Raw genomic sequence first — 51,061 nt, 5'->3', positions numbered from 1 at the left:
GAGTAGGTGTAATTAACTAATTACATAAATCTCTTATTCAGTTGACTTACTGTAGAAGTATTGGGTGTATAAACTCCATATGGTCATGATGAAGTCATGACCATGAGGTTAGAACCATCTGACAAGCAGGTTGGATGGTGATGGAGAGGCGCTACCAAACATGTCATATGTTTACTTCGCACCATCACCTTCCAACCCATTTAATTGGATGGTGATATTTTACATAGCCGCTTTGTTATTACGATCAACACCACCCAATTGAATGACCATCAGCTTCCAACCCATTTAATTGGATGGTAATATTCTACATAGCCACTTGGTTATTACGACCATCATAGTCTTCCATATGCTACATGGGCAATAAACCGTTGAACTAGAAGTATGGGGAACCCCAAAAATAGGGTGAGTCTCGCTCCATCTCAGGAGATCGTTCTTCCACTCGGGCGACTTTTTAATGGAATCTGGATCGGGACCCTAGCAAGTTGGTCCCCGAGTTCCTTATTTTATACACTACTGTAAATAGCATAGTAATTTTAAACACTAGTATATACACTACCATGACAGTAGGGAAGGTTTGGTGCACTTATTGAAAGCATAAACACCCTGGATGATAGTTATCAAGGCAAAAAAGGAATAAAACTTAGCGCCTACTATGGTTGAAACATGAATTGCCCTACGACTTGATCGTCTAATGTATCAAGCCAATCGGCAGTCCTAGTCTACCGGGCCGATTCTACAAGGTATAACAAAAAAGTTGAAAAATATATTTTGAAAAATAAAAACTTGAGTAAGACGATTTTTTGGTTCCCTAGAGTTAGATGCACAATTTTTAAATTGTGGTTGTATGTTTCACTTTAATTCTTCTTGAGGAGCTTTATCAAAATATACTTATCTTATCAACTATTTAATGTTTTATTTATTTTCAACTAGTCCAACACAAAATCATGTATGCAAAACACTTAAATTAATCACAAGTGTATTTCAACAGTATTTCACATAGCTCATCACTGTTGATAGTCCACCAAAACGATCACGATTGTTTGGTAGTCTTTGAATTTTTATTATTTTTTTACAAATCTGATCAACCTTTAAAGTGGGTATGGCGCACCAAAATAAAATATAAAAACATAATTCAAGTTATAAAATAACAAAATTACTCCTATGAATATTACAAGGGTATTTTCATCATTTCATTTTTTTAATTATTTTTTAATATTTTATTGGGAATGATCCTATGAATTTTCAATATGTGATATGGTGAGTAAAAGATTCTATACCCTTTCTTTTGAAAAATTCCTTGTTTCTCTTTTCTCATTCTCCCTCTATTAATCGTAACAAAAATAACCTATCAACACCTCTTTTTTCTCGCTTCACTCTGTAACTAAGAGCTCTCTCTTATGCGACATGCAATATCTCTACAAAGCAATGTTAAAAGGGATTGTATACGACAAGACCATTTACCTTGTACACAAAGAGGTCACAATTACTTATAACTATCCCATGTGAAATTTGATAACTTGGATGTGTCATAAAGTTTGAGAAAATTTCTTTTGAACTTTAAGATTGGTCAATAGAATAAAAGTAGCCACCCAATTTTACATCGAGCGGTCAAGATTAATTGTGGCCACCTTGTACCAAAGATAAATGGTCTCATTCTATACTTTTCCATATTAAAAACCCCTTAAAGCTATGTTGAAAAACCTATATATTTTTTTCTACAAAACCCACACATACATCTGCTAAAGAAATGAGCTACCCTTCTTGATCATTCTCTTTCTTCCTCACATCTTCAACCATTAAAAGAACGTAGGTGTTCCACCCTCTTTTCAACATGCTGGCCTTTTTCTCAACGTCATTTTGCCCCTCCTTTTGAAGTAATTATAGGTTGGGAGACTATCCAGTTAACCTTATGTTTTCTCTCCCTTGTTGTGCACCATCATTGAAAGAGACACTCAAGCCCCTCCAATTTTGTGTTTCCACTTCCTTTTCTTCTCCATAAAAAGAGAAAAATAGAAGAAAAAGCTTCTACTAGATCTCTGCTGATTCCTCTTCCTTGACTGAGCATCTCTATGATTCATCACTCAAGTTTCAGGAAAGCAACCTTTAAAGTTGCAGCACAAAGAAAAACCATTGCAAGGGATAGCGTTAAAGTGCTAAAAAGAGAAAGGGAGGAAAGGGACGAATGAAGGTTTTAACGGGGAAGAGAGATAAAGGGCATTTATTCCCTTTCATGCCTCTACTCAAGAAGGAGAGACCTCCGTAGATGGATCTTTGGAACCCATAGGGGGAGAGAGAGAGAGGTCACTGTGGGAGAAAGAAGTAGTTTGAATGGAAGAGAGATGGCCAAAAAGGTAAAAATACAATTTGAGTTAAAAGATCTTAAAAGTTATTATGTTTTGATATTTTATTAAATGGGGTGAGATTAAGATGGACGGTCAAGAATTCACATACACAATATCAAGGTGTAGTGAAAATACACTGGATCATTCCTCTATTTTATTTAGGTGCGAGTTATTTAGACGTACATATGCGTTTTCAAAAGAATCTGATTTGTAAATGTTAAGAAAAGAAGGTGACGAACTCTTGAAGATCCCAGGTATTGGTGGGCAGCGTCGTTGGCTTGTCCATAACGTTTTAGAACTATTTATTTTTCTCTTCATTTTTTCTATGAAACCCTAATTTATATAAAAAATTAGGGTTATATGCTTTGAAAATATCTATGCCCTTAATACCTGGGTCATCAAAGTTATATGCTTTGAAAATATTTGTGCACTTAATCCCTTAGAACTGGGCTCCATTATTAATTGATGAGATGGTAGCTTGATTATTACAACTTGAGAATATGAATTTTTTTCCATTTCAGATTTATCACTATCATTTGATAGACGTATTTTCTGTTAAAATTTCAAGCCTTTACAAATAGTTGTATATATAGGCTTACAATTTTCCATCTTAAATTTCATAATAATATTCCTGAGATAAATATAGGAGCCTTGAACTTCTAGCTCTTGTTATCTTAATGCCTAGTACATATGAGGCTTCCCCCATATTTTCCATCTCAAAGTAAGAACTTAATCAAGATTTGATATGGTTAATCATGCTAATATCATTAACAGTTAGCAGAATATCATATATATATAAAGATAAGATAACAAAATTGGCTACATAATCAATTTTATTGATTGAAGTACCACCACCTAGAAGACTGTTTTAGATCATGTAAAGATTTATTAAGTTTATATACTTTGTCTTCATAGCCTTTAATAACATATCCTTCTGGTTGCTTTATAGAAATATCTTCTTTTAATTCTCCATTAATCCATTTGAAATAGTTTTAGATCATAATATACAGCTAATGTTAGGATGAACCTAATAGATACAATTTTGGCTACTAGAGAATGAGTCTTTACATAATCTATAATCTTCTTTTAAGCAAATCATTTAGCTACCAGCCTAGCTTTATATTTTTCTAAAGATCCATTTGCATTAACTAGGTTTTTTAGAACTATTAGATAACTGAATAACGGGATCTTCGAGTATTTTATAATTTAGAACTATTAGATCACCAATTGTAGAGGGAGACTGAGTAACAGGGTCTGCGAGAACCTTATTTTTATCAATTTTGTATTAGTCTATTAGCTTATTTAAAGTATATTCATTATCTATAATTTCTGAGAAATGAGCATCACAACTCTCTATTAAGATTCTAGTGCCATGGTTATAGAATCTATAACCTTTAAAATTTTTTGACTAACCTCTAAAGTAGCATTTGATGATTTTACTTTGTAGTTTATCTCTATTTTGTGGTGGTATAAGCATATATGCCCTAGAACCCAAACTTTCAAGATAGTATGGCTAGGTTTTCTACTAATCCATAATTCAAGTTTTTTACTAGTCCATAATTCATAGGGGGTTAAGTCTATGAATTTAGTTGGAACACAATTAATAATATACATTACAGTGTTGAGAGCCTCATCCAAAACATGAGGTTATAAATTTGAATGGCTCATAATAGACCTAACCACGTCTATTATAGTTCTATTTTTTCATTCAGTTACACCATTTTGTTGTGGTGTATATGGTATGATGGTTTGGTGAATTGTAACATGCCTCTTACAAAATTCGGTAAATAAGTCGTAAAAGTATTCACTTCCCCTATCTGTCCTAAGAATGTCTTCCTAGTTAGTTTTTTTCCTTAGTTTTATATTCTTTAAACATTTCTAATGCATTTGACTTTTTGTTAATTAAGTATCATATCCATAACGAGAATAAATATCTATAAACATTATAAAATATTCCATACCTCTATGTGGTTTTATATTTAATAGACCATATATACCAGAGTGAATAATACTAAGTAGTTCATTAGAACTTTTTTTCTTTAAGAAAAGACTTCTTAATTAATTTATTAGAAATACATGACTCGTATGTCTTAGTATAATTTCTCCTAAGTTGGTAAGCAAGCTTCATTTAACCATTTTGTTCATTTTATCTTTACATATATGTCCTAATCTTAATGCCATAAATATGAATCATCCACACACATGTAAGCATCAATATAACCAGAATCAAATGAAGGACCCGGTTTCTATGCGACCAAGCCCGCATATGTAGAAATGTGAGCCTATTAATAAATCTTTTTTTGAGATGGATTTTTGGACTTAATTTTTAAGGACATGTAATTTCTAACATGGAGACCATGAATATGAAAAAATAAGTAAATTTTAAAAACTAGAAATAATAATTCTAGTAAGAAACATTTGGACCGTTAGTTTCCATTGTTTTTAGTTATAACACCTACTTGCATCTTTAAGATGGATACTTTACCCTTTTTGGACTGCGTAGGTAGTCATGCGGTTCAGCTTGCATGAAATAATTTTCCTAACAAGAATTTTCATTAATTTTCAAGCGGTGCAAGTCATTAATTTTCAAGAGGTACAAGTTATCAACTTTAGTACTATACGCCAATGCTCAGAATGTTTATCAATGGTGACCTAAAACTTATTTCATATCCCTTGTTGTTTAGCCTAGAAACATAAATCAATTTATGCCTCATATTGAATGCATGTAAAGTATCAATAAGTAAAAGATTCATTCCTCCAAGTAGATAGCTTATAGGTACCGACACCAAGTACATTGCAATAAGTGTCATTTCCCATATAAGTCTGTTAATTGCCAGGTGCAATTTCCGTCAACTCCATGAATCCATAATTAGTCCTCGAAACATATTGTACCGACATCAAGTACATCGCAATAAGTGTCATTTCCTTTATAAGGCTGCTGATCGCCAGATTAAATCTCCATCAACTCTATGAATCCATCATTAGTTCTCGAAACATGAGTGGAGGTTAAGTCGATCCACCAATTCCTCAGGTCATGGTCGACAACTAATGATTCTAGTACTATGCAGATCAAGTCCTTTATTTTATTTTGGTTATTATTATTTTGAGCAAATCCTAAAGCCTAGAAACCTTTTGAAAATCATCTCTTCTCCCTAAATATCTATAGGGAACCCCACACATTAAATCCCTAAGCCTTCTTCAACGTTAGAAACTCTAAATCTAGGAAATCCAAGCCGAATTACAACAAATCCAGCAACAAAAAGCTTTCGAAAAGAGGAGATGGTGGCGAATGACGGCTTGATCTGAGCCCACAACTTTGAGTTTTGAGTGCCGAAGTTAAGTATCTCTTTCTCTATTATTTTAGTTTTATTTCTTTAATTTGCAATTTAGTTACATATTTTAGGAACATTAGTTAGGATTTTAAAGCATTTAAGGCCTAGAAGGCAAAATTTGCAGTGCTAGTAGATTTAGAAGAGGAAAAAGTCCGCAAGATCTGTGATGATTTTAAATATATAATTTGAGTGGCCCCCACTTTCTTTGTCAATCTATTATTTTCAACTCATTTCATAGGAGTTTGAGTTGATCTCAAGTTAGAAATTGATGCAAATTCTTGCATAAACAACACATAAGACCTAAAATATACTGGCAGTAAAAAAACATCAAAGATATATATTGTTTGTATGTTGTGATACCGATATGATGGATAAGGTCCTTGATGAAGTTAATATTGTGTTATTTTGCAATAATATCCATTCAAGATGTTAAATTTTGGGAAGTGTAAATTTGTATTTACGTAGAGAGAAGTAGTGGACCTTAATCCTATATCGGAAAATGGAAATTGGAAAGTCATCCTCAAATATGACAATACACTCTTCTATTATGTTCTAACAATCAACTAAAGAGAATACCTATACGAAATGAGTAATGATCTTATGAGACCCTCACACACCCATGTCTGTAGGATCCCAAAGGATCACCATTAAATTTGACATAAATCTCTAGAAACGTTTTTTCATGGGTCTGGGATTTGACTTTTCTAGAGATTTGTGTCAAATTTAATAGTGATCCTTTGAAGTCCTACACACATGGGTGTCGAAGGGTCTCATAGGATCATTACTCATACAGAATATATGTGTGTTACAATTGCATATTTACATGCACAAGGGCACGTGAGGGGTCTTTTCACTTGGTATGGTGGCAAAGGAACTCGTGTAGGAGAGAGGTTTGTGGATCACTTCTTTTTCTTCAAAGAATGTAAAAATTTGCATACACATGCGTGTGTGTCATGATGGACAATGCATGTGTCTAACAATTAAGTGCATGAAGGTAAAAATTTGAGGGCAAGCCATTTACGCTTTTTCTACAGCATAACATTTATATACTTCCCCTTATCCAACCATCCATTCTGAATGGAGGACTAAGATTGTCCCAAGCACAATGTCATGTCTCTACACTAATTTTTAATTTTTTTTATATAAAATATTTTGACACCAAATTTTGGACGTCCAATCCTCTAATAAACTCGCACTAGCAAAAAATATAAAAAAAAATATTTTCAATAAAATAAAATGATCAAAATACATCTGAAAGCTTCAAGATACATTTTGGTCATTATATTTTATCGAAAAATTATTTTAAATATTTTTTATAGGTACGCCCTAATGAGAAGATGACATGTAGCAAATTTCATATTCATATTCATATTCAAACGGTGAGTGGCTCTCTTGATCAAAGTGGATGGTTGGATAGAAGGAGGAGGATAGTTCTTCTATGCTGTAAGGGAAGTATAGAACCTATCCCAAAATTTGAAATGTTTTGATTCTTAATAAACTAGTTTAGTAATTGTAATTGATGAACAATAACAATTGTTAAAACAATAAAGAGGCGTGATGATTCAAAATGCTTATGATGAACTATCTCACAAGGCGTTGAAGGTCACAATCCATGACTTGAAAGTACAACTCGCTCGCTCTATAAGGAGGTTATAATTATTTTCACTTATTAGATGTCAAATTGGATGGCTCTGAGTGATTCACGAAATACAAGAAGTTCTTTTAGAACTTTGTGTCTATTTAATGATACTTTTACAGCCATCTATTTTGAAATTTAATAGACAAGATTGATTGTGACCTTCCTATATGAAAAGTATATTATCTCTTTATATATATATTTTTATATATAAATGACTTATTTTTACTTCCAAATAGTAACCAATTATTTGCTATCTCACCCTCTTAAACATACGATCTCTCAAGAAAAGCAGTTCTGGGGCTTTGAGATCTTGTTATTCTTGCCCATCGTCCAATCAATGCAAGAGTTCAGTTTTTTTGTTGATATCTTGACGATGAATTTGTTGGAGAACCTTATATACAATGATTTATACGGGGATAAGCATTGTCTCGAGATATTCCGTTGATGTGCATGATATTAGGAGGTTCTCTTCAATTTGCTTGTTAATACCTCCGACCAATGGTTTAAAAAACGGATCGGTGATCTGAATCGGGCTTCCAAAAAACTTATCCAGATCGGCGAATCGGCGATCCGGATCGGGAATCGGGTGAATCGGTCAGAATAAAGCTTAAAAAAAATTCGAAAAAATTATTAAAATTCATTATAAATATTGTTTTTTAGGAATTCAATAAAAAATGAGGGTACTCCATTAAGAATTTTCATGTTTTTGAATGAATATGCGAATATTGATATGTTCTTTCCCTGCATGAACCGCCATTCAGCATTTAATTTACAGTATTTCGTGCTCATCCCTACACTGTTGCTGTTGGGACTCGATATGTGAATAATATGGCTGGGATAGGGTGGCCTCAGAATCATCATCTCTCTCGTTTTCTCTTTGAATAATATGGATTAAAAAAAAAAAAAAACAAATTTTCAAAAAAATCGATCATGGATTAAAAAAAAAATCACAAATTTTAAAAAAATTCTATCATGGATTACAAAAAAAAATTCGATCATGGATTAAACAAAAAAAATCACAATTTTCAAAAAATTCAATCATGGATTACATAAAATTCGACCATGGATTACATAAAATTCGATCATGGATTACATAAAATTCGATCATGGATTACAAAAAAAAACAAACAAAAAAAACAAACAAAAAAAAACAAAAAATTCAATCGTGGATTACAAAAAAAGAAAAAAATAGTTCGATCATGGATTACAAAAAATTCAATCATGAATTACAAAAAACTCTATCATGGGTTAAAAAAAAAAGCAAAAAACAAAAAATTCAATCATGGATTACAAAAAAAAAAACAAACATTTCGATCATGGATTACAAAAAAAAAACAAACATTTCGATCATGTATTACAAAACATTCGATCATGGATTACAAAAAATTCTATCATGGGTTACAAAAAAAAAAAAAAAAACAAAAAAATCGATCATGGATTACAAGAAAAGAAAACAAACATTTCGATCATGGATTACAAAAAATTCTATTATGGGTTACAAAAAACCAAAAAATTCGATCATGGATTACAAAAAAACAAAAACAATTCGATCATGGATTACAAAAAAATCGATCAAGTATTACAAAAAAATCTATCATGGATTACCAAAAAAAAAAAAAAAAAAAAAAAAAAAAAAAAAAAAAAAAAAAAAAAAAAAAAAAAAAATTCCGTACGGAATCGCCGATTCACTCTTCGGACACGCCGATTCGGTACAGTGAATCGGCGATTCACTGTACAGAATCGTCCGGTTCTCTCTAGAACCGGACGATTTCCGATTTTTCGGGCGATCCAGTCCCTTTTCACTATTTCCGAGTCGAACCGGGCGAGTCCGGTTCGACTCGGCGTTTTTTAAAACGCTGCCTCCAACATATTGAAATTTTAGGGTCCAGTTTCACCCACAACCAAATTTCTAACATAAGCAAATAATAGTTATATTATAATGATGACATTACAATTTGGGACCTGTTTCACCCACACCCAATTTTTTGACAAAACTGAATAATAATTATATCAGTGTTAAAAAAAATGGATCAGTGACCCTGATGGTCTTATAGTGATGACATTGCAATCCGGGACCCTATTTCACCCACACCCAATTTTTTGACAAAACTGAATAATAATTATATCAGTGTTACAAAAAAGGGATTAGGGACCCTGATGGTTTTATAATGATGACATTGCAATTCGGGACCCTATTTCACCCACAACCAATTTTTTGATAAAACTGAATAATAATTATATCAATGTTAAGAAAAACAAATCAGTGACCCTGATAGTCTATCTCGAAAATTGAGTCGGAGCGGCAGTCCAAGTCAAAGAATCGGCTCAATACGACCTTAAAACAATCACTAAAAATCCCTATGCAAGAAAGAAATGAAGATAGTGGATTATATACTTCTTTATTTTGCCAAAATATGTTAAAATCGAGATCGTGGTTTTGTATCCGAATGTCTATTGATATTAATTTTGATATAGTACTTTCACAAACCTTTTCCTTCAAAAATGCTATTTTTCTGAAAAATAAAAATCAGGACATATAAATCATAATAATTACATATAAAAAAATACTAATAGTAGTCCTTCTTAATAGCATATGCATCAAAACTCCTAAAAGATTAAGTAATTTATTAATTATTTTTGATAAAATAGCATGTATCAAGAAATCCTAAACCGGAGGCGATTTTAAGTTAGATTTATATATTAACCCGTATAGATCAAACAAGTTGGAGAAGTATAATTGTAGACAAATTCAATATAATTCATTTGAATCAATTTTCATCAAATTTGGTTCAAAGGGGGCAAAACTTCCATGCTTAGGCAGATTTCAGAAAACATTTATAGAATTTTTGAGCAAAACGTTCAACCAAAAAAGATAAATGCATAAATAAATTGCAACTATATCTCAGAGAAATAAAAACATTGAAACAAACATAACAAATAACCTCCTATATCGAAGTTTTGAAGAACATAATTTACTTGATAATTTAATTTGTGCTTTAAATTTTTACAAATAACTATCTTTTTTCTTCCAAAGACTTCACTTAAATATAACTAGTAAAAAGACTTCACTTAAATATAACTAGTAATGTGCAAGTGTGTTGAATGGGATATTTAATTTAATATTAAGCACTGAAACATATACGTCATTGAAAATATTTTTAATAGAACATGACCTTAGAGATCATTGAGATTATCCTAACAATTGAATCAGTTTATTAAATATTTATAGATTCGATATTAAATATTATTTTAATATAATATTTGTAACAACTTGAGAATAATAAACCATGAAAGAAAGAAATAAATTAGATATACTATTTGTTATAAAATTTGATTAGAGGGTGACCAAAAGATTTTAAATGTTAATTTAAATGGAGGAATCAAGAGAGACATAGTGCAAATTGAAAATAGTGAGGGAAACCTATAAAAGATGGGATAAAAATTCATAATTAGAAAATAAAAATGCCGTTATTATTGCTTCTTAGGCCTTTAAATTCCGTTCTTATTGATTCTTAGGCTCTTCACGACTTCATTCTTTGTTGTTTGAGGGATTGTTTCTGACAAATATTTCAATTTTTTCTTGGCATGGTTTTTGATATTTTTTAGTTTATTCACTACTGGTATTTTAGCATGCTCATTGTTGAATTTGAGTTATCTGAATAGTTTACCATACTCTCCGTCTCTTTCATTGATAAACCACAACAAATTGCAATCAAATATTAGCTATAATTTTCTTGCAATATATTCTTATCAAATTGCATGTTCTACCCCTTCATTGAACATTCCATAGTGAACAGCTATTTCATTTTTATTCCTAGGAATTATGGGTGAATTCTATTGAAAAACAATTTCAATTTCATTCATATGAATTATGTGAGTCCACAGCCAAGCCATGATAAATTACCATAAATTTCAAGAACTTGGGGTTCGTTTCCATTACATATGGTGTAGTCATGGGTCTCGATTTCTATGCCTATGTAAAATTTAAAAAAATCAAGGGTCTCGATTTTTACGCCTGTGTAAAATTCAAAAAAATTTATTTTGTGTTTTATGTATTTATGTAAAAAAATTAACTTTACAAAATGGAAAAATAAAGCATTAGAGAGAAGGAGAGGGATAAAAGCATATCGTTTTTCATTTGCTTTTCCTCTTCCAACGATTTTAATACTGTAAAAATATGAACCTTATAAACTGCAAAAATAAAGCATTAGACAATTCCATGAAGGGACCACAAAAAGCACCACTATAAATCGGAAAGGGAGAGCGATAAATGCCTACCTTTTTACTTGCTTTTTCCCTCTTCGACGATTTTTTAGAGATTGTGCAATGCAGTTAGAGTAGAAAGAGAGTATAATGTAGAAATAGAGTATAATGAAGATTGTAATTATAACAGAGAACAAGTTTCCAACATTAATACTGTAGAGATATTAACTTTACAAAATGAAAAATAAAGCATCAGAAAGAGAGAGAGGATAAATGCATACTTTTTTCACTTGCTTTTCTTCTTTTACTATTTATTTAGAGATTGTGCAAGACAGTGAGAGTCGAATTCCATTTTACCCGAATATAAAGAAAAACATTTAAGAGAGATATGGGAGGGGTGTGTGACATAGAGATAAGAGAGTTTTAAGGAGTTGCATCTTTGCAAATATTGAGAGTGACAAACATGGAACTCAAAAAGATAGAGATAAAAAAACAACAATAATGAGAGGTTTTAGGAACAAGATAAAGAAAAAAATTTAAGAAGAAAGATGAGAGAGGTGTGTGAAATAGAAATGAGAGAGTTTTAAAGAGTTGCGTCTTTTCAAATTTGGGAGAGGACATATCAAAATAATTAGTAGATATTCATAACTACCCTTTGAAAGAGAGCAAAGAGTGAGGAAGCAAGACTAATACTATAGAAATATGAACTTCACAAAAGTATCAGAAAGAGAGAGAGGGATAAAGGGGTACCTTTTTTCACTTGTTTTTCCTCTTCAAGTCACTCCCATAGTGGAGTGAGAGTTGAATTCTAGGATTAATACGGTATAAATATTAACCTTACAAAATAAAAAATTAAAGTATAAGACAATTCCCTAAAGGGACCACAAAAAACTACCACTATAAATTTAGCCAAGAGAGGGATAAAGGCATACCTTTTTTTACTTGTTTTTCCTCTTCGATGATTTTTTTTAGAGTGTGTAAATGCAGTGAGAGTCAAAAGAGAGTGTGATGAAGATTGTAATTATAGCAGAGAATAGGTTTCTTGGATTAATTAAAATATTAAATTTACAAAATAAAAAATAAAGCGTCAGAAACAGGGAGAGGGATAAAGGCATACCTTTCTTCACTTGCTTTTCCTCTTAACAATTTTTCATTGATTGTACAATGCGGTGAGAGTCGAATTCTATTTTACACCAATATAAAGAAAAAAAATGTAGGAGAGAGATGAGAGGGGTGCGTGACATAAAGAGGAGATATTTTTAAAGAGTTGTATTTTTCAAATACAAATATTGAGAGATGGGAATGTGAAAAAAGATGAGATAGTTTTAAGGAGTTGCATTTTTTCAAATACAAATCTTGAGAGATGGGAATGTGAGAGTTTTATGGAGTTGCACCTTTTCAAATTTTGAGAGAGGACATACATCAAAATAATTAGTAAATATTCATAACTACTCATTACAAAGAGAAAGGGAGCAAGATTAATACTGTAGAAATATAAACTTTACAAAATGGCAAAATAAATCATCAGAAAGATGGAAAGAGAGAGAGGGATAAAGGCAAAGCTTTTTCAATTGGTTTTCCTCTTCATGGATGTAGTGAGAGTTGAATTCCAAGATTACTAGTGTAGAAATATTAACCTTACAAAATAGGAAATAAAGCACCAGACAATTTCGTGAAGAGACCACAAAAAATGACCATTATGCAAAGAGGGAGAGGATCCATGATTAATAGTGTAGAAATATTAATCTTCAAAATAGAAAAATAAAGAATCACAAAATTCTTTGAAGGGACCACAAAAAACTACCACTATGCAAAGAGGGAGAGGGATAAAGGCATATCTTTGTTGACTTGCTTTTCATCTTCGAAGATTCTTCAGAGATTGTGTACAATGAGAGTTGAAAGAGACAATGACAAAGATTATAATTACACCAGAGAACATGTTTCCAGGATTAAAACCATTACAATATTAACTTACTAAATAAAAAATAAAGCATCTAAAAGAGGGAGAGGAATAAATGCACACCTTTTTTCACTTGTTTTTCTTCTTAAGTGAGAGTCGAATTCCATTTTGCCCAATATAAAAAAAAAAATTAGGAGAGAGATGGGAGGAATACGTGACATAAAGTTAAGACAGTTTTAAGGAGTTACATCTTTTTAAATACAAATATTGAGAGAGATGGGAGAGGTACATGAGATATAAATTGGAGAGTTTGAAGGAGTTAAATATTTTCAAACTTTGAGATAGGAAAATAATTAGTAAATATTCATTACTATCAATTCTAAAGCGAGAGGGAGATGACACGTGGCATAAAAATAAGGTAGATCCTCTTCTCACTTAAATATAGAACGTGCGTAAGATAGAATAGGAGAATTTTAAGGAGTTACACCTTTTCAAATTATGAAAGAGGACAAATGTCAAAATAATTAGTAGATATTCATAACTACTCTTTGCAAATAGAGCAAAGAGAGAGGGAGCATAATTAATACTGTACAAATATTAATGTATAGATGTATCACAAAGAGGGAGATGGATAAATGCATATCTTTTTTCACTCGCTTTTCATCTTCAATTCACTCGCTTTTTCTCTTAAAAAATGTAGTGAGAGTCGAATTCTATGATTAATACTATAGAAATATTAGCCTTATGAAATAGAACAATAAAGTATCTGACAATTCTCTAAAGGGACCACAAAAAACTACCATAATAAATCATGTACAGAAGGAGAGAGATAAAGGTATACCCTTTTTTCCTTGATTTTCTTTTGCAACAATTTTTCAAAAATTGTGAGATACAGTGAGAGTCAAAAGAAAGTATGATAAAGATTGTAATTATAACAGAGAACAAGGTTTTAAGATTAATATTGTAGAAATATTAAATTTATAGAATAAAAAATAAAGCATTAGAAAGCGGGAGAGGGATAAAGGCATATCTTTTTTCACTTGCTTTTGCTCTTAACGATTTTTCAAAGATTGTGTGATGCAGTGAGAGTTGAATTCATTTTACACCAATATAAAAAAAAAAATAGGAGATAGATGGGAGGGGTGCGTGACATAGAGATGACAAATTTTTAAAGAGTTGCATCTTTTCAAATGCAAATATTGAGAGAGATAGGTTTCATTTGCTTTTCCTCTTCAACGATTTTTCAGAGATTGTATGATGTATAGTGAAAGTCAAATTCCATTTTACCCCAATATAAAAAACAAAGAAAAAAGGAGAGAGATGGGAGGGTCCGTGATATAGAGATGATAGAGTTTTAAAGAGTTCCATCTTTTCAAATGCAAGTATTGAAAGATGGGAATGAGAGAATTTGAAGGAGTTGCACCTTTTTAAATTTTGAGAGAGAACACATGTCAAAATAATTAGTAGATATTCATAACTACCTATTGCAAGGAAAGAGGGAAAGGAATGTGTCATAAAATAGGGCAGGTACTCTTTATTTATTTTAAATTTTATGAATAATTACAATTTTTTTCATAACAAAATGATTATTTTCCAATAATGCAAAATAAAAATAGACTAAAACATAATCATATTAGAAATATTATTCTCAAAAAGATTATAAAATTTAAGAAAAAGTCCCTTGAAATCACACATTAAAATCAAACTATCTCCTTTTTGCCAAAACTAGGATCTAATTTTCTGAAAATTAAAAACATTCCATTATAAACCAATTAAAAAAAAAAAAAATCAAATTAGCAATAGTGATCGATCCCTTCATGAAACTAAGCAAAAACCCTATAAATTATTGGCAAAAAGTTTTTTTTTTTTTTCCAAATATCGAGCCAAAACACCCTAATTATGGGGACTAGATCTACACCAAAATAGGATTTAATCCCATAAATCTAGCAAAAAATATAATACATTTATGAAAATGAATCAACCAAGTTTCAACAATTTTCACTCAAAATCGAAGATTTACTCTTCAATTTGGCAGATTATGACAATGCCCAAACCCTAAATTCAACAAAAAAAAAAAACAATAAAATTGAATAAAATTCTTGTTTCAGATCCAACCACTACTCTTTAGATGAAAATCCCTCATGAAATTGATTGAGTACCCAAGGAAAAAAAATGATTTTGATTGAAGAAATCTCGGATGCCAAAAATACCCTAAATTTTTTGGGCTTGATTTTGAACCGAAATATTTTATTTGTTCAAACTAATCATACAAGGACTTAGATGAATCAAGGATCATCGTTTAAGCCAAATTTTAATAGTTTTGGTTCAAAATACATGAATAGCACTTATTTGGCACATTTGGCATAGAACACACATATACAAAAATATGACATAAAAATTATGAAAGAAAATTGAAAATTACTTGTTTCAAATCCAGTCACTTCCTCTTTAAATCAAAATTCCTCAAAGAAAAATGGTAAAAACTAGAAGGCAAATACATGATTTCGATAGAAGAACTCTCAGATGGCAAAAAAACCCTAAGAACTTTTATTCAAATCGATCAAGCAAGGGCTTAGAGTGATCACATATCAATGTTTTGAACCAAATTTAAATTCAAGATTTGAGAAGATTTCTCTTGTTTAGTGGATTTGACATGTAAAATACAAATATACATGTGGAATGAACGATCAAGTGATTTCATAACATAGTTACCAAATTGTCATTTTAAATGCGGTTGTTTTAAAAAAATCATAGTTTTTTTAAAGACGTTTTAATCTGTGTATTTTACAATTTTCATGAAGAAGTTTAAAATATGATTTTTTGATATTTATAATAAATCATTTTCAAAAAACATTTCTACTAATTGGTTGGGCCTCGATCTTGTCGGGTCAGATGACCGAGCGTGGACTCGGATGTGTGGGTCTGGCTCGAGATCGCTCTCTCGGGAACCATGGTGTGTGAGGTGCACGTGCGGACAGGTACCAACTAATGAGAGAAGATTATGCGGTGTGAGGTGGGACCTAACTCACGATAGGTTCGTGACACGCTCGGGCGTTTGCGGGCACCCTCTTAGATCATGATGGAAAACCCCATAGCCTGACGCTGGTTCGGCTCTAGCTCCCTTGCTTGCACTCTGGGGCTCGCAAACACCCACGCATAAGATTGCCAAAAAAGTGAGTCAGAAGACCTTGACTTGTCGTTAAATATATGTGAAAGGTGGGGTGTGGGTATGACAAGAGACTATTTGTCAATTGGACGGCTTTTCGATGCCATCTCAACAAACAATCTTTGTGAATAAATAAATAAAGGGATATCGGGGGAGATAGAATTAAAAGTCGAGGAAGTAGAGAGTCAAATGGGAAAAGAGGGAAGAGATTATGAGAGATAGAGGAAAGAGTATAGGAAAAGAGAGAAAAAAGAGAATGAGGGAGAGAGGGAGAGAGAGTGAGGAGACACAAGAGAGGGTAAGGAGAAGAGGGAAGAAGAAAGAGGCCCTGAAAGAGAAAGAAACCAAAAAAGAGAGAAAAGGGGAAAGAGAGAGAAATCGAAAAAGAGAGAGTGTGAAAGAGAGCGACAGAAAGAGAGAGAGCGAGAGAAAGAGAGATGGAGGGTGAGAAGAAGAGAGTGTGAGAAAGAGAGTGAGGGAAAGAGAGATCATGAGAGACCAAGAGAGGGAGGGTGAGAGAGAGAGAGAGAGAGAGAGAGAGAGAAATAGAGATAGAGAGATCGAGAGGGAGGATAAGAGAAAGCGAGGAAGAGAGAAAAAGAAAGAGATCGAGAGAGGGAGGGTGAAAGAGAGAGAGCGAGGAAGAGAGAGGAAGAGTGAGAGCGAGAGAGAAAAAGAGAGAAAGGGAATCGGGCCGACAGGTTAGTCGTTAGGCCGGTTGGGTGTGAGAGAGAAAGAGAGAGTGAGTGGAAAGAGAGAAGGAGAGAAAGAGAGGGGGAAATAGAGGAGAGAGAAAGAGAAAAAGAAATGGAGAGAGGGCGAGAGAGAGAGAAAAGAGAGAGAGGGAGTCAGGTCGGCGGTCAACCCGGTGGGCGTGAGATAGAGAGAGAGAGGAAGAAAGAGCGAGAGAAGAAGAAAGGGGGGAGAGGGAGAGAGAGAAAAAGAGAGAAAAGAGAGAGGGGGTCGGGCCGACAGCTTAGTTAGACATGAGAGAGAGAGAGAGAGAGAGAGAAGAAGAAAGAGAAAAGGGGAGAAAGAGAGGATGAGAGGGGAAAAGAGAGGAGAGAGAAAGAGAGAAGAAGACAGGGGGAGAGTGAGAGAGTTAGAAAATGAGAGAGACAGAAAAGAGAGGGAGGGGGCTTGGGTTGATGGTTTAGCCGCCGACACGATTGGGTGTGATAGAGAGAGAGAAAGAGAGAGAAGGAGAGAAATAGAGAAGGAGAAGAGGAGATAGAGGAGGAGAGAGAAGAAGAAAGGAGAGGAGAGAAAGAGAGAAAAGAGAGGGGATCGGGCTGACGGCTTAGTTGTTAGCCCGGTTGGGCATGAGAGAGAGAGGAAAAAGGAAAGAGAGAGTGAGAGAGGAGAGGAGAGAGAGAGGGGAAGAGTGAGAAAGGGTGAGGAAGAGAAGAGGGTAGGAGAGAGAAAGGGTGAGGGGTTACCAAGTTAGTTTCTTGAACTGGATCGGGGGCTTGGTTGGGAGTGAGGAGTTCCAAGTGAGTAGTGAGGGATTCCTAGTGGGGAGTCATGGGTTCTAGGGGCAGTGACTTATGGGAAAATTGTCTCTCACCTCTCTTTTGGAGAAAGGGATAGAGAAAAATATTGCAAACTAAGATAAACTCAAGCCAATTTCATTGATTTTTGAGCTTATGGGAAGTGTCTTATTAGTCTTTTTAAACTTTGGGTTACAAATGATTATATAGCACCCCCTTGAAACAATGGTGGATGCCCAAAATTAACATAAATTATTGAAAAATACATCTTTTATGATTTAAATTTAAATCCCGTTTTTGGGGCAAAATGACCATTTTGTACCTACCTACAATTTTGAAAATGGCAAGATGGTCCCCAAAAAGGGGCCATGGGCTATGGTGATCATTCGGGGCTCATTTCGGGCTCCTCCAGTGACCTCTTGGTAAAAGAATACTGCAAAAGTCATTGTCTCTGCGAGGCGATCGTTTTGACATATTTCTTGATCCTCGAATCGAAGTGTTGAGCTCTTGACAAAATTCGACAAAGGATGAGAGATTTGTGATCTTAGATCTTATATCTTAGATCTTGTCCATTCCTTGACGTTTTGGCTCGATCTTTTCATCATAGAACGATGGGGAAGCCGCCATGATCATTTGGTGACAAGAATGACTCGATTTGGTGAGTGACCAGACCACCACTTTTCGAATTGGGAAAGTTGCCAGAATATGGATTCCGATCGTGAGAAAATAGCCCTTCTTGCAACCTCAAAATACAACATTTTTCGATCATTTATCACATATGATGTTTGCTTTGGATCGAAGCCCTCAACGTCACGGTAATAACTGACCCGTTTTCAAGTCGATCCGAGGTCGGGGCTTCATGATACGAAAGTTTGATCGAAGGGATCTCTTTTGGTAAAAATCTGTTACATATGAGTTTTCTTGAGAAAATTTTCTCTAGGATTTTTTTTCGTCACGGCTGTCCCATATATCAAAACGTGCATTCCGGCAAGACGAATGGCCTCTTGAAATTTGGGCTTGATCCGACTTAAGATGAAGAAGTTATACCTTTTTGAAGGTGATCCCGAAATCATATTACACAGTTTTCATAAATGGAAACTGGTTCACCGAGGGTGCACCAAAATAGTGTGTAACCTACCTTTTATTAAGTTGGCCACATAATGGTCCAGAAGTGTCCAAGTGAGCTGAAATTTAGTATTTGAGGCTTTCGGACCTTCTGAATCCAATAGAAGTGGTCTGGTATTCTTCTGAAGCTCTAGTGATAAGGCTGTAATTATAAAGAACTTTTTCAGCATGTTAGAGGCCACATTTGAAAACTGGTTTTGCTTCTGATCTACCTTAACGTCGTTGAATCACGACGAAACTTGGAGGTTGCTCTTAGGGAGAAGTGCTACCCCCACATGATTTTTGGGGCCCATCCATCGCCTTTCCAAAATTCGTCCTTGATCAGGGTTTATTTTAACAGTGCTTTCGTGGTCCGCAGGTATTGTGGTAGCCGCGGGCCTAGGTCATGATTGGCTTCTTCCTTATTCGTATCGGGGATACAAGTATCTAAAAATAACCTAAAACATTAATAACTTATGATTTTGTTTGTTTGGAAAGCGTTCATTCACCTTTTCCTGTTTTATGAAATTTCCATTTATATACATTCTAAAAAACAAATTTTTTTGGAAAAAAAATATATTTCCCTACAAAAGAATTGATCTGATGTTAGGGTTTGTTAGGGTGTATTATCTTGTGCGTGCTAGGGTTTATCCTCAAGTTATATATTAGAGGCATGGGCTTTTATTTTTATTTATTTATTACCCTATAATGGGTTCATTGCATATGGTTATAGCTTTTAGCACTATTGTGGAAAATCACTTAATGAAGTTTAGATTTATAGGATTTATTGTGTTGAACACTAGAACACGGGTTTATTTTTATTTTCTGAATTAAATCTTTATGATTTATTTACTATTTATTGAATCATTGTTATGATGCTCGATAAGCACACAAAGAGAGAAAGAGAACCATCTCATAAATAACCATCTAAAAGAAATTTGAGAAAAAAATTAGGGAAAAACAAAGATAGAAATAACTTTAAAAAATCCCCATATTGAACTACATATCAAATTCTCAATTGGTAGAGAGAGAGAGAATATTTATGATGCATGATGGAAAGAAAGAGAACCATTTTTTATATTGAAGCACATATTTAATCTTAACTTTAAAAAATTCTCAAATTTAACATCTCAAAGAAATTAGGGAAAAATAGATTAGATAAAACAGAGAACTATAGGATAGAGAGAACTTTCAAAGAAAATATTTAACATTAACTTTAAAAAATCACGAAATTTAACATAGCTCAAAACTGCCCAAATTTAACATAACTCAAAAATCCTTAAATTTAACATAGATCAAAGAAAATTACATTAGAGAAAAATAAATTAGGAAAAAACATATAGATTAGGGTTGTTCCCTAAACCTGATTCAATAATCCATCAGTTTCAAAAAGACAATACCATCTGATTTCGATGTAGAGCACCCATCTGATTTTATTCACAAAGAGGTTCACTATCTGCTTCAAAACGTCAACACCATCTGAAATACTTGTGCATGTACCTGTGCCATCTCTTATGTGTTCTTCTTTGAGAGATCCGTGGTCGCCCCCTCCCCCCTCTCTCTCTCTCTCCATTTCTCTCTCTGCATCCACTTCTCTCTCTCTCTTTATTTCTTTCTTTGCATCCACTCCTCTCTTCTCTCTCCCCCTGCCCCTGATCATCTTCTCTCTCTAAAAGTCTAAATATGGTGCATAGTTAGGATAGTTAGTATGGTGCATAGTTAGCATAGTTAATATGGTGAATAGTAAGCATAGTTAGTATGATGCATAGTTAGTATAGTTAGTTTAATGATTATGGTATTGGCATAGTTAACATAAATATGGTGCCTTATTTTTTGTTAAGTAATATGATGTATGTATCATCAACTTTACTATTTTATTTTATTTACTTTTACTTAACTTTATTTTAATTGTGTATATTGTAAATTAAATACATATTGACTTTCAATGCTTTCATTAAATAGCTTCCCATGCTACTTTATGTACACATTAACTAGCTAAGCTTGTGGATTTCGTTGAGGTAGTTCATATGAAGAGCATGAACCCCTAATATGTGTGTTGAAATATTGTTTATTCATTACATATATTATTACATTTTTAGATTTTTGATTTGTAGATGTGTACTTATATATTCTATATTTTTTATTTGATTAAAAAACAAAAAAGAAGAAATAATGTTCAGGTCAAAAGATTCTTTTTGGGATTATTGTGATGAAAGTGGATATAAATGTATTGCAAATTTTGTGGTGAAGGTCTTTTTACGGGGATAACAAGATTCAAATATCACCTGTCAAGAGATCAATGGAATCATATAAAATCTTGCCCTTAAGTACCTGATGATGTACATGTTTTGGTTGTATGTGCGACACATGAGGCATTTTCTAAGCCCTCAAAGAAGAAGAACAAAATTACATCATATACTCAAAATGTTGATCAAATTTTGTTAGGCATAGGTAATCCTAATGCATCACTTGTTACGTCTTCTACTCGTTCTTATTTACAACAAAGTTCTTTACCATCATTGTTGAACAAGAAAAATAAAGATTTTGTTGACAAATAAGTTGTACGTGCATTTATCATGAATAATATTGTCTTTGATGTTATCAATGCACAGTCATTCATTAATATGGTAAATGCATGTATCAATTTTGGTGAAGGTTACATACTACAAAGTTACTCATCTCTTTGTACTAAATTGGTATAAGAATTTATGATAGAAGTTAATACATATGTAGCTTCAACAAAAGAGTAATGGGTTCAATCTGGATACACTTTCATATCAGTTCTCTGGTCGGATATGTAAAACCAGCCATTCCTCAATCTTTTTGCATCTTGTTAGAAGAGATCGATTTTTATAAATGCATTTGAGGTATTTGAGTATAAAATAACTAGATTATTTCTTAAAAAGATGCTTGTTAAAGTCATTGAGGAGTTAGAAGCCACAAAATATTTCTCATCTTGTGACTGACAATGGATCAAATTATGTGCTTGCTTGTGATCTTATATAATCAATATTTCCTCATATTCATAAAACACGATGTGTTGTCTAAGGGTTAGATTTGTTTTAAGAAAACATTGATGTCACTTGGGTAGAAAATGTCATTAAGGATTCTAAGTTAATAGTAGATTTTATGTATCAGTGGACAATTGTTTTAGATTTAATGAGAAATCACACAAATGGAAAGGAAGTGATAAAGAATGGTAAACCTAGATTTGCTTCTAACTTTTTGATGGTTCAATCTATATTGCATGTAGAAGAGGGTTTGAGATAGATTGTTACATCATCTGAGTGGAAAGCTATGAATTATAAGAAGAGTAAAAATGAGAAAAATATCATAAAAATAATTCAAAACTAAAAATTTTGGAATGATATGATAGATACAATCATCATAATAGAGCACCTTATTAGGGTGCTTCATTTAGTAAATAGTGAGGGGTCAACCATGAGATATTTATATGAATCAATGTAAAAGGCAATGGAAGCACTAAAGAGGAATTGTAATGACAAGGAATTTAAATATCTTAAATTGTTGAAGATCTTTAAAAATAATGAAAAGAAATATAATTCACCCGATTCATGTTGTTGCGTCTTTTCTTTAACTATCTTTAATGTATGGTAGGGTTTGTTAAATTTGATAATTCTGAAGTGAAGTCTGTCGTTAACTTGAATTCAGATACAATGATCCAAACAGAACAAAACAATGTATTCTTTTCAGAGTTATTGAAATACCATACGCGGGATCTAAATATATTCGATGGTATTGCAATGAGACTATTGTCAATAGCTCATCATTATAAGTATCTTATTGTATATTTGTTTATTATATCTTCTTGTATTATTCTTTTTTTTAGTATTTGAAAAAAATAAATTTTTTTTTACTTTTAATTGTATATTGAATATGTGGCTTAAATTTTTCATTTTGTAGGAGTTTGTTGGGAAGTGTGTGGAGAAAACATTCCACTGGTACAAATAACTGCTATTCGGATTTTGAGTCAACCATATAACTTATCAGTGTGCAAAAGAAATTGGAGAGCTTTTGAGACGACACAAATTAAAATATAAAAATAAGTTGACACCAACTATATTAACTGACTTAGTTTCCATAAGAGTGAACTCGAAGATGATGAATGCATATCATGAAAATCAAAAGCACGATTGTATGTAATTAATCTTGAACAAATTTTGGTTCACTGTCGGAAAATTTTTCTAAAGAGATGGAAAATCATGGCACCTCCATAGATGATGATGACCATGGTGATGATGATGACGCATGACTACATGACTTGGGGCTTATACTTTCCCAATCTCCTAATTTGTTTTATTAATTCTGGTGACTTGACCATGCTTTATGCTTAATTTTAAATCTTTCTAGTGAATTTTGTAATTAATATTGGATGATGGGATGAGAGTCATGAGATATTTAAATTGATTGACTTCATTATATCAGTTTAGTAAAGTTTTTATGGATGTGTTAGTTATTGATGGCTTTGATATTTTTTTATTTTTTAGAATTTAAAAATTTCAAAATTTTTAATGTATCCATGTTTTTACACTACAATTTTTTGAGCCTAGTCCGATATATTTGCGATATATTTACATAAAGTATTTTTGCCAATCCATGTTTTTTACCTTATTTTTTCATCCTACATTTTAAAATAAAAATGATTTATCTTTTATTTTATTGTGAGCCGATATATTGATATTCCTCGACATGCTAATTATGTTCCATAGTAAGGAATCAACGTTTTACTGTTTAGACCCATTGGTCCCTTCTAGACTCGACTGGTCCTTGAGATATTACGGCATGTTCCATAGTAAGGAATCATCGTTTTACTGTTTAGACCCATTGGTCCCTTCTAGACTCGACTGGTCCTTGAGATATTAGGGGAACTGAAACAGGTTGAATGATTCCCTAGACAGACTAGGTAATTTCGTTTCGACCCGGCATTTTTTAAAACATTGAATTATTTTATACTGATGGTATTTGCAATCCGAGAAAAATGAGAGAGCTCGAAGAAAAGCTAAAAACTCATTTATAGATGGAGGAAGTGTCTCATTCATTTCATCAACCTTAGTTGTCAATTGGACTCCACGAAACTACAAATGATTATCCATTACTTCCTCCTTGAGAAAAAGTTCTTGAGTTAAAAAAAAAGGAAAAGAAGTTTCGTTTCTTATCATTCCTTTCCTTTCGTCACTTACTCCACGAAAACTACAAATAGTTTTGAGTAAAAAACAAAAACAAAAAAGGAAAAAAAAAATTGTACCAGCGACCCTCATTTTTATCAAATTTTGTTTTATAAAGGATGTTGACTTATTATATAAGGCCTTGAGTTTTATGAAAAAGGCACTCCAGTTTTGGAAGCATGCTGGAAAATACGGTCCTGACGTTAAAAATTCTTATAAAATTTGAGACTTCAAGAATAGTACAAACATTTAAAAACACTTAAAAATGAAAAGTTTGTGTTACAAATGCACTCCATTTAAGACATGAAATCGTGTGTTTGTTTATTTATTTTCAAATGAGTTTGGGAGGATCATGTTGAGGATTCTAAAAAAGCTACAACTTTTGGTAAAATTTGAAGGAGTGAGGTTTGTATAAGGCACCCTCCTTATGCTGTAGAAGTAAGGTACTTCTCTAAAATTTGTTTAGATATGTAGTTCAAGTGTAGAAACCTCACAATGACCTCAAAAATCTATATTTATCTCTAGTTATGAAATTTAAAATTTCAAAAATAGTGCATATAATTTGTTACAAGATGTACTATATTTAAAATTTGAAATTCTTTTTCTATATTTATACATCTTGAGGTTGAGATGATCAAATTGGAGGATTTTCCAACTTTCAAACACTCTTCTAAATAATTTTTTAGGTGCATCCTACTTCAACAATATAGTTGACTTGTATGAAATTTTTCCAATTTGAAGTAGCATTTACTCGATTTCTTTTTATGGTTAAAGTCTAGGCTAGGGATCATGCTAATATTGAGGCGGGTCTTGAGTTGCAGGGGCACTCAGGGCATGGTGGTGTTTTTAAATAGGAAGAAGTTTCTATAAGGCCTAGGCTCTATGTAAACTAAATAAAGCCTTACCGTAAATCCTTGTTTTGAAAGAACTTTTGAAACACTTATTTTTAGGACAAAATGGATGGTCTAGATCAGTTTTTGACATATATATTATTTTTTAGGTTTAAAATACAAATGTTTTTCACAATCATAATGTCTAAGTTAAGATGATCGATGTAAAGGGTTTTTTTCAATGCTTGACTTACAATTTTTCATGAGTTATTAGGTGAAGCTTTAGTTATTTCGATAGGGCTGCAGCCCTATCAAATCATTTTCCTTAAAAAATAAATTGAAGACATACGGTTCTTAACCACCGCCGTTTATCCGGGCAACAAGGCAATGCTAAAACAAACTCAGTGGTGATCGAGTGGAAAATGCAGAAAGAGAACGAGTTAATAGCGTAAGGAGCATTGCAATTTGGCATAGAGATAGAGGACAATGAATGCGCTGGGGAGGGAGGTGAAGAAGTTCATCATCAAGCGGAAGGATAGCGATGCAGGCGAAGCAGGTGCGCTCATCTACTTTTCAATCTCCCCCAATTGAGAACGAGAGAGAGAGCCATTTCTCAATGGTACAGAGTGATGTTTTAATGGTGGTTATTGTGAACAATAACAGGGCGAGCATTGGAAGAGGTTCGCGCATCGCTGTTTAATGATGTGCGCACCTCCGAAGGCGCCAAGCTGCAGCAGCAGAGATTCTGCGGGCCTTTTGTTGCCCTCTCATTCAACTTCTTGATCGCTGTGGGCATCATCATGGTTAACAAACTGGTTGGGTCTTGAACAAATCTGATCATCGCCTCTTCTATCTTTCTTTTATTGAAGAAGGCAAATTTCATTGTGGTTGTTTCCTTGGGTCTTGAACAAATCTGGATCATCGCCTCTTCTGCCTTTCTTTTATTGAAGAAGGCAAATTTCATTGTGGTTGTTTCCTTGGGTTGGTCTTGTTGCAGGTATTGGGCAGCAGGGTTGGGTTTGATTTCCCCATTTTTTTGACCTTCATACATTATGCGTGTAGCTGGTTTTTGATGACCGTCTTCAATGCATTCTCCTTGCTTCCGCCCTCTCCGCCATCCAAATTCTCGAGCACCAGAGCACCATTTTCTTCTCTATTTGCACTCGGCGCCGTTATGTCTCTCTCCAACGGCCTCGCCAATGTCAGCCTCAAACATAACAGGCAGGCGAATAAATTGTGCATTTGCTTTGGCTTATTTCACTCCCTTTGTTTTCACAGAATTTAAGATTGAATTGCTCCCCTGACATTGCATTGTTATTTTGTTTGTTATAAATAACAATACACACAGTGTGGGGTTCTATCAGATGGCCAAGATTGCCGTGACTCCCACCATCGTTCTAACGGAGTTCTTAAGTTTTGGAAAGAGAGTTTCTGCGAACAAGGTATATGTGCAATCTACTCTCACTCTCCTTAATATTCTTTCCTTCTTCTCCGCTGTCCATCATGTAATTCATGGAATTGATTGGGATTCATTCCCCCAAAATTCAATTGCTTCCGACATTCATTCCATTTGTTACAACGGGGGCTTTTGCCCTGCCTACTACCCTGGCATCAATATTTAATAATTAAAGTATGGCACACCTCAAAACTATGCCTAAAGATGGAATTTTTGTGCAGATTGAGCTGATTTATAAATAATTAAATTTTTTGAAAACAAACGGTCTAAATAATGTGTAACGAGATGTACTATTTTTATCATTTTTTTTTTTATTTTTTTCATTCTCATACATCTTGAAGTTGAAATGAACAATTTGAGGGTTTTTTAATATTCAAATTACCTTTTTTCATGGGGTTTTCTAATTTCTAAATAACCTTTTTCCAATTAATTTTTGAGGTGTGTTGTACTTCAATGACACCTTATATAAATTTTCTCAACATACATATATTCTGGTCTATCTCTACATTGATTGTACACATCCGTGTAAGAAAAATTGGTGGATAATCGGAAGACGCATTGTGTTGATGGAATCAACACTCAGTAGTTACATGGTCAAGCTCATCAGCGCTTAATAAAGAAGCAAGCATGCTCATTAACGCTTAGTACACAAGCAAGCAACCAACCAACCAAAAATATAGGTGTACTCTGCCCACCCACCCACTCCTGTGTCCGCCGCTGCACCCACAAGATATATGTTGTACTTCCTTGGCCTTTACTGTATACACAGTAAATTGTTTTCGGTAACCCCCAAGTTTGTTTCTGAATCAACCTAAGCTTCGATTTAGGGATGAGAATCGGCGGGGTAGCCCCCCTTGCCCTAAAAAACTAGGGCCTGAACCCCAAAATGTAGCCCGACGGTAGGGCCAGGCTTAAGTTAGAGCCTCTCCCAAGAAGCCCTTATAGGCGTAGGGCAGAGCAAGGCCTAGGGCTGGCCTAGCTAGGCCCAACCCATTGCGGCCTTTACTTGGATAGTATATCATGCAAATCTTTAAAAAAATTGAGGCATTTTAATATGAGATTATATACAATGAGACCATTTACCTTGTACAAGGAGGTCGCAATTAGTTATAACTTATAACCATTCGATGTGACATCTGATAGCTTGGGCATGTTAAAAAGTTCAAAGAATTTTTTTTTGAATTTTGGGCTTGGTCAATAGAATAAATGCAGCCACTCAATATCACATCTAATGGTCAAGATTAATTGGTCTCATTGTATACTTTTCCATTTAAAATATCTACCATGTAGTACATACTAGTGCATTATTGATTTACAAGTGAGTTGCACATGTGATCTAAACAGAGGTTAAGAAAACGAATAGTCAATGAACAAAAAAATTTCAATAATTATTTTGTTTTTTTGGAAATTTTTTGAAAAGGGAAGGATGACAGAGGCTTAAAGAAATACAATTGCTTGTCGGCATTATCTTTTCAAAACTTCAAAAAATTCATAAAAAATCAAAATATGTTAAAAATTTAAATATCCAAGCCTTATCCCAAATTTGGAGTCGGCTACATGAATCTTGTTCATCCATTCTTCTCTATCAGTGGTTATACCATCAATAAGACCCAAAGTCACTATATCTTTTCTCTCGACTTCTATCCATGTCCTTTGGGTCTTCCTCTTGTCCTTTTAGAACGTTCTACTTAGATAAAATCGTGCCTCCAATGTTGTATTGAGTCTATGCTGCACATGGCCAATCACCTAAGTCTAGTTTCTCTCTCTTATAACTTATTGAAGCTACACCTAAGTTCCCTCGTATGTATCCATTCCAAACTCTATTATTTCTTGTCTTACCACTATTCCATCTCAACATCCTTACTTTAGCTATACTCCTCCCATGGATATGTTATTTCTTGACTGCTCAACGTTCTGTCCCATAAACTATGGTTGGTCTTACAACCATCCTATAGAACTTTCCCTTCAGTTTTCAATGGTAAACGGGGATCACATAAAGCTCTAGATGCACATTTTTGCTTTGTCCACCAAGTTTTAATTTTATGTGCAACGTAAAAATTAAAATAAATAAGAATATAATTTTTCTAAATTTGGAAAAGGAAGTAATTTTGTATTTCAAGAAAATATATTATCACATTAATAGTTATTTATCATAACAACCGTCCAATTAACATTTAAAATTATGTAATTGAGAACAGGTGCTCTAGATAATGTCCACAATTATTTCAAAACATCTAAAACGATATTAATATTTAAATGGAAAAGTTTATATGAGGTTGCAACCTTAAAAAGACCCCAAAAATCCATCGATAAATATTGTTTAATATTGAAAAATCATCTCGACATTGAGATGTATGACTATGTAAAAACAGGATTTTGAGTCCTAGAAATGGTGCATCTTACAACACATTATCTAGACCGTCCATTTTCAAGATTTTCATATGTTTATAGATCTACTTGATTTTAATCAATTTTGGAGTTCAAAATTTTATAATTAGATTTGAAAATAGATTTTGAAATAATCTTAAAACTATTTTACATCAAAATTATATGTTATGATAAAATTTGAAGGAGCGCTTTAAATTGATTGTTTAAGATTGCAACCTTATAGAAACCACGCCCATATTTAAATTCATATTATATTAGCAATTATTTCAAGGATGACAAATTAGGAAGATCTAAACAAGCATGAAATTTGAAAAACATTTAGAAAATTGTAATGGAAAATTGAATGAAATAGAAATAAATTTTATAATGAAAATGAAAATTCATACATAAAGTCATCTTTAAATTAAAAGCATAACTTGAATTCTTTAAGATGCAAAGGACTAATAAGATAAAAAGGAAGAGAGCGCGTATCCTACTTTCACCGAAATGATGCACAAAGGAAAAGTAATTACAATTAAGGGAATGTAATTGGGGCCCAGGTAGTTAGAGGGCCAGGAGCGTCAAAGTATCATCCCACCCTCCATTCCTACCACTAGCATATAAAAAAAACAAATATAATTAGAAACAACCAAAATTTGAATAAAAAGGAAAATGGGAGAAAAGAATGGAGAATTTAGAGATTTAACAAAAAAATGTATTCATAATCATTATTTAAAAAATGAGGGATTGACAACTGCTAATACCTATTGGCATTATTTAATTAAAATATTTAAAATTCTAGAAATTAATTATAAATAATTTTAAAAGAGTAAGAAATAATTAAGAAACAAATTTATTTAAAACATTCTAATAAAAGGAAATGAAGATGATGTACTATACTTCATAGTTTATTTTATCTTATTTTATTTTTTGATAAAAGTAAACAATTATTTTGATAATTTCAAATTTATAACAAGAGGTAAAAATTTCTCATAAATAATGTGGGAAGATTAAAAATCATAATTAAAATAAAAATCTAAAAATTGATATGCTATATTTTAGAGAAAAAGAGTCATCATACTTAAAATATGAAAAACTAAATTTATAAAAATAAAAAGAAAAAAATCTTGAAATCGAAATTCCCAAAAGAAAAGAAAAAACTAATTTAAACACACTTTTGCTTAAAAGATGGCCTAATTATTTTTGTCTTTTAAAAGCTCTTAGAAAATCTGAAAGTTAGTCATAAACTAAGTCTAAAGCCCTAAACAATATATATTTAAAAGAAAAAAATATTTTAAAACCCTCTTATATTTGGAAAAAGTCTACATAAAGTATCAAACATATATTGTGTAAGTAAGACACCTCAAAATCCCACAAAAAATAGTTGTTCTAATACTGGAAAACCCTTCAATGATCATCTTGACATGGACATGCTATTGAAGTTTTATATGGGTGAAATCGGGGCAAAAATTGGTATGGTTTCAAAATTAGGATCTCGAACTTTTCTTGTTTTTGGACATGTAGGAACGTTTTCTCAAGACGATATTTGGCCCTTTTCGATATAGTATTTTATGTATATAAGAAGGGCAATTCGTCATTAAGATACAAGAAAATAGAGATGTCCTTTACAATGTTCTTAAGTTCTATGTACCCGAGCTTGGAACCCACACAATAGACACTAGAGTCTTGATAGTTTAGAGAGAGAAAAAGGAAAATCCAGTAGAGAGAGTTTAGTCTACTGGTTTGCTTGCTGGAACTGCAAAGAATGGTGTGATGTTGAGAGGCTCAAAATTGTTCTAAGTGTCCAACTCGTATGGGTAGGAGGGCCCATATTATAGAGCATCAATAAGCTGCCATTTAGTGTTGTAGAAGTTGTATGTACCACCCAACAACTATAAGTTACATGTGCTTACATGCACTCTAATAGCTACAAGCTATATGCACTTGAAGGCAGTTGTTACTAGCCTCCATCTCATCAACTGCTAGATGACTGTAATGCAAAGTGTGCCATCAAAACCCCTTGCGCCTACGCCAACGTCCTCACCCTCGTATACACACATGCATACGTACATGTACATGCACATGCACACACACATGTGTGTACGCGTGTGCGTCACAGGCTTCACATGCTTTGCACATGCACCTTATCTCTCATGTGTACTTATAGTATATTGCATGGGAATACATGATCTTAAATACAACTCAATAAACTCTCTCCTCTTCAATGTGTGACTCAAACCCATATCCTTCTTTGTACAAAAACAATTTAGGACAGAACAATAAAACCAAAGTTGTTGTTTTGTAATATGCTTAAGCATTTTTCAAACAAAAAATACAAACAATTTCCTTCATTGTTTCAAAATAACAAAAAAAATATAGGAAACATATTATTTACATACCATGAAAATATATTTCGATTTGAACTTTCACTTAGTGTTCACACTACAAAGTCCATCAAGTACCATCGTAGCTTATAGCTTTGAATCATATTACTTATCTAATAGACCAGTAGTATAACTCACAAATAATATTCAATTATGGTGTCTTATTAGCCGCCAGCATGTTTTGGGCCTTGTGCTTCTATCTCAATTTCATAAGTGCTCTGGAGACAAGTTATTCTCATATGAAGCGGCCTCACTTCCGTACTTATATAAGTGTATCTATTAAGAGTGCCCCTATATATAAAATACTCCGACTTAAAAATATAGTCAATATACAACATTAAGAGCATAGCTCATCTTACTAACATATAGGTCATCACTAGATTTATTCACTTTATGGATTTTCTATGAATGAGTGCTTATTATATTTTGTCATCTAGTGGCCAAACTAACCATACGTGCAATTTGTTTTTACCACATTAAACTTAGAATTTTGAGGTTATGAAAGAGACTAAGTTGGGTTCACACTGTAAATAATTACTCAATGGACTCAAGCCCCATTTGTTTTAACATCTTACTAAGGTCTTCCCTTACAAGGCCTTTAGTCAAAGAATCAACCAAATTTTCCTTTGATCTTACATACTATATACTAATCACTTCATCCTCAATTAACATTTTAATAGAGTTATTCATTCTCACAATATATTTAGATTTTTCATTAAATACATCATTACAAGCTCTCACAATAGTAGCTTGATTATTACAATATATTGTTATTGCAGGTATTGGTTTTAGCCATATGGGAATGCCATATAACAAATTCTTTAGTCATTTGGCCTCTTTGTCGACAGAGTCTAAAGCAATAATTTTATACTCCATAGTAGAGCGTGAAATATACGTTTGTTTATTTGATCCCCATAATATCGCACCACCCACTAATATAAATATTGATCCGGATGTTGATAGTGAATATTTGATTTTTTTGTTCTAATTAGCATCATTATACCCTTTCAACACTCCAGGATAACCCACATATTTTATGTCATAATTGATAGTTCTTTTCAAGTATTTTAATACTCAAGATATAGCATCCCAATGCTCTTTATTTTGGTAACTTGTATACCTACTAAGGTTGCCCACTGCATATGCAATGTCATACCTCGTGCTAGTCATTGCATACATTAAACTACCAATTACCCAAGCATATTAAAGTTGAGATATACATCTCCTATAATTTTTATTTAACTTAATATGAGGATCCATAGGGGTAGAGATTGTCGTATGCTCAAACTTATTAAGTATTTTCTTAATGTAGTGAGATCGAGTTAAGATTAATGCTTTTTCTTTTCTCACTATTTTGATACCAAGTATTACTTTCGTGTTTCCTAAGTCCTTCATATCAAAGTTAATGCAATGAATCTTTTAGTTTCCTCCACAATTTTTAGATTAGAATCAAAGATAAGCATGTCATCTACATATAGACAAATAATGACTCATACAAAATTTAATTGCTTACTATAAGCACATTTATCAGTCTTATTTCTCTTAAAACCATTTGATATCAACACATTGTCAAATTTTTTAAGCCTTTGTTTAGGTGTTTGTTTTAGTCCATAAAGCGATTTAATAAATTTACAAACTTTATTCTCATGACCTGGTATTACTAACCCTTTGGGTTGTTCTATATATATTTATTCACCTAAGTCACCATTTAATAATGCAGTTTTTACATCCATTGGTAAAGACTGTCACTGAGAGCAATCTAATGGTAGCAATTCTTGCCACATAAGTATATGTGTCAAAATAATCAATGCATTATTTTTCTTTAAAACCTTTAGCAATTAATCTTGCTTTATATTTTATTAATAAAACCATCATAATTCATTTTTCCTTTAAAAATCTATTTAAAACTAATGGGTTTAGAACTAGGTGGAAGATCTACTAATTCCAAGTTTTATTAGCTATTATGGAATCCATTTCATTATTTATAGCTTCTCTCCAAAAAATTGCATCTTAAAGTGACAAAGCTTCATTAAGAGATGTAGATCTTCTTCAACATTTGAGACTATAGGTGATTAGCCTCAACAAGATAAATATAAGTCAGGTCCAAAGTTATAAGATGGATCACCTCTAATTCTTTTACTTCTTTTTGGTTATATTATGTCATCATCAATATTTTCTACATGTTTTACATCAACATTACGATAATTTTCATGATTATTTTAATTTTGCATGCTATTTGATTTGTTCAATTCACTTTACAAGTGAGAATTTAAAAAATTCAACATCTCTAGATTCCAACATTATGTTAGAATTTAGATCCAAAAATCTATAAGCTTTACGATTTTGAGAATATCCCGCAAACACACATGTAGAGGTTCCATGACCCAATTTATTTCTTTTAGGATCTGAAAGTTTAACATATGTAAGACTACCCCATACTTTGAAATTCAAAGAAGGTTTTCTAGTAAACCAAAGCTCATAAGGGGTCTTATCACATTTTTTATATGGAATTCTATTTAAAATAAAGCATGCAAATAATAAAGCTCCACAAATTCAATGGTAAAGAAGAAATAATGAGTACTGCATTTACCATTTCAATTAAAGTATATTTTTCCTTTTTGCTAGTCTATTTTGTTGAAGGGTATAAGGAGCAGTTACTCGATGATTAACGACATTATTTTCACAAAATTCATTAAAGTCATTTGACAAATATTCTCCTCCTCTATCACTTCTAATAATTTTGATTTTCTTCCTAAGTCAATTTTCAACTTCCACTTTAAAAACTTTAAAATTTTCAAAAGCCTTATATTTATGTCTAAGCAAATAAACATAAGAAAATCTAGAAAAATCATCAATAAAGGTAATAAAATATCTTTTACCGCATCTAATTAAAACATTATTTAAATCACATACATCACTATGTATAATTCATAGCAATTCATTATTTCTTTCAATTGAAAGAAATAGTTTTCTAGTTATTTTAGCTTGTATATATACGTCACATTTTTCTTTAGTTAATTCATCACAATTAGAAATCAATCCTAAGTTAATCAAAGATTTAAGAAAAGCATAATTAACATGTCCTAATCTATCATGCTATACATTACAAGAAGTCACAATATAAACATAAAACTTGTTCATTTTATTAACGAGATCAAATTTGAGTACCCCTTGGTAACAAGCACACCATTTGTGGTCAAGATGAGTTTGTCTGGCCCAATGACCATTTTGAAGCCCTTCTTGTTCAAGATAAATCCTGAAACAAGGTTTCTTTTCATGTCTGGTACAAAGTACATATTTTCTAAGGAGAGTACCTTGCTGAAACTAAATTTTAGTTCCACCTTACCCTTTCCAAGCATATTTGTTATAGTTTGGGTTCCAAGTTGAACTGAATTACTGTCACACACTGGTTCAAAAGTCTTACTATGTCTTGATTGTTAGACACATGAATGGTAACGTCGATATCAACTCACCATCCATTGTCTTTATTGATAATGTTTACTTCGGTGACCATTGCTATAAATTTTTCTTCCGTGGCCAAGTTCACTTAGTTTCTAGGCCTTTTGAGCCCATTCTGGTGTTGGCACTTTCTTGAATATTGTATCGATTTTTCACATACATGACAAGTAACTTTCTTTTTGATGGAAATATACTTTAGGTCCTTATAATTTTTTTTATAGACATTGGGAAAGAAAGACTTCTTGTTAGATGGAGCATTTGATTTTTTCTCAGCTAGGTTTGCTTTAGAGTGAAAATTACATCTTTATTTCCCTAAGCATATTTTCTTCTTCAATTCAAAGAGATCTTTGAAATTAAGCCAAATCAAGCTAAACTTTCTTGTGTTTCATATTTTTTTGGTACTCTCTCCAAGATGGAGGTAACTTATGAATTATAGAGCCTACTAGGAAATATTCATCTAAAGAAATACCACCATCTTTAAGTTCATTGACTACAAGCTGCAACTCATATTCTTGAGAGAGAATTAGCTTGTTTTCAATAAATTTAAAATCTAAAAATTTAGAGATCAGAAATCTTTTGTTACCAGAATCTTCTGTGAGGTACTTGGTTTCAAGTAGTTTCCATAGCTCGTTTTACCAATGGAGGCATACATGTCATATGACTCTAGCATATATAGTCACCCTCAATCCATCTCTTGTATGATTGAGTTTACTCATCGGTGGAGTCATCCGATAGTGGTGGCGGTGCAGGCATTGACTCGGTGACTATATACGCCACTTTTAGAGTGGTAAGCAAAAAGAGAACCTTTTGCTGCCATCTCTTGAAATTCAGTTCGTTGAGGCATTCGTGTCGAGTAAAATTGTGATTCATGACATTTAAAGAATTCATGGCAGTCTCATTTCTTTCACTCATAAATATCATTTTGAATTGTTAGAGTTCTGTTTGGTGAAATGGAGGCCAAAGTTGGTACGATTTAAAAAATAGGATATTGAACTCTTCTCGTTTTCGAGCATGTAGGAGCGATATCTCAAGACGATATTTGCCCCCTATAGTATTTGATGTGCATAAGAAGGGCAAATCGTCCTTGCGATACAGAAAAAAGAAGAGGCCTTTTACAATGTTCTTGAGCTCTATACACCCGAGCTTGGAATCCACACAATAGACACCAGAGTCTTGATAGTTTAGAGAGTGAAAAAGAGAAAATCGAGTAGAGAGAGAGAGAGAGTTTAGCCCACTGGTTTGCTTGCTGGAGTTGCAAAGAATGGTGTGAGGTTGAGAGGCTCAAAATTATTCTAAGTGTCCAACTCGTATGGTTAGGAGGTCCCTTATTATGAGCACCAAGAAGCTGCCATTTAGTGTTATGGTGGTTACATACACCACCCAACAGCTACAAGCTACATGCACCCCAACACCTACAAGTTACATGCATATAAAGGCTGCTATTACTAGCCTCCATCAAAGTGTGCCATCAAATACCCATGCCCATGCCCTCGCATACGCACACGCATGTCACATCCTTCACGTTCTCCACACATGCACTTTTTTTCTCCTCTCTCTCTCTTTTGTACTTAAAGTATATTGCATGGGAATGCATGCTCTTAAATACAACTCAAGAAATACTATCCTCTTCAATGTGGGACTCAAACCCACATCCTTGTCTCTCTGTAAAAACAATTTAAGGAAAAACAAGAAAGCCAAATTTGTTGTTTTGAAATATACTTAAGCATTTTTCAAACAAAAAATACTAACACACAGATTTGAAAAGAAAAATGATTTTAAGTGTTGAAAGTAGTGCATCTTATAATCCATTATTTGGACAATCTCTTTTCAACATGGTCACATATATACAAATAAACTTAATCTACACCACTTTTGGAGCTTTAACTTTGACAATTAGGATGAAAATAGATTTTACATGATATCATAAGGGTTTCCGATATGAGAACAACGTCTTGCTAATATGGGAACTTGAGAAATAATGCTGATAAATGCCAGCTGCGGGCCACTCAAACCCAAGCCCAATTCCTAAAGTGCATTTTACTTTGATTGTTTATGGTGCAAACCTTGCCTGAGATGCACCCATCTATCTTTATTGCAAATATAATTTAATAGCCCATCTATATTGGTCTTAGAACTTTTAACTTGTTATAAAAAAAATTGCTTTTGTTTTTATCTATTTTTTAAAAGAACTAACTATTTATTTTTCTTTCTGAGAATTCATACTCCAATTTTTCTTCATGGGCTTCCTTATTTTTTAAAATTTTTAACAACGATTTTTTTATCTCTATAATGTATATGCCATGCCTTGCATTCTGTTTATAAATCTCCATGGACCTCCCTACTTATTTCGTCTTTGTTAGGAAACTATGTTTGTGTGTATATGTTTCCATGCACTTCCCTATCTTGATTTCCTCTCTTGGAGAGGATGTCTTGATTTCCTCTCTTGGAGAGGATATCTTGAACCTCTCTCTATCTATCACTTTTCAAGAACTCTAGGAGATTTCTCTCTCTATATCTCTCTCTCTCTCTTTCATGATATTATCATCAACCTCTTGAAATAGTGTTTTGATGCAAACAAGAATCATCGAGTGGTAGATGTTGTGGCTGTGAAGTGGAGTAGCTTACTATAGTCCATACTAGGTGAAACCTTAATTTTTGCTAAGCAGGTGATAGTTCCAATAACACCTTAGTAAAATAGTGTTGCTGAGAGAATGAATTGTATTATTATGGAGTGTGGCAGTTGTATGTTGAGTACTGCCGAGTTAAAATAGTGTTTTTAGGTAAAAGCAATTCGTATAGCTTGTTTCCTAATCAATAAGTCTCCCAGTTGTGCTATTGACTAAAAGATACCATAAGAGGTTTGGAAAGGTAAACCCGTTGATTACTTTTTGTAATACATATTCTTTAATTCGAAAAGAAAAAAAGAATTAAGTTGGATGAAAAATCCAAAGAGTGTGTTTTTCTTGGCTATGTTGATGGTATAAAGGGGTATAGATTGTGTGATCCTATTGACCACAAGGATATAGTTAGCCAATATATTATTTTCAATGTAAATTTCGTGCAGAAAAGGAAAGATGAGCTAGATGCATAGACTGTGGAGATGGAATGTACCCATGAGAACCAACGAGATAGTGGTTAGAACCAAGAACCTGAAATTGTCCAAGAGCATGAAGAATATTTAGATGATCTTGAATTACGAAGATCTGATATGCTTAAAAGGGCTCATGTGAGGGTTAACGACTAGGTCTTGTCATATACTTGCCTAACAGAAGAGGGTGAGCCAATTTCTTTTCGTGAGGCATGTAAGGTCGATGAAGTTGATTAATGGAAAGCATTTATGGAAGAAGAAATTGACGTCCTATGAAAATATATAACATGAGACCTCGTCAAATTACTAGAGGAGCGAAATATAATTGGTTGCAGATTGGTCTTCAATAAGAAAAAAAAGTCCAAATGATGTTGTTGAAAGGTACGGAGTTCGATTGTTATGAAAGGCTATGCTCATAAATAAAGTATTGATGAGATTTTTTCTCCTGTTGTTTTGGCTAAGATTGCTATTTTTATTTGGAGTTGGAATAATTAAATGTAAAAACTGTATTTTTGCATGGTGACTTAAAAGAAGAAATTTATATCATCCAACTTGAGGGTTTTATTGAGGAAGGTAAAAAGACTTTGGTTAGTAAGCTCAAGAAATTGTTGTATGGTTAAAATAGGCGCCAAGATATTGGTACAAACGATTGACTTTTTCATATTGAGTTTGAATTTTGGTAGATGTGAAGTTGACCATTACCTATTTTCATGGATACCGTGATGGAAGACCAAACAAAAAGAATATTGCAACACTTAAAAATCAATTGGCTAAAGAATTTGAGATGAAAGAATGGAGAGCCATTAATCGAATTCTTAGGATAAGTGTATTTAGAGACAAAAAGAAGATGAAAATCTGGTTCACTCAAAAGAGTTATGGGGAGAAGAATCTGCGACGCTTCAACATGCAGAATGTCAAACCAGTTAGTGCCCCATTTCCTGTGCATATGAAGTTGTCTTTGAGATAATGTCCTAGCACTGAAGTAGAGAAGACATAGATGTCTAGAATACCATATTCATCAGCAATAGGGAGCCTCATGTTTGTTATGGTCAGCACCAGACCTGATATAGGATAAGCAATGGGAGTTGTGAGTAGATATATGGCAAATCCTGGCCATGATCACTAGATTGTTGTGAAGCGGATCCTTCAGTATTTGAAGTGAACTTACAATACTAGTATTTGTTATAGTAGAATAAATTTGAAAGTTACTGGTTATGTTGATGCAGGTTTTGCAGGTGATTTGGATAAAAGAAGGTCTATGTTTGGTTATCATGGTTGCAGTCTATGGTGGCATTGTCTTCTATAGAGGCTAAGTATATGTCACTTACTCATGCATCTAAATAAGCAATTTCATTAAATAGGTTACTTGGTGAATTTCGAGTTGTGTGTAAGAAGGTATACTGCTTCATTGTGATAACCAAAGTGCCTTGTTTCTAGCAAAGAATTCAGCAAAGAATCCATCGAAAAGCCTGCCCTAACCTAAAAAAATGCATCAAAAGCCCCCCATTACTGTCTAAATGAATCTATTTAATTTTTCTCGAGACCAGCCCAACCTAGCAGATTACGAAGCCTTCCTCTTTCTTTTTCTTTTTTTTTTTGTGTTTTTGCTTTTTTTATTTAGTCTCACTCTTCAAAATTTTCTTATTCCTAGAGAGAGAGAGAGAGAGAGAGAGAGAGAGAGAGTGAGGGAATGGATTTTTAGAGATAGAAATAAGATTGGGTTTTAGAGAGACAAAGATTGGGTTTCTAGAGAGAGTGAATTGAGAGAGAGATTGTGTTTCTAATGAGAGAATGGGTTTTTAGTGAGAAAGATTGGGTTTTTAGAGTGAGAGAATAGGTTTTTAGAGAGAGAAGAGGAGATTATGTTTCTAGATAGATAATGGGTTTTTAGAGAGAGAAAAGAGATTGAGTTTTTATAGCGAGAAAGAGAGATTAAGTTTTTAGAGAGAAAAAGAGAGATTGGGTTTCTAGAGTGATAGAGAACGTGTTTTTAGAGAGAAAAAGAGAGATTGGGTTCCTAAAGAATGATAATAGATTTTAAATTTTCTAAAAAATATTTTAGCATCCATTTGTTTTGGAAAAAATTTATATAGAGCCAAGACTCTAAACTATCAACTTAAAGCCCGCCTCAAAAACTTCACTTAAAGAAGTTTTTTGATGCCCAAATATTCTAAAATTGAACATCTTGACATCACGATGTATGAAGATGAGAAAAAAAATGAATTTCAACTTTTGAAAATAGTGCAACTTGTAACGCATTTTTTGACCGTCAATTTTCAAGATTTTCAAGTTTTCATAGATCTGCTCGATCTACACTATTGTTTAAGCTTTAAATTTTATAATTAAAGATGAAAATATATTTTAAGGTTATCATAAAGATTTTCAGTATTGAAACCACATTTCTCGACACTATTTGAGGGTACACTTTACTTTGATTGTTTGGAGCCTAGTCTCTATATAAACCACACCCATTTATTTTTATTTATTTTTGATTTACTACAAAAAAAGATAAGTTTGAAGAGTGAAGACTTAGAAAAAAAATAAAAATAAAAAAATAAAAGGTAGGTGGATGGGGGGATTCTAAATGGTCCAGGCCGACCTGATGAATAGTATTTTTGTGTATGTTGGGTTTCTGTGGTCATTAAAGGCTTTATGAGAGTTTATATTCAAATATTTGAAGTGAAACATAAAGGAAGTTGGAGTATAGTCCCTTATGGACCAAGATTGGTAAATATTTTTTGCCGATACTCAGAATTGGCTTGACGTGCTAGGCTAATCGAGTTGGAAAAAACCTTTAATGCCTAGGCATTAAAAACAATCGATGAGGTGTTTTTAGGGTTATCCCTTGATGAGGTCGGAGTTGCCCAGGAGTGAGCCAAGGGAATGTGTAACCCTTGTGTATGATGATAGGCTTCTAGAGACGAGGGCGAAAACTTCATCACTAAACCATTACACGACATGTACATATCAGTGGTCTGTGGGTCATGGGAACTGCTGGGTCAATTTGAGAAAGTAAGTGCGGATCATGGTCCACAGTAGAAGATTGAGTGTTTCAGCAATCTTATAATTCCTTGATCATGTTGGATCCAATCCCCATCAAAATTATTTGGAATAAATTATTTTAATGTTAAATGATTTTAGATTATTTTAATTTTTATGAGTTTTTGGATATTTTATTTTCACAAATGGATTTATCAATCAAGATATATTAAAATTTAAATATTTAAATATTCAAAGAGAAATAAAGTTTATTTTTAAAATTCTAAAAATAATTTTTTATTTTATTTTATAATTCTTTAATATTTGTGGGGGCCACCAAGTCCACCAAGATGCTGTGTAAGGGGCCCACATAAGTGGCATGCCCCACATAATGGGGGCTCTTTCCTTTATGTAATGCTTAGTTAATCAAGGCTATCAAATTGGTTTTAATTTTGGAAAAAATTGATGTTTAAGCAGTTTGAAACTGCAAAGATGAAATGAATGAAAAATTTGTCCATAAGAAAGGAAATTATGATATTATTTCCGTATTTTGATTATTTGATGAGATTAGGTTTAAAGAAGCTAAATGATAAAGTTCTAGCTCATTCTTTTGAATTATGATGGATGATTGATGCAGATCAAGATGCGATTAATTTTTTTTTTTTTTTTAGTAGTTATTGGTGCTTTTTATTATTTTAATTTTTAATTATGGGTGTTTTTTTTTTATTTTATTAAGATCAATTTTTCGGAATAGGATTAGTAGGGATTTTTTTTAGTTTTGCTTGATAAGGTTTCTTTTAGGTAGGTCGGTTTAGTTTACAAGAGATAAGGTTAATACGCTGCTATTAGGAGATAAATGATTTGTATTACAAAGGAAAGATGAAGATTATAAAGAGGATGCATTATAAAAAGGGTTGCACGCTATTGTAACAGGGAGACATAATTTCGTCAATGAAAAAAAGGTGATAATTGAGATCATGGAGAGAGACGTCTTTTTGTGGGTGTCGTTTATTCTCTCGTATTTATGGGCCCGTATCAGAATACTCGTATCCGCATGTTTTGTTATTTCTTCTTGTGATTTCATTCATAATTTTTATTTTTCTATTAAATGTATTTATTTTTGCTGGTGGTATTCGCCGGTAAATTTTATAATGCGCCAGGTGGTATCAAATCCTAGATTCATGTGCGATCGTGTGCTCTTGACAAGGCATCATAGTTCGTAGATGTCCTCAACAAAAAGTTGTTGGGACTGAACCAATCCAACAAGAGTGGGACCTCCATGAGATAGAGTTGGAAATGTTGAGAAGGCAAGAAGAAGACCTGACTAAACGCTTGGCACAAATCCAGACCCGACACATTATGATGACGGTAGTGAGTCGGAAGGTGATTTCGAGAACCTGTTTCATGCGCACACTCTACGTCGGGAGCCCCATATTCGAGATAATAGATATTGGGATCTAGATATTAAAAGATGAAGAAAAAGTTAAGGGAGCAGTTCTTGCCCTTTAACAATACCCAGACGATGTTTCAGCGACTTCATACCCTTTGGCAATCGGGGTGGTTCGTTGATAATTATACTGAGGAGTTCTATCAACTAGTTGCACAAAACAACTTGTCTGAGACTGAAGAGCAACAAGTTGTCCGATATATTGTGGGACTGTGCCAATCATCGAGGATGTCCTAAGTTTATACTCTCTATGAGTATATCGGGAGCCTATCAACGGGCTTTAACAATAGAGAAGCAACGATCCAGGGGTAGGTCTAGTACAACTAGAAGAGGATATTCAGGTCTTTTTCAAGATCATGATGCTAGGTTTGATGATTCACCATCTGGGGGCCTTAGAGATATTATTGCAACACCTATTAATTGCCCAAATATTGCTGGTTCAGGAGCTAGATTTTAGGGTAGCAACTCAACTCTCTGTTGTTTCAAGTGCGGGGAGGCGGGTCACAAGGTTGGAGCCTGTAGAAAGCCGAATAGTCATCTTGATAAAAAAAAAAAAACTTATAATTGTGGATGAGGACCTAGATGATGTTGATGGGTATGATGGTGATCCAATTTATGATGAGGAGCCAAACGAGGATGATCTTATCTATGGAGATGTTAGAGAGTCCTTAGTTATTCGAAAGAACCTACTAATAGCTAAGTAAGAAACCCAGGAGGAATGGTTGATGACCAATATTTTTCACACCACCTGTACCATTGGAGGCAAGGTGTGCAAGCTTATTATTAATAGTGGGAGTTGTGAGAACGTAAATTTACAAGATGTAGTCACAAAGCTCAAGCTTAGCATAGAGAAGCATCCCCAACCATGCAAGTTCACTTGATTAAAAAAGGGCAATGAGGTACGAGTAGAAAGTAGATGCCCTGTTTCTTTTTCTATTAGAAAGAAATATTTTGATGATGTATGGTGTGATGTAGTTGCCATGGATTATTGTCATCTATTATTGAGTAGACCATGGCAATATGACCGTAGAGTTATACATGATGGAAGGAGGAACACATATACCATTTGGAAAGAGAGTAATAAAACAGTGTTAGCTCCCATGAAAAAGGAAATTATGCCTAAGCCTAAACTAGGGGAGGGTGTAAATTTACTCTCAATGGCTAACTCTATGGAGGAGGTTCAGAAGACTGAGTTAATGTTTACTTCAGTAGCTCATGAGGAGGGTTTAGATTCTATTATTCCAGAGGAGATTGAAGATGAAGAAAACGATGCATACGTGGTATGCCTTGAGGTTCAGTTTGATCAACTTCATAGAGTGCATGTGGCTGAAAAATCGATATAGGATGACCCTCTCCTGGAGGGTTTCTCAGTTTCTATGCACAATCATTATGCTTTGATCAGTGCAGTAACCCACAGGTCGCATAATCATATTTGCAATATTCATAGTGAAGAAGGACCCGAAGACGGATGCATGGATATTAAAAAATTCATCTTAACGCATTTCAAAACTCATTGACGAGTTTTATCCAACCAAGGGAGAATGATACAGATCAAGAATGGGTCGATTAAAATTTTATTTTTACTTTTATTATTTTTATGTTTAGAAGCTATGGGTGTTTTTTTTTTATTTTTATTTTTTTAAAAATTATGGGTGTTTTTATTTTTATTTTATTTGGATCAAATTTTTTAAATAGGATTAGTGGGGATTTTTTTTGGTTTTGCTTGATAAAGTTTCTTTTAGGTAGGTCCATTTGGTTTACAATAGATAAGGTTCATACGTTGCTATTAGGAGATAATTGCTTTTAAAAGGGCATACTTACTAACATTTGATAAGGAATGATTTTAAGGAATGATTTGTCTTGCAAAGGAAAGATGAGGATTATAAAAGGACGGAGTTAAGGTGAACTTAAGTAGGATTTATCTTGCCAAGGAAAGAGTAGGCATTGTAAAAAGGGTTGCACGCTATTGTAAAAGGGAGATGGAATTTTGTTAATGAAAAAAAGAGGTGATATTTGAGATCGTGGAGAGAGAGGGGCCCTTTGTGGGTGTCGTTTTGTCTCTTGTATTTATAAGCTCATTTCATAATACTTGCATCCACACGTTTTGTTTTTTCTTGTTGTGATTTCTTTCACGATTTTATTTCTATCTCTTAAAACAGTTATTTTTACCAGTGGCACTCGTCAGTAAATTTTATACTGCATCAATGATCCAAAGATTGGATGACTCAAATCTTTCATCCCACAGAGATCTCCTATGATTAATGGTTTAGAACTACTCTCCATAAAGATAGCTAATCTTAAAGAAACCCTAACGCTTAGAAAATCCATAAATAGGGGCTCTCCCATATCTAATCTCTACACTCTCATCTCTTTCTCTAGTATTTCTCTACAAGGGTGGTACGTCACCCCTCTCTCTCTCTAAGTTCTCATCTCTCTCTCTCTAAGTTTAATTTAAAGATCATAGTAGGGCCACGCCACAAGCTAGGTGCAAGAGGGGGCACGTCCCACTACTATTAGACATTGAGGTCTAGGCTACGCTTTAACATTGAGGTCTAGCATTGGTTTTTCCATATTTTATAGGTTTGAGATAGACAATGGATCCATGTACGTGATTGGAAGAGGAGACCCAGTGTGAGGTATACCTGTCCCTAACCATTGGCTGCCCTACTTATGGGAAAACAAATTTCTTTTCCTTTTAGGGGAGATTGTTTTCTTGGAGGGCCGACTGATAGTCGAAAGTTTTATGTGCATTCATCCACCTCAAAAGTGGCATTTGAGGTGGGGGATTATTGTAGTGCAATGCTCTTAGGATATGCATGAAGTTTTGATTTTCTTATTTATTAGAGAAATGATGTTTTTTGCTCTCTTGTAGTTTGCTTTGCAATGTTATTTTTTAATATGCAACAAATAAAAGTGCTGTGGATGGAGTGGTTTGCAGGGGTTGGCTCTCACTGTGGTATCCATTGGCGTAGCTGTGGCAACCGTCACAGATCTGCAATTCAACTTCTTCGGAGCTTGCATAGCCATGGCATGGATCATTCCCAGTGCAATAAACAAAATTCTCTGGTCTAACCTGCAACAACAAGAAAATTGGACAGCTCTCGCGTGAGCAAAACCCTTGCTTTTACTTGTTTGTTTCCATCACATCTTTCCGTTTTTTCTTTTTTTTTTTTAGCATTATAAGTATGGACCTTAAAAAAAAAAAAAATACAAAATGCTCTTCTTATAGCCAAAAATTACCAAAAAGGTTGATCAAACATTTTTTTTTTTTTCAAAACTTGTCTCTCGATTTGAGGATGGCATCCTCAAACCGAATTTTAATTTTCTTTAGTTTTTTTTTTTTAGTAATTTTGCGGCCAAAGTTTTATAAACAATGCCCAAGCAATCCAATGTTAAAATCCTCATACCCGTCCCCCTTTTTTAATTTTAAAAAAGAGTCATCCCATCCGGTGATGAGAATCACTGACGTCCCCCTGGATGGAGTACTCAGACCCATAAAAAAATAGCGTTCCATTTTCGGACCGCTATTGTCTTCCCAACATTTGACTTTAAACAAGGGTGTAGTATATGGTGGTTTTGCAGGACCAAGTTGTATTTTTAGTCCGATAGGCGACACACCTACTTAGAGATTTACCTTGTGGTAAATTTGAAGAGAATTGGTCTTTAGCTTTTAAATCTGCTAGATTGAATCATTCATCAGATGGATCATTTGCAAATTGATGATTTGGAATCAAACTTCGGAGCAAGAAGGGGTGTGGAGCATTTCGTGATCTCCAAATCATTCTCCTTTTTTTTTTCTTTTATCTGTTACTTGATTTGTTATTAGAGATGGATAAAGATGATTTGTTAGTTTTGAGTCACATAACTACAGAAGCACCCAAAAATGGTGTTCAGGCCGACTAATGAAATATAGAATTTACTCCTGCGGAAACCTCCCAACTCTTTTGCCTCTAAAGAAAGTTTAATAACCAGCAGATTATGGGTTAGGTGATTGCACCATCGGATCGATGGAGTGCTGGCGATGTCCTCAATGGTGGGGGCCACTCTAACCCCATTACCATCCATCGAAAAGATAGATGTTGATGTCTCAACGTACAAAATTGATTTTTAATGCCATGCGTTTCATGTTCATATGTGGGTCAAACCGCTGGTAAGTGGCATGAAAATGATGTCATTTGGCATGGTGACTTGAATTTGATATTCTCATTAAAATAAGGTGATGCGTTAATGTTGGGGAGACAATAGCGGTTTGGGGTTCTCGTTCTCGTTATATTTTCCCAGAAAATAACAAGCCATATGAGGATGAAACCTCAGCCCGCTTTAGAATTGAGCGACGCTCAGTTCAGGGAGCTGTCCGTGGTCTTCATCCTCGGACCACCAAATTTTTTTTTAAAAAAAAGAAGGATTGATCGGAAGATTCCAACTGAACCACCTAAGTGCTGCACCCAAAACCTGGAGCACTGCCCTACTAAAGAAAAAACACAAAAAAAAAAAAAAAATTCAAATTTGGTCTATGGATGCCATCCTAGAACCGATGGGCAATTTTTTTAAAAAAATTATAGCGGTTGTTGGACTTTTTTGTAATTTTTGGTTATAAAAAGAGCATGTCATATTTTCCCTATTTTTTAGGGTTTGTACGTGAATTTCTATTTTATTTATTTTTTTGGTAGTTCAGCGTTAGGAGTAGAACAATGCCGCTAAATGTGAGCCGCTAACCACTCAAGCCCAATCCCTGTTCTTTTTCATCGTATCGCCCAATCCCTGTTCTTTTTCATCATATCTTTCTCTTACACTTTCTCTCATTTCTCATAATTGGATGAGAATGATACGAACAGGTTGATGTGGAAGACAACCCCAGTGACATTGCTCTTCTTGCTAGCCCTGATGCCGTCGTTGGACCCTCCGGGCGTCTTGTCATTCAACTGGGACTTCAGTAACACATCTGCTATACTCATATCGGCCGCTCTTGGATTTCTTCTTCAGTGGTCTGGTGCTTTGGCTCTAGGGTAACCAATAACAATCCTCACCAATTTATTTAGGAAATATCTAGCTTGTGACACATGCCTTGTATTTTTATTTGTTACTTCATTTTTAGGTAAGTATGAGAGACATAAAAATATGTCCCGTAATTTCTGAAATTTTACTGCATATCCTTTTTTTTTTTTTTTTCCAAAATTTGAACTGGCCTGTTTTTTTTGTTTTGTTTTGGTTCTCATTTCGGAACTCTAAAGGCGTGTTTGGTAAGTGGAAGTTTTTGGAAGTGGGAGTTAAATGTCCCGCTTCCATGTTTATTACTGTGGAAGCTGTAAAGTAGAAGGGCGACCTTCCATGTAGCTTTTTTCTAGTGTTAAAATGGATTCATTTTTGGAAGACCTCTTTTCCATAAAAAATGATGGAAGAGCAATCTTTTATAATTTGTAGGAGAGTCACTTTCACTCTCAAAAACTCCATGTGTCAAACACACCCTAAGTCTTCAACTTAGAATTAAATGCTATTAAGAACTCCAAGTTCTCTTTTTTAGTTAAAATTATGTTCAAAATTTTAAGTTCCAAACGACACTTTTTTCAAACTAAATAAAATTCTTTTTACAATTTGAAGTTCCAAACTGAAGTACTTATGTTTTGTAGTTTTAAACCAGTTCAAGTTCCGATTGTAGAGCACACAAAACTTAGGGTGTGTTTGACACAGAGTATGTCGAGATTTGATTTGATGGGTATTGGAAAAAAAAGAGTATCTAGATACTACATCGACTTGGTAAGCGATATCTATAATGGAACGCTAACTGATGTACGAATAACTAGTAGAGATATACGTGAGTTTTTAGTGACAATAGGTCTACATCAAGGGTCAGCATTGAGCCCATACCTCTTAGTCTTAGTTATTGACAACTTAACTAGGCACCTACAGGTTGAGATACAATGGTACATGTTATTCGTAAATGACATAGTTTTGATAGGTAACACCCGAAATAATGTCAACACAAAGTTAGAACTATAAAGGGATGCTCTAGAATAGGTTTTAAAATTAGCTGGACTAAGACAAAAGTATATGGAATGCAAGTTCAGTAATAATAGGAGTAGGAACGAGGACATAGTTAAGATTGACGATTAAGAAGTACAGAAAAGACCGTACTTTCGATAGCTTGGGTCGATAATCTAGAAAAACGGAGAGATTGAGGAATATGTCGCGTGCAAAATTAGAGCTGGGTGGGCGAAGTGGAGATGTGCAACTGGAATTCGATGTAGTTGCCGCATACCAACAAAGCTAAAAGGCAAGTTCTATAGGACAACTGTGATACCAGCTTTATTCTATGTGGCAGAATGTTGGGCGAACAAAAAACATTATACCCATAGAGTAAGTGTAGCGGAGATGAGGATGTTGAGATAGATGAGTGGCAAGACCAGAAGGGATAGAATTTGAAATGAATCCATTTGAAAAAATTGGGATGACACCAATAGGCAATAAGATGAGAGAGAGTAAACTTAGGTGGACTGACCATGTGTAGCACCGACCTAGTACACCACTTGTTAGGAGGAACGAGTTAGTTAAGTGGAAAGATGGAAAAGAAGGGATATGTCCAAATGCACATGGTTGGAAGTAGTCCAAAAAGATATAAGGACTTATGGCCTCACTGAGGGGATAGCCTTTAATAGTACAGAATGAAGGACCAGGATTTGTATAGCCACCCTAATTAATTGGAAAAAGGTTATGATGATGATGATGATGATGATATATATATATATATATATATATATATATATATATATGCAAATATGATGTTAATATGATAGCTACATTGTAAGCTAGATTGAATTTGGGACAATCCGATGGTCACAGCCTCGTTTCGTAATTTAAGTTCAATATTTTTAATACAAATATAAATCACATAAAATTCAAGGCATCTATTTTTCTCATCGAGGAATAATAAAAATATAAAAAAATAATTTACAAAATATAAATTGACCAAAACACCCCTAAAATATTTCAGGGGAATTTTGGCCAATTTAATTTTTATGAATTATTATTTTTATATATTTTTATTATATTCTTCTACTTTTAAAGAATCGAATATCCAAACTTCAATTGATTTGGATTTATGAAAAAAACTAAAATTCTAATACAAAATACAATTGTGATCATATATATATATATATATATATAAATGTTCATACAAGGTTGCAACCTTAAAATGTAGAATTACAGATGCACCTCAAAAATCCATTGGAAAAGGTTGTTTTAACGTCGGAAAAACCTCTAATTGATTATCTCAACATCAAGATGTATATATATATATATATATATATATACCCCCATCACCGTCCAAAGTTTGATACACGCTTCAAATTTTAGGTCATTCTGACTTATAGAAAAAAAATGAAAAATAAAACACTACCGAACAATCGTGACCGTGCGATGAATTTTGGACGGTGATGAGAGTAGGTGAAATCACTATTCATTCTCGCCTATAGGCGTTACGAAGACTTTTCCTATATATATATATATATATATATATCTCTTTTTTATAAACTTTGTCATTCGATTTAAATATGAAAACTAAGAAATCTTTAGGATGGATATTATCTGTTAATTTTCAATTGGAAGGGTCCGTTATGAAGATGGTTACCTTGGTTGCGTATATAATAAAGGTGTATGGTCGACGATCCCTACCAAGGTTTAAATGGTTTGGTGACCCAGATTCCTCCCTGGAAAGCAACTTTGGATAGGCAGTCAGAGGAGCCATTCGGCCTCGTGATTTGGTGAAATAAAAAATTAAAAATTTTAGTGAATAGAAAGTTCAAAAATATTAAAATATAAAGTAAGACCGGTTCTATGATAGAGTCAACCTATTCCTTCAAACAAGCCAAAATTGGTTGGATAAAACGGAACCAGTGGGTACCTGATGCCTAGTGAGCTCTCTGGATGGGCTTTTGTTTCCCAATCCAGATTAACATCACGATTTTTAAGTTCTTAATCCCTACAAAATCTGGTCTTTCTTGATCACTTGCCATCAGGGAAATACTAAACTCCTGCTTGGCTTTGTAGGGCAACTTCTGCGACGACCCATGTAGTCCTAGGGCAATTCAAAACATGCATCATTCTACTTGGTGGGTCTCTTCTCTTCCAGTCGGACCCAGGAGTGATGAGCATTTGCGGGGCTGTTGGTGCTTTATGTGGAATGTCAGTATACACCTACCTAAATTTACAGAAAACCACGGATGCCATGACTGAAGCTGAAAGTGTCTGACGAGTGGCGACCAACATTTTTGTATTCTCTCATCCAATCTTTTGGTACAATTCATTATGTTGTACATCATATCCCTTGCGGTGTTGTTGTATACAAGAGACCTTTCGATAAACATTAATATGACATTATAGCAATCGTATATATAAGCACTTGACGAGTGTGGTTACAACCAAGTTCAAAAATTTGATTTACATACGAACTTTCAAATATACTCACGTTTTTATAAGTCCCTCGTCTCACCCGTTTAAATTAGTCCTCTCTTCAAAATCGACTTTGAAGATGGATTTTGGATCTAAAGATTGAAAAATCTAAACTATGATGAATGTAACTCTGAAAACCAATCAACTATTAAAAATAGCAATTTACGTACAGATTCTAAGAAAATAGTGAAAATACGACATGCTCCTCTTATAGTTGGAAATTACAATGTGGTCAACCCTGGTA

General features: G+C 33.6%; 1 protein-coding gene across 9 annotated transcripts; it reads left to right on the top strand.

Annotated features, from left to right (window-relative positions):
- Positions 1-25,676: 25,676 nt before the first annotated feature.
- LOC18445024 (nucleotide-sugar uncharacterized transporter 2) lies at positions 25,677-50,790 on the top strand. Of its 9 annotated transcripts, XM_006855170.4 has the most exons (7): positions 25,677-25,748; positions 25,856-26,007; positions 26,190-26,413; positions 26,541-26,634; positions 45,311-45,477; positions 47,208-47,378; positions 50,416-50,790. In XM_006855170.4, exons 1-7 carry the CDS (start codon positions 25,679-25,681, stop codon positions 50,615-50,617), a joined length of 1,080 nt encoding a protein of 359 aa, XP_006855232.2. In that variant the 5' UTR covers positions 25,677-25,678; the 3' UTR covers positions 50,618-50,790. The 9 variants fall into 9 exon arrangements, with proteins under 9 accessions (XP_006855232.2, XP_088712047.1, XP_088712051.1 ...); XM_088855921.1 differs by lacking the exon at positions 50,416-50,790 and having other exon boundaries at positions 47,208-47,742; XM_088855925.1 differs by lacking the exon at positions 50,416-50,790 and having other exon boundaries at positions 45,311-45,502; positions 47,208-47,742.
- The last annotated feature ends 271 nt before the right edge of the window (positions 50,791-51,061 follow it).

This window comes from Amborella trichopoda, chromosome 13, assembly GCF_054954075.1.
Source record: "Amborella trichopoda isolate Santa Cruz 75 chromosome 13, AtrichopodaSantaCruz75HAP2 v2.0, whole genome shotgun sequence".
Classification (NCBI taxonomy): Eukaryota; Viridiplantae; Streptophyta; class Magnoliopsida; order Amborellales; family Amborellaceae; genus Amborella; species Amborella trichopoda.
The sequence above is the reverse complement of the archived record's forward strand: the minus strand, read 5'-3'. Positions and strand labels throughout refer to the sequence as shown.

Excerpts from the sequence above, each read along its gene's own strand:
- LOC18445024 (XM_006855170.4), top strand. The coding sequence starts at position 25,679 with ATGAATGCGCTGGGGAGGGAGGTGAAGAAGTTCATCATCAAGCGGAAG. Across the intron at positions 25,749-25,855 it reads TAGCGATGCAGGCGAAGCAG|GGCGAGCATTGGAAGAGGTT; the intron begins GTGCGCTCATCT and ends GAACAATAACAG. Across the intron at positions 45,478-47,207 it reads GAAAATTGGACAGCTCTCGC|GTTGATGTGGAAGACAACCC; the intron begins GTGAGCAAAACC and ends TGATACGAACAG.